The sequence below is a fragment of the Morus notabilis genome, unplaced genomic scaffold (genome assembly GCF_000414095.1).
Source record: "Morus notabilis unplaced genomic scaffold, ASM41409v2 Scaffold57, whole genome shotgun sequence".
In the NCBI taxonomy this organism is placed as follows: Eukaryota; Viridiplantae; Streptophyta; class Magnoliopsida; order Rosales; family Moraceae; genus Morus; species Morus notabilis.
This window is the reverse complement of record NW_010357689.1, coordinates 257,174-329,262: the sequence shown is the minus strand read 5'-3', so window position 1 is coordinate 329,262 and position 72,089 is coordinate 257,174. Positions and strand designations below refer to the sequence as shown.

The window sequence follows — 72,089 nt, the reverse complement described above, 5'->3', positions numbered from 1 at the left end:
TGTGGTGTGCATGAAGAAACTATGGATCACCTGTTTCGGAGTTGTAGGGCGCGTTTGGAACTCGTTTTAAAATGATTTTATTTTTTGTATGAAAATGAAAATGAAAACGTTTTCAATCTCAGATAGAAATTATTTTTAAAAATACCTCTGGTAGTTTTATCAAGAGATTATTTTCAGTATAAAAAAACTCATTAATGTCTCTCTCTCTCTCTGCTCGAGAGGGGAGAAAACGAAAATAAAAAATGAAAAATGACTAAAAGTCATTTTTCATTTCTCTCTCATTTTACACTAAACCAAAAAATCATTTTTATTTTCATTTTTTATCTTTATTGCGCCAAACGCCGTTTTGAAAATGTCTTCAATTTTTCTTTCTTGAAAAACATGAAAAATAAAAACGGGATTAATTTCAAACGGTTGTAGTTTCTCTACTCATCTTTGGGATAGAGTAAGGCAATCTTTCAGAATCACTTTGGATCTGTCTGGTAATTTCAGCTCTCTTATCAGAAGTGCTTTACAGGTTACGTTTGCAAGTCCATTCCGTAGATAATTTGGCATTTAAGCAATGAGGTTAATAATGGGCTTAATCATGTTTGTCCTATGAGGTGAGTTTCCTTGATTTGGTGACTTATTCGAGAAGCTAATTTTTGTAATTCAGGTTCTATGAACAAGTCTCAGGATGATTTGATTATCGTTGACAGTTTTCAGTTAACTGGCAGACCAAATAAGGCTCCGACTATCCTAACAGTTCAACGGTATTCTCCCTTGCCAGGATGGATTAAAGTCAATACAGATGGTGCTGCAAATGGTAGTCCTGGTCTCTCAGGCTGTCGTGGAGTTATTCAGACTTATCATGGATTCTGCATAGGTTGTTTTGCGGTTCCATTGGGTGTAGCTTTTGCTTATGAAGCAGAATTATTGGGTGTGATTACGGCAATTCACTATGCATTTAAACACGGATGGACTGATCTGTGGTTTGAATGTGATTCTTCTCAAATCTCGAAGCATGATGGTTCCTTGGATTACAACTTTATCCCAAATTCATAATCTTAATATTCTAGATTCTCATATCTACAAGGAAGGTAATCAGGTTGTAGACAAGCTAGCATCGAAAGCGATTCATCTGCAGGCGGCAGAATGGTGGTGGACGCCTCTATATTTTTGTAGTCAAATGATTGTTAGAGATATAGCTGGTCTTCCTACCGCTACAGATTTCATTAATTCATTGAGTTGGAGTACTCTTTTTCCTTTCTTGATTTTTCCCTTTAGGTTTTACTTGAGGCTCCACTTTGAGGCCTTGGCATAGCAAAAGTACGGCGTACATGCACAAATAAAAATAAATGTAAAGAAGGACGACAAAAGCTGATTTTCTCTATTATCTGTCTGCACAATATACGCATTAATAACATTCTCAAGTTCAATAACAACACAAGCTAATATAATATTGTCTAAAGAAAAAAAAAGCAAAAAAGAAAAACAAAGATTAGAATAATAATAACAATAACACCAATATATATATATATATATATATAGTACCTACCCCCTAGTATTGTTAGTGTTATTTCTCAGCTTGGAAAGAGGCAAGAATTTTCTCAGGGCAGTGATTGTAAACAAAGGGCTGCTTCTTTATACAATGAAGAGTTGCTTTTTCACCTAAATGCCTGCGTCAAAAAATTGAAAATTCTTTCTAACAAAAACTCTTTGAATCAATCATACAGAGGTAATGAAGTACCTTTTTGTTTCGTTGATGATTTCAATGTCGAAAATCTTATCTTCCTCGCACGCCAAATAATATATTTTCTAAACCAATTGGCATAATCATAAATATTAGTTAAATAATGTTGAATAATATCTTGAATGCAGCGATATCATATGATTATAATAATTGGCATATAAATATTTCTTTTCTTCCTTGTATAACGTGAGTTTTCCATCTTTGCAAAATGAGCAGGATAGTTTTTTAACAAAAAGATTTTAGTACTCTCGATAAATTTGGATACTTTATTTCATTAGTGATGATGTTCGTAACATTAAGGGGCAAAAGAGGCAAATTGGCGTAAATGTTTTGATTTGGTTTTGCTCAACAATCACATCTATATAATAACTGTTTTTTAGTACGTACTTAAACTGCAACGTCCTATCTAAAATATTCTTTCAGATATGATAGCATAAGATACTATATTTTGTTATTTATGTATAAGCAAAAACTTTATAATCAAAAAGGAAAAAAAAAATCTTACAAAGCTAAAATATAAAAAGCCTAAGAATAATAAAGTAAAAGAAAACTAAACAAGACAAAACAAAATTATAAATAAAACCGCAAAGAAAGCCACAAAACCTAAGATTTTTGTCTGGGGCTGCAGTTATTATAATATGGTTATACATTTAATGGGGACGATTAATACTTTTGTATCAGATTAAATAGCCAAAGTAAAAATTACAGCTGTAGAAAACAAAAATATTCCACTTATAATTAATTAGAAAGAGATCATAAGCACCTGTGAAAAGTTTGGGATATAGAACTCATTGTCCTTGACAATAGCAGCATTAATAAGTTCAGATCTCTCGGGCCTATTATCGAACATGACCTGTCGTTATCCATATAATTAGTCTTCAATAATACTACACCAACTAATAATAGAAAGAAAAAAAAAAAAGAAAACAAAGAAAAGAAATTTATCTCCGTGACCCAAAGACGTGGCCTAACATGAATCAGAAACCTTTTTTTTTTTAATAAACGAGCAATTAATTCAGCCTATTCAAGTACGTGCTAAGTTTGGCCCGCAAAAAAAAAAAAAAAAAAAAAAAAGCGACAACAAATATATAGTTGTCCAAGCAAACGTGCATTCATGGCATATCTAACCAATAACAAAAATAATCTCGTCAGTCGTCCTCACATTGTGATTTTTAAGTTATTTAAGGAAAAGCTTGTGAATAACTTCAACGTTCCAAAATACTATAATTTATAGCAAAAGTGCATTGATCCTTTTCAAGAAAAGCACTTAGTTGTAATTGGCACTTAAGCAAACTTTTAGGCACACCTCCAAATAATGTCTATAAGCCCAATCAGGAAACCATGGCTTCTTACGAACAACAGCGCACCCAAAAGCACTTTCAAACCCTGTTTCTGACATCAAAAGCTCGGTCCATGACCCGACCCGAACCCTCTCAAACGCTGCCTTGCTATGTCATTCCGTGGCTCCAACGTTGGAGTTGGATAGTACTATAAACACTTGACTAGGGGTGGCAATTCGTGTTACGCATCATGTTCTTGTTGTGTTTTGGTCGTTTCTTTTTAAATTTATAGTCAACATCAGCACGACCCGTGACACGAAATTTTTTACAAACCACAACACGAACACGGCACGACCATTTTACGTGTTGACACGACACGACACGAAAATAACCAGTGATACGAAATTAACCCATGAACCTGAAATTGACATGAAAATTATATACTTTTCATTGGTTTTTTACATATTAGTAATAACTTAAAATTCATAACATACTAAAATAAAAATAACATCCATCAAAATTAAGCAAATAATAGTATAAGATTTTTAGTATAACTATCATGATATTATAAGTTCATACAAAAATCTAAAATATATAATGAAAAATATATATTTTTTAGTTTTTTACGAGTTTTGTGTCGTGTTCGGGTTAGACAGATCCAACTTGAAATTAACCCATATTTTCATGTTAATTTCAGGTCGGCTCAATTCTGATCTGAACCTCTTTTTTCTCAACCTTAACCGGCGAAATTCGTGTCGTTTTCGTGTGATGTTGTCGTGCCGTGACCCATATTGTCAGTCAAACCCTGTTTCTGACATCAAAAGCTCGGTCCATGACCCGACCCGAACCCTCTCAAACGCTGCCTTGCTATGTCATTCCGTGGCTCTAACGTTGGAGTTGGATAGTACTATAAACACTTGACTAAGGGTGGTAATTCGTGTTACACATCATGTTCTTGTTGTGTTTTGGTCGTTTCTTTTTAAATTTATAGTCAACATGAGCACGACCCGTGATACGAAATTTTTTACAAACCACAACACGAACACGGCACGACCATTTTACGTGTTGACACGACACGACACGAAAATAACCAGTGATACGAAATTAACCCATGAATCTGAAATTGACATGAAAATTATATACTTTTCATTAGTTTTTTATATATTAGTAATAACTTAAAATTCATAACACACTAAAATAAAAATAACATCCATCAAAATTAAGCAAATAATAGTATAAGATTTTTAGTATAACTATCATGATATTACAAGTTCATACAAAAATTTAAAATATATAATGAAAAATATATATATTTTTTAGTTTTTTACGAGTTTTGTATCGTGTTCGGGTTAGACAGATCCAACTTGAAATTAACCCATATTTTCATGTTAATTTTAGGTCGGCTCAATTCTGATCTGAACCTCTTTTTTCTCAATCTTAACCGGCGAAATTCATGTGTTTTCGTGTGATGTTGTTGTGCCGTGACCCGTATTGTCAGCCCTACACTTTACCAACTTGAGATCCGATTCTGCCATCTTCGACCCGACAATCCCGCCGTAACTGCGTCCCACCACCGTGCAGCTCTTCACGCCGAGCAATTTTAGGCCCTTTGCCAAGCAGTCGGCGTGGAATTTCGGCGACCAGTCAGTACGGGAGCCACCGAAGTGGAGGGGGTCCGGCACGAAAACTTGGGGAGCCACGCCAGCACCCCAGTTCCGGCAAAGGATAGTAGAAGTACGTTTGGTTGCAGGTTTAACCTGACGGTATTTGTAGCTTTCGACGACCTGGGACGGTGCCCAGAAATGGATCACCGTCCCCGGATTGATCTCCACAGTTTGAGGTTTCAATCCGTAAAGCCTCAAAAAGGCTGAAATTAGTGGATTCAGTATTGTGAGGAGGTTCGTTTTCTTTTTTCTACGAGAAAGATGAGTGAGTGATCAATATTGATGATCTTCTTGCTTTGGTTTTAAGTTACCAGTACGCGGTTAAATTAAAAGTCTATATTAATAGAGAAGAATTTTCTGTAATTGAGAGTTTTCCATTAATACGCCATGAGACAATTCGTGTAAGACTACTCTATCTTCTTCTCTGCGCTAATTAATAAGCTTTTGACCTTTTATAACAGTCACTACGTACGGGACGTGCTTATCGTTAACGTCATTTATGTGACGTGAAGAAAATGCAATTTTCATCAAGTGTTCTTTCTCTTCCTCTCTCGATCATATAGCTAGATAGCTAAACTCCAGTGCATTAATTAATTTTGACTCATAATAGTAGCTTGTGCAGTCTGTGTTAGGAATACGATAATTTGTATGTTTTATATTGAAAATTGTGACTCTAAAAATTAGAGTTGTATAAATTATGGTAGTTTTGTAAATTTAAAAGAGAATAGAATAATTTTTGCATTTTAATGATATATTAATTATGCACGTTTGAACGTTAAAGATGTAAAAGTAATGATACACGGTTGACGTGAAAACACTATATATAGCAAACCATATAATTAATATGGGTTTGCTAACTATGAAAACTGCTCGAGTAGTTAGTCATCCAAACTGTGGCACTTGATGATTTATCCAGTTGCTCCTTCTCTTCATTAAACGAAACAAAAAATAAAAAATAAAAAATCCTCTATCGTTAAATCAATAATGAGATTAAACTCGTTCCTTAGAGCAGCCGAATCTACAAGTATAGACTAATCATCCCGTCCACTGGCCTTGATATTTCTTTGCTTTTTTTTTTTTTTTTTTTTGCTTGCTCAAATTCCATCTTTTTCATATACAAGTCAAACTAATCAAAATTTAGAAAATCCCCAGCCTGAGAAAATTATTCTCAAACTACCTTGTATTCTTCATAAATAAATACACCCATATAACACTATATGTTTAAAAAAAGATCAGTACAAAATTAAAAAATATAATTCCATTTCATTTTTGAGAATTAATTTTTCAAATAAATCTAACACTACAGATTAATTACCTATATATACTTTGTTTCCCATTTCTTATAATATCCTCTCATACAATTTTTCTTACGGTTCTTGCGGAACCATTATAATTGCTGATATTCAGAGTTTGTTGGTTATTGAGAGGCCAGCTCCTGTAGGCTTGGTCCCTCTCTTTAATTGTTTGTATCTTCCTTTTCACTTCCTTGGATACTTTTTCTCCAATTGACTTATTCAATTTAATCTTGACATTGACATTGATTAGTTAATCAATTACTACCCAAAAAGAAAATCCATATTTATATACAAAAGAATGAGAAGCTTCGTGGTCAGAAGTAATAATAAAATGACGTAATATTAATTTGTGACAAGCTACGTCGACCGAGAGAGCACTTGTATATATTTAAAATAGTGTATACTGCTACGTGTGTGTTAAATCGGTAAATGCAGATAATTCTGTCATTTAGCAGTCGTCAATGTTGTTTTAAATTGTAAAATGCGGAGAATAATTAGTATACCAATCCATTTGGTATTTTTTTCATTAAAAGCGCCAACTGAAGAACATAAATGCATGCATGTATAAATCTGACATCTTACAGCTTGTATCTGTGCTTACCCGTTTGACCTTTAGACCTTTTGGATAAATGTTTGTTGGTACGTTAATCACTTATTCATTTATGTTGCGATGTGTGTGTGTGTGTGTGTAATAATTAACGTTTTTTAATTATTAGGGACGATGATCGTTTGAATATTAATCAATTTAACAGTTATGATTGAGGGCAGCCGACTCAATTTTAGTTGGAAACTAAAAGCTTTTTATGGAAAAGTACTTCTTACCTCATGCTGGTAAATGTTATAAAAAGTCAGATTTTTTTTAATAAATATAAAAAGTTAGAGTTAATAAAAAAAAAGCAATAAAACACTTATTTGCTTACGTGTATTTCGTTTAAATTAAGAAGGAACATATGATTAATATCCAATACGATCAACGAATGCAATAAAGCACCATTAAATTTTTCAGCAAAAAAAAAAAAAAAGCACCGTTAATTTCCAATAAGACTTCTAGTTCATTGAATTTGCAAGAGTTTAACAATGTCCTCTCCTATCTTTAAACTTTTCTGAAAAATTTAGTACTAGATAGAACTCTCCTAATAACAGTTATTAAACTTTGCTGTGTACAACTGAACTGAAATTTACTTAACTTGTGGAAGTCAACTTCTTGTCAACTAATAGGTCTTCTCTGACATGATGCTTACGATTCATTTCTGAAAAATAAATATTTTTACTGCAATCCCTAGATATGGCAGATTCTTGTGGCAGAAATAAGTATTATATCCATTTTTTCTTTTAGCAAAAAAAAAAACAAAAAACAAAAAACAAAAACAAAACAAAAAAATGGTTATATTTAGTCCCAGAGGAAACATTTTTATTACAACAAGTGTTATTACTGTATATAAGGATAGTCAATGCATATCTTACCATGTATTAATCATTGCATGTGGATCCATTACTTCCCAACACACTTGGGGTCCAAGGCCTAACCCATGATCAGAAAAGATAGTGAAGTCATGTGCTACTATATTCTTGGAAGAAAAGGTATTGTTTATGAATAATTTTCATGTTAAACTGAAGAACAATGATTGATCATCAAGAGGTCTTTTTGCCCAAGAGATTCCTTTCTCGTTCACATTGGGACTTTTTTTATGATGATATATATATATATATATATATATATGTGCGCGCGCGTTATTACTATTTTACATGAAAGTTTTGACGCGTACTTAATATGTCTACCCATAAAGGAAGAACGGTAGATATGTACATAAATTCCTTTAATGCGCCGTCTCTAATAGTCCCATCCCCAAGTGAAATAATTGAGAGACGAATAAAGGAAAAGACTCGATTCGACCTATATAACCCCACATGCGTGGATAAGATTGCAACTAACCGAAGGATAAGATTTCTGATGGAAAAACATACCCCGGGTAATATGCGGAAGCATTTCGATGTTGTCGTATCGAATCTCCATTCAGCACCGATTAAAAGATTGTCACGGGAAGGCTCATGATATTTCATCGTCAGAGCATGATCTTTATGTTCCAATTCACGATCTTTCTACGGTTATGATCATCAATACGTCCTTGATTGCTCACGATATGCGTGATTATTGTAAAGTCAGAACTCAAACAACGACGATAAATCTACAGTCTAAGAACACCTTTCGAGAAAATAAAGTGAAGAAGAATGAAGGACAGAGGGGAAGGAAGGAGAAAATATCACGTATCTAAGAAACTGACTCAATCTTAGTCTCAGTCTCACTCTGACATGTGGCAATATGGTCCTTAATTAAAATTTAAAGGACTCCTATTAGTTATGGATATTTCAGATAACTCACTAACCTACTATCTGAAGATTATTTATTAAATTAAAATCCAATTCTAATTAAATAAATAATACCACATGGCTCAAGCCACTATGATTATTGTGCTATTTATAGACCCAAACTCCAACAGCTTCAAACATAAGCAAAACTCCCTACAATAAGCGAACACTATAAACAAATAATTTGGAAAATATGCGGTTCCAATAAAGCATAGCTAGCTAGTTAGGAAAGCATATATTTTTTGAGACGGTTGTTTTCATGAGGTTCGTTTGCTATCTGCTAATACTTTTTTTTTTTTTTGGCAGGCAAATATACCAATACGTATACATACCATTTTCGATTCACTTCTTTGTCACTAATATTCTACCGAACTTATGCGACTAGACGACTAATTAATAATAAGAAGGAGAATTTGTACGAGTCCGGGGGAAAAGGGTGCGTAGACTTGCAACATCACTCCAAACAACGATATTCAGGCCACCATATTTATTAGTACCCAATCGCACAATCCCTCAATATCTACAGGATATGATATGTTTAACCAGAATATCGAACATGAATATATATCGTAGGCAGCTGTGTTTTGAGTTCAAAGTTGAACCGTGTTTTCCCAAATTTCGTAGGAGAAAAGTAGGTAAACCGTAATAAAAAATCCCAACACATGAGTATTCATGACAATTTTGGAGAGTATAATTACAGAGTTTTTTTTCTTTCCTTTTATGTAATAAAAAGTGAGACCGTTGGTATCCTTACACCCAACCCGGCGTCTATAAAAAAGGAATCAACTGGTTCCGTCAGTGTAATGGTCAAGGGCCTAAACCTATTATCCTGATCTCATTCACAATCCCGGTTTCACCAGTACCACTGGCCCCTTATACCCACCTATATGCGAGCATTACCACTTTTAAGGCTGAAACTCTTTTTTGTGAGTACGTGGGCATTCGAACCCTGAGCTCTGAATGAGGGAGACTTAGAGCAAGCAAATTCTGAGTGTGAATGAGGGAGACTTGAGATATGTATCTTTGTCACGTCCATGCCACGACCACCGGTGGTGTATTATTACAGAGATATGAACTCAAAACGTCCAATATTTTGATGACATATTAATTTATCAGTTCTTCTATAAACTCTTAGAAGGCAGGCCACTACAAATACTCACACTGCACATATATAAGGTATAATTCTTACTAATTTGAATTTCTTTTCCCATAAAGCTTTCTTTAATATAATATTATAGTTATAACAAGCCATCAAGGATCCAGCAGAATCCCAATTTAGTCTAACATAAGTAAGAGTCTCCTATATCATGGTGCCCGTGCTTCAAAGACAAGAGAATTTTCTTGAGGCTGTTGTTGTACACAAAGGGTCGCTCTATGTGAACAAGATGGCCAGCCTCTTTTATACCGTGTAGGGTTGCTTTATCCTCCAGTTGCCTGCAGTGATTTTAAAAAATTGTTGACATCTCATGAATAAAAGAAATTTAACGCAGAGTGAAATTAGTTTATAGATCGATATGTTACATACAATACCACGTCCTGGACCATTTTCAAGTTGAATATTTTGTCATCCTCTCCCACAAGAAAATGTATACTCTGCGCATGCAAAGATATAGTTTTTTAATAAATAAAAAAAGAATGGTCAACTCGTATAGAAGATTACAAAATAAATTTTTTTTTTTCAATATGTGGTTTTAGTGCACTGCTATCGTGTATAAAATGACAGTTACCATATATATATAGCACTTAATATATCGCCTCAGATTCCTCCTTAATTTCAATCATATCAAGTACTGGAAATTGATCAAAAAGAACTATATATGACAAAATTTTTGTGTGAACAAGAGTACCATGTCTTTAGCTTCCATACATATATATATAGATTATATGTTTGGTTACATATGTCTGGCTAATCATTCTTGAAGTAAAAGTAGAAGAATGCCAGAATGATGAATTTAACTTTAACAATTATGAATATACATACATAAATATGATATTATATTTTATATAGAAATTTTAAATAATTATATTTCCATTGATTGATATAACCTTATAAGAATCCAATTATATATATATATATATATAGACACACACACCTGCAGGGAAAAGTTAGGAATGAAGTAGTCCTCGTCATTTATGACTAAAGCCTCGAGAAGTTCAACTTTCTCCCTTCTGTTATTGAACATGACCTGCACATCATAAATTTATTGAATATATTAGCATTTCTCAGTGCTACTTGCTAATTTCGTAGATTAAACTTTAATTAGGGTACAGATATGCTAGATTAATCATATCCAAAAAAATTGTATCTGAGTTTGTTTTACGGAAGACTGAAAAGAATTCTATCAGATAATTGTTAGGTTAGATTCAAATGGAATAAAAATTGTGGCTGATAATTGGTGTATATATATTATTTGCCAGATACAGTCTAACATTTAGGTAATCGATCAAATCATAGATGGTAAAGTAAAGCTATTGAAGAAATGTACGAATAAATCTTTCTCGTGACTGGTAACCTGTAATATACTAGTCTGCTACAGTGCTCCTCGAAAAATAAATATTTCTCATGACTAACCTATAAATATAACTGCTCATATAATTCAATAAAAGACCTTATAGTTAGTGTACATATATTTTTAACTCTAATTGAATCCTTCTCCCCATAAATCGTTAAAATATGCTTAAAATTATATATACCTCCAAATAATGTCTAAAAGCCCAACTCGGAAACCACAGCTTTTTCTGAGTAACAACAAAGAAAAGCCTCTTCAAATCCTCAACAGTTTTCGGCACCAAAAGCTCGGACCAGGACTTAAACCCTATCCTCGGCAGTCTCTCGTTGCTTAACGACTGGGTCAAGCCCACGACCGAGCCAGACACCACCAAGTGCCGGACCAGCTCAGGCCACAGCTCGGCCAACTTGAACCCTACAAACCCTCCATAACTAAACGCCACCACTACACACCTCTCCACCCCCAAAAGCTTCAAGCCTTTCGCCAAGCACTCAGCTTGAAACTCAGGCGACCGTTTTCCGCTCTCCGAGAAAGAGTCTCCGAAGAAGAGAAAGTCCGGTACAAAGACCGAGAACTCCCTCGTTAAGGCCGGTATCTGGAACATCCACGTTACGACACCATTTGCTGCAAATCCATGAAGCAGAACAAGAACGGGTTTGTCTAGGGTTTTGGCTGAAACCCAAAAGTTCATGATTGTTCCTTGCTCAATTTCCAGTTTCTGCCGTTTTAGACCCAACAGGTTCATCGCTGCATGTAACAAAGGATTAACTAGGCATACAAATATGTTCACCATTTTTTTCTTTTTTGTTTTTTTTTTTTTTTTTGCTTGAATGGCTGGACAGCGTGATAGTGATGCCTTTCTGTACATATGCGTAATGTGATATTCTAATACATTCTATTTAGAGCTAGTATTTTTTTTCCCCTACTTTCAGCCAAAGATAAGGTTAGTTATGGGTGCAGTACTACTGCCTTCTTATTTTATACTTCAGTTATATATGATCGCCAGTTTTCTGAAGTAAGATATAATAAATAAATAAATATTCGCGTTGAATTCTTGCTATAATGTAAAGTTCTACCCGACAAAGCCACGAAAGAGCTCCAGCAGAGTTTATGGCTTTCTTTCCCTTGTGTCGACAATTTAATATAAGAAATTCCCACCCGCACCAGCTTGTAGCCTTATGCGAAGATATATATTAAAGCTGCAACTACTTTCATGACACCTTCAAATGGACGGCAAAAACATTTTACGTATATTTTAGAAGTTGCATTATAATAAAGTTCAAAGTTTACCAACAAAAATCATCCTGAAATTATCAATTGAGAATATTTGAAGAATCATCCATTTTACCACGTTAAGACACCATTTAGAGCTCGCTTAAGACACCGTTAAAAATTTTTCCTTTATCAAACTAACTACACAAGATTAAATTATCATTAAAAGGTTGACATCTCAATGATGACAGTACAAAAATTTCAATCTATGATCAGTTTTGGAAGAGAATTTTGTGTGATTTTTAGTTGTAAAAAGTAAAATGTGACAATTCTTATTTTTCTAGATCAAATTTAATTTTCTTTATGTGTTTGGGAGCGTTGAAAAGAGAGAGGAAAGAAAATAGAGGAAGGATTTTGGAGAGAAAAATGAAATTTTAGGTTGTTTGGTAGAGAGCAAATGAGGAATGAAAGAAAATGAAAATCTATGAGGCTCACAAGTTTTTAATCCTTCCAACTTTGGGAAGAAAAGAGGAGGGAAAAACACTGCAAGAAAACTTGGATTTAACTACAAACCATTTTTGTAGGTATATGTTAAAATTTTGTGGCTAAAGGAATTAGCTACAAATTTTTTATTTGTAGTTAGGTCATAGCTACATCGTCAATACTAAATGTGCCTAGCTACAAAAATTGTGTGTTTGTCGCTCAATGTGTTACCATTAGCTACAAATAAATTTTGTAGCTAAATGTGATAATTTTAAGTACAAATCATTTTGTAACTAAAGACTAAAAGCTTTGTAGCTAATTTGACAAATTTGTAGCTAAAAGTTAGTCTTTTAACTACAAATCAACATTTTGTCACTAACTCGGATTGAGAATTAGTGACAAAATGCTAATTTTCTTTTTAAAAAAATTTGTACCAAATTCCATATTTCAAATATTCAATTGAAAAGGATTATTCATCATAACAAATCTCAGTTCCAATACTAAGATTATTCACATCAATCTAATACTAACTAGTTAAAAGGAAAGTATTAATCAGTCTAAGATTAACAGTTATACTGTTTAGATTCTATACACGTTTCTGTTAAAAATTTCATACGCAAGAAGCTTGGCCTTGTTCTGAAGAATCTGGTTCTGGAATTACTGCCACTGCCTCTTGTCCTTTGGCTGGTTGGGTGGAATTTTTGCTCCTCTTATTGCAACATTTGGGAATTCCTCTTCCTTCTAAATTTCGCCATCCAGAGACCGCACTTGATTATTTTACACTTCAGTAATCTGTAATTATTAAACAGCAATGATCAACAAAAACTAGCATATTATATAAGAGATGAAACAAGGTCAGTAAATCCGCGGACTACTTATTATAGTCCCAAGTCTTTAATTTTCTCATTCCTGTGATAATCAGTTGAAAAGAATCAGACCCAGTGGCCAAAAAATGCACAATTTCCTCACTCGGGTTTGCCTAGATCTCAGCTTTAGTGATCACAAGCTCGCTGGAATTTGGTTCATGTGGGTTCATTGGAAAGTCGTTCAAATTCAAGGTCTAATTGTAAGTTCATTGTGAGGTCAAATTCTTACAACCTTATACTCATTATAAAGTGCAAAAGATGAAAAAAAAAATACATAAATTGAGCAATAATTTAGGGTTAAAAGTGTCAATACCTGGAGTATTTGTGAACGAATAAGCTCCCCCTAGCATATCACGTCGCATGGCAGCAAGCGAGCTTGTAGCTCAGCCTTCATGCGCTCCATGAAAGATGTCTCAAGGGAGGCTTGCTTGTTCTCTAGCACACGAATTCTTTCCAACAGCTCGTCGTTTTTCTTCTCAGCAGCTTCTGCTCGTTGCTTAGCTTCTTGTGCATCTTTACGGAGCTGCTCATTGAGTTCTTTGACTTGTATGTGTTAGGTTTTGGTCCAGCCCCTAAGCCACGCACATACCCCGATTATAGCGGCATCACACAATCGAAAATTTCATCAAGCGTCCTTGAACCTTCCTCATCCATTGTTTCATATTCAAGGTCGGTAACTATGAGTGAAGTGCATCTTATATCATTGACATAAAAACCTATAGAGACAAATTTAAAGGAATTTTGGGTCTGTCAATAAAATTTTAGAGAGATTTCGGATGAAAAATTATTCACCAAGTATAGCTCCCATTGTGAAGGGTGATAGACTCAATTTGGCCCAATGCCCAAAAAATGATTTTGAAAGGGAACAAATGAAGAACATTCCATATGCTTATGTTGTTGGCCCAGTGTCAATCATAAATGCACGATATTGTTAACAAGTAATAAAGAGTGGCGACATTATTAAATAAGTCATCGCAAAAAATAGTCGTTCTTGATAGAATTTTCTGTAACCTTTTTTTGTGATGATACGTGTCGTCGCAAAAACAGTCGTCCTGAAATTTTCTGAAACTATTTTTTGCGACGACTTTTCAATATGTCGTAGCAAAAAATAAAGAACTATTTGTAACTTATTCGCGGGAAACTGCCAAATTTTCTACCTCTTTTTGGCCACATCACCTCCAGCTATAGCTATTAATATTTGCGACGACATGTCGTCGCAAATAAAGGACAAACTAGCACCAAATTAGTTTTGGCACCAACGGATATTAGCGACGACATTTTGTCGCCAATAAATCAAATTTTAGCAACGATATGTCGTCACAAATAGTGAAATTTTGTGCAACGACATGTCGTCGTAATTAGTGAATGTGACGACAAGTCATTCAAAAATTTTATTTTCTTTTTGGCGACGACATATCGTTGCTAATGTTGTAATTTTAGCAACAATAAATGTCGTCACTAATAACCCTTTTTGTTATAGTGTTAATTCTAGTGTCTACTAAAATTAATAATGGTAATATTATCAATGTAATTACTAAAAGGACCTTTTCATAATTAAATAATCAGTGACTATATAGTAATTCATTAAAATAGATAAATAAATTTAACATTTCTTTTCTTTAACAGGGAATCAATACCAATGTGACGTATTGAGATTTTCTTTCCTCATTGTCTATAAAAATTAAGCTTTTATGGATAAATAAATTTCATAGATCAACATAAATGTATTTGTTTTAGGATACTAAGCTTAACAAATTCCTATTTGCCCTAAATTAGTAGATGTGTAACATGTTATGCGTCTCATGCTCTCAACATGACACTTGAGCTTTTAGCCGCCAATGTCTTTGTAAAATGATCGACAAGAGTGTAGAACGCGATCTTGCAAGTACAACTACATCTCTTAGCATTATGTGATCAGTTGCCTATCTTTTATTAATAGGTGTTTAAATTAAAGATTGCAACATTAATTGGAATGAAAGGATTATATCTGTCTCCAATACAAAAATGACAAATCATTGAACACATTAATCGATTTAAAAAAATAAAAAAATAAAAATTAAGACTCCTAGCCCTGCTAAAAAAACACACATACCCAAACTTCCTTTTTCGTATGGTACACTGAGTGAGAAATAGGATTAAGCTTGTAAGCTATGCTAGACCCATCTTTGGTGCCTTATTTTTGATCGGATAAAAAGGAAATGAGACAAATACCTTTTAAGAATGTATGTGTTTAGATTTTTATCATGTACTATTGATTAATACTCTTTTTAGTCAAATAACTATAATAGTAAAATAGTATTAATCAAGAATAAAGATAAAAATTCAGACTCATGCACTTTTAATGGTAAGTTCTATCAATTGTATCCTGGATAAAACATCTAAGATCACAAGCTTTTCCCATTTACATACATATGGATAAGAAATTCTACTGAGAAGTGTTGGATTATTAATACCAAGCCATAATTCAAGCCCCAATTGTGGTGGGAGGGAACCACTTTTAAGGGTTTTCTTTACTTTATTTCTGTTTTCAAAATAAATTAACATATTTTAAAATTTAAAGTTGATTAATCATTTTTTATTTATAGAAATATAAAATTAATGCAATCCAACCCAAAATAGCACAAAACATAATATGAATATATGATAACTATATTACGTAGGGTAATTATGTAAAACTTAAACTAGAAAATGTGAATATATAAATAATAACCCATTGTTGGGTAACAGTTCTATAAAATGTCGCGCATTCCAAATTCCTCAGAAGCAGCAGTAGGCGGAGCAAATTACAGCCCAAAAAACGATATATTGAAAAACAAAAGCAAAAAAATAAAAAAGAATAAAGAATAAAGAATAACAGTAAAAAATTAAGAAAAGAAAAGAATAAAAGAAAAACTAAAAAGATCTGGATCAACAAAAGCAATTAGGGGCAACGTCTACGTCTAGTCTAGCACTCTTAACGTTTCCGTTATTATTCCTGATTTTACTTTTTGTTAATCCCGAGTCTAACTAAGTAAAGAAGTAGGCACACAACCACGAGGATTTTAGTCGTCACTTATCAATTCATGGCAATATATATAAGAAAACTAAAGTTCACAAGTTAAGCAAATATTAAAAGTTAATGATAACGAAAAAGAAAATTGAAACGAAACATTTAGTTCTCTAAAAGCGATTGCTTGACGTATACCAATTGGTGAGGTTTATGTTTTCTGATTTTTGTTTGAAATAAAAAAAAAATCAACAATCATTTCATGAACACGGAAACACTTTTCATGGCAAACTTGTTAAGTTACGAGTCTTACGACCTTTTCATTTATATTATTATTTACATAGAGACTAGAAATAGAAATATGAACGTTAATTAAGTTGTTGGTCAAGCAAGCTAAGCACTAAAAAATGAACTTAATTAAATCACAAAATATTCTTGTAACATTTATAGTCATTACCATTATATGTGACTAAATGTACTTTTGAGTCACGATCTTATGACTAACATGAACTTTGTTACAAATTTTTAGTCACGGGAACTTTTTTGGCATGACAAACATTTTACCGTGACAAGAAAACTCATGTCTAAAAGTTTTAGTTACACTAAAAATTATTACGACCAAATGCATATTAGTCATAGGGTTGTGACTAAAAAGTGACATAATTTAGTCACGTAAAAATGTTGTGACAAAAAATATCACAAGAATCTGTCCCGACACAAAGTTCATTATTTTGAAGTGATAAAGGCCTAACATCATATTAAGGATACAAGGAAAACGTACACCAAGCACCATGCACCACTCAGAATATTTTTTTACCAAAATATGTGGGTGCAATTATTTCAAAGAGAGGCTTTAAGAATATCCTTGAGGAGGCGATTGTAGACAAAGGGTCTCTCGACGTGGGCAATGTGGCCCGCCTTCTTGATATAATAAAGAGTGGCTTTCTCCCCTAATTGCCTGATAATATGGAGAAAGATTAATCTCGGATTCTTTTTTTTTTTTCATTAAAGATAAAGGATAAAAACATTATATATTAGAGGGTATATATGAAGAATACATGATGGTAATGAATTTTCAGAGGGACAATATTTGCTTACTCCTTTGTTTTCTGGACGATTTCGAGATTGAAAAGCTTATCCTCCTCGCCTGCCATGATATATACTTTCTACGTACGTACAGAATGTATAATTAACCAAAAGGAAATTATGACTCAACTATATACAACAAATCCCTAATTAAATTCAAAATTCAAGTTAAAACGGGGCATGAATAAAATGTAATAATCTTATACGGTTCCATTCAAAATTACATTATGATTGATCGCTAATATGTAGCAAAATTACTCTTCTATTGCAAGGTTTATTTCCTAGTTGCTAGCTAGTTAATAATTTGATCTTGCCATTTAGTACTTACTTTCTGCGGTTTATTTCCTAGTTGCTAACTAAAATCAAAATTGGCGTACGTCTCTATTTCAAACATGCATGATCTAACCTTTTTTTTCTGTAGATTTGAAATCTCCCATACTAAGTTCAATAAAAAAAAAAAAATTATAACTGTAAAGACATTGATGACGGAAAATAACTTCATAGTTACACGTAGAAGCAATTCACTTTATGAAAATCGAAAACCAGAAACCATCGGAAATAAAGCTCGTCATTTAGAAATTCATAGTGATATGAGCTTTCCAGAGAATGAGCTCATGAAAAATGAAAGAAAAATACAAGGATGAAGAAGGAAAAAATAGTTGTAAGGAAATTTTTGGAAATAAAGAGAGTACAAGACGCCATTATGTACATTTCAAATTTAACTTATAGGCTCTTCAGAAACAGTGGGACGTATTATTTGTTAATAGGTACGTTCCCTATTACTGCATTGGAATGAAATAATTGCTAAAAGTATCGGTGCATTACTGCATCAGTACATAAAAACGTAAAAATTAAGCTATTGGGGCGTATTATTTTTGGCGCTTCTTTTCTTCTTTTTTTTTCTCGTGAACAACCCAATTCATTTTATGCAAATTTAGTTTCAATATATATGTGTGAGAACGAGTTTTCAATGGCTATATCTTCATGATGGTTTCTCATAATGTGTGTAATTTATTCTGTTCTGTAAATATTTCAAATAACAAACTTGATCATAGTTAATAACAATGGATACGGATCAATTGGGCAAATAAAATATTGAAAATAAATTAAAATGAGTGTCATATTTATGATGCTATAAAAAGTCGGTTGCAAATAACTAGGATAATTTGGGGTTATGAAAGTTAATAACTTTTTTTTTTTTTTTGGCTCAGGAAAACTAAGAGTGTTTGGTAGGAAAGAAAAGTAGAAAGAAGGAAGAAGGTGGAGGGATTTTGAGAGGGAAAATGAAAATGTAGGTTGTTTGGTTTGGTAGGAGAGAAAAAAGAAAAGAAGAGAAAATGAAGTGAAAAATAATACATGTGGGCTCCACCATTTTTTTTCTTTCCACAAGTGGGTAGAAAATGGGATGGAAAATGGGGACAACTCATTAAAGTGAGCAAAATTATTAAATTATCATTTTCTCCATTAACATCCAAGCAAAAAATTTAAGGGTATAAAAGTAATTTACAAGTAAGATTTTTTCTTTTCTCCCAATTTAACTTCCAATACCAAACAAGTGAATGTAAGCTCATTTTCTTTCCAACTTCTCATACCAAACAACATAAAAGAAAATCAATTTCCTTTCCATCATTGATATTTTTCATCACTTTCATATTTCTTTTTTATCCTATTTTCTTTCTTTCTTACCAAACATAGCATAAGAGTAAATTAATTACTGGCCATAAACCAACAATAATTAGTTCTGCAAGAATTTGTTATTAAATTGACAATGGAAAAAATAGATGATGTACCTGTAAAAAGTTGGGGATGATGAACTCGCATTCCTTGATAACAAGAGCATTCAAAAGTTCAGCTCTCTCTTTTCTACTATCGAACATCACCTGTCATTAGTGTTGGCATGTACGGTCTCAAATGTCACTATAGTACAAAAAGGTTAATAAAAGACAGTTGGACTCGTTCACTTCGCTAATTCGAGTTTAAAATTCGAGTTGAGATGTGATTTTATGTGAGAGCTTTTTACTGTAATAAAAAAGTTAGATGTGATTGTTTGTGAGAGCTTTTTACTGTAGAAAAACTCAAATTCTAAACTCGAATCAGCGAAGTGAACGGGGCCTAAAGTTAAAAAACGAAGTCCGCTTTTTGAAAAACAATTGTTAAATATACTAAAAAAAAACCACAGAATGTACGATATATGTTTTGTATTTTAACATATTAGTAATCGGTCGCTTAAAAACTGTTGTTATTTATAATAAATGACAACAGTTAACTAAGCATCTGACGTTATATTATATTTTTAAATCTGGTTAGCTATGCACAACTTTAAAAACAAATAAGCAAATTCGGATAAAGTGTAGCCTGTCTTTAAAAATGTATGATATACACAACTAGAACTATATATATATATATTATACATATATATGATCAATAATGAGTGTTCTATAAATAACTGTATTGGTACATTATCCTAAGATTGGATCAAATTATGATCAATAGATAAATTACATGGCATGATTCATGTATAATCTTGGTCCACTTGCGTGTACGGGAACTGATCATAAATAACTTCAACTAGCTATCTTTTAGGTGGGGACATATGAAGAGTACGTGTTAATGAAATTGTGAAGTGTGTGGTTTACAATGAAAAGAAAACCATTCAAACAGATGTGCACGTAGCTCTTATCCATTTCGAAAGTGGTTTGTATGACTATCAAAACGTACACGACGAAGCGGTTTGGACCATCAATCAAATAAAGAAAAAAAAAATAACCATCAATTTGTAGCTTTATATGCCTTAAAAATAAATTTTCTTGACATTTAATGTCGTCTACAATTTTTTGTTTTCCATAATCAGACATTAGATTTAGCCATCATTAAGAACTAAACGAGACGTGCTAATTGAGTTGACCTTCTCAAAATACTCTATCTACGAGCAGAGGGGGAAAAAAAGGGAAAAAAAAAGGAGAGTAACGAGCCTCTAGGGTTTCAAAGACAGGCTAAAGAGAAGAAATTAATAATTTTAAAAAAGAAAAATAAGAGACAACAGGGGATAGTAAATCACAATATCTACTCTGAGAAGGATGCCTTATTACTTAAACATGGTAAGAACAAAATAATCCAATGGAAAGCAAAAAAAAAAAAAAAAATCCAAACGAGAAAAAAGAATGCCTGCTTTTGATCCGAAGCTACAAAAATACAAACAATACGTCAAACTGAACCAGACACCCAAGAAGTGACAAACCTTCGTCAAACAACTTCAGATGATTAGTGAACATTTAAAGCATTAAATTGGATAAACTTTTGTCCAGCCTATGTATCCTTTTGATGGGATGTTGTTATCCCCTGCTGAAGCATGAGATAACTTTTAACCAGAACACATTGTGAAAAACACTAAGGATCTATTTGTAAATTTTCATAAAATTGAGCTAGTTGTAATTTTCAAAAAAAAAAATGGTCAAATTGCAATTAAACTAAAATCTAATCTTATCTTAACCCTAAATTTACAAAAAAAAAATTACAAAACACCCTTATCTTAATAACATAACACCAAATATGGGATTGAATTAAAATATCCAAAAAAAAAACATGGGATTGAATTAAACTAAAATCTAATCTTATCTTTTTCGATACATTTCAATCCACGACTCTAAAACTATGCTATGTTGTCCTATGACTCCTATCATACGCACCAAATGGGGCCTCAATGATTATGCTTGAATGTTGGGGCCTCAATGATTATGCTTGAATGTTTCTAACGTTACGAAAAAAAAAAGAAAAAAAAAGGAAAAATTATTTCATAACTCAAGATTAGTCATTCGATAATTAGGATATCATGAACAAATCCCAGAAGAACGCAATAACCGTAAGCAAACCTCCAAAAAGTGCTTGTAAGCCCAATTAGGAAACCAAGGCCGCTTGTAAACTATAACACGCAAGAGCTTTTTCAGACCCTCAACGGTATCCGGGAGCAACAGCTCCGGCCACGACGTGATCCCGACCCTCTCGAAAGCAACTTCGCTGTGAGATTCCGTGAGGGCCAAGTTAGAGTTGGACAGGACCAAACACTTGACCAACTTTGGGTCCAACAACGCCATCTTTGACCCGACAATCCCACCATAACTGCAGCCGACGACCGCGCAACTCTCCACGCCGAGCAATTTTAGGGCCTTGGCCAAGCAATCGGCCTGGAAAGCTGGCGACCGGTCGGTGCTGTCGGTGGTGGAGCCACCGAAGAAGAGAAGGTCCGGCACAAAAACTGCGTACTTTTTAGAAAAGGCGGCAATCTGGAAAAGCCATGTCAAGACTCCGGTTGCACCGAAGCCATGCAGCAAGACTAAAGCAGGCTTAGTCTGGCGGTATTTCTTTTTATTTTTTATAATCCGGGCCGGTTTCCAGAAGTGGATCACCGTTCCGGGCTCGATTTCCACAGTTTGAGCACTTAATCCGTAGAACTTCAACAAGAATCCCACTACTGGATTCACTACTTTCATGAGGTTCACCATCTTTTTTTCTGCTGCTTTCTCTGAATTTTCTGGGCTTATTTTATTCTCTCAGCTCGGTTTTCACGTCTAAATGTTTGCTGGTACCCACTCAGTGGCTCGTCAATTGAAGATGAGCGGGACAGCCGTCCCACTCAAATTTATTTTTAAAAATATATTATTTTTAAAAATTTTAAAATTTTATACTTAAATATTTTTTAAAATAATATATGTTCTTATTAAAATAAATTATATCTCAATTAAAATAAATATATTTTTTTATATATCTTTATTAAAATAATTTATTAAAAAAAATTAATATACACTCTATTAAAATAAAAGGCTGACTTTACTGTACCTACTATCCTATCGATTATTAATAAATTTGGTACTTGACATTGACTTGGAATCTTCCTTAGTTTGAAAGCGCAAATGTAAAATCAATTAATGTGATTAAAACTTTGATTTATATCTTTCAACTCTTTATGTATGTTACAATATACCTTGTTATAAAGCGCCGATAAATGCATGTAGCAATTTAACTGATCTGTAAGTTACGACAACATTTTTAAACTTTAAAACAATTGGGAAAAGGGGGTAAGTATCACTAACCTTCTTGTAAAAATAATAATAATAATGATACTAATAATAACAATAATAATAAAGAAAACTCATATTCACAGGCGTTCCTTATTTTTACTAATATTACAGTGGTACTTCCCTTTCAAAATAAATAAATAAATATGTGTGTAGATATATATTATACCGACACACTTTTATTGAATTTCATCACAGTAAGACTCCTGTCACAGTTAAAATTTTTTAGAATTCTCTTATACTACTGCTATAACGGTTAAAAAAAAGACAGTTTAGGGTGCTAAAATATAAACATAAAAGTGCAAATTTATAGCCCCTCAAACATTATACAACCGACATATTTCTAAGGACAAATTTGGTTTTCATGGAATATTTTTTTATCATTTGTTAATTTTCTCTTTTATCTCTAGAGATCGTCTTTTTAGGCCTTCCATTTGCTTTAGAAAATTTAAAAAGAAAGGGAAAAAATAAAGAAAAACAATTCCATCTCTAACATATATGTTGGCCTCCATTTTGTCCATTTTTGCACAATGCCTTCTCTCTTTTTTTCCTTTCCTTTTTTTTTTTTTTTTTTTTTTTTTGGTCCTCTTTCAATCTTTAATACCTTATACTTGATTTTGTAATAAACAGATAAATGTTTTAGACTCACTGGGTAGGAATAAAATGATGACTTGAGCGGAAGCCCAACCAGTGGAAACTTGCTATATTAAGGATATATAGTTAACAGTTACGTTTCACAAAAGAAATAAAATTTGTCATTTTTCCCCACATCGTGTAATTTTTCTTTCTCCCTATAATTTAGTGGATATGTACTTAATGGCTTGGAGTTGAATGTAATATCATACGAATTTTAATTACCAATTACAAAATCAGAAAGAATAGAAATTAAGATCTCAAGAGTTAAGCGAAAAAACTAATGCAAAATGTGAACAAAAGAGAGGCCAAAAAACTTTGGAGATACAAATTCCAAAACCAAATGCAAATGAAAGGCTTGAAAGATGATCATACTAAAAGATAATAGGGTTAATTTAAAAAAAAAAACAAAAAAATCAAAAATAAAACATTTGACAGATTTTTAAACTAAATTCGTGCATAAGAATATGTGGGTTTGTATAATTCTTGAGGGATAAAAACATCATTTTATGCATCTTTTTTCACTAAATCTTTTCTTTTATCATATAGGGGCATTTTCAGTGTTTTTAAAATTTTCCATGCTTTGAGAGCATCACCATAATCATGTTTGTTAAACTGTGAAAGGGGCTCTCAGTAAAAAAAATTCATAAATTAAATAAAAAAAAGGGACAAAAAAATTTAACGTGGTTCAATTAAGGTTGTACCTAGCGTACATCCACGGAAGAGAGAAGAGGTGGAGTATCTTGAGCTCTCACTATAACCACCCGCAAATGGCCTCATTTAAATACAAAGTACAAAGGTCATCTATAATTAGCCAGTAATACAGTCAAACAATCGACTTATCATATTTTTAAATAACACAACTTACATGCCACAAATTAGACATAACATTTGACATAATCGTAGATTGAATCTGTCTCTAAAAGAATTAGTCCCTTCAAAGCGGTCGTCTAAGAGTGGCATCTATCCAAAGAAAGTCAAACAAACATTTAGCATTAAGAAATTTGCCCCCTTTAACTCGCTTATTTAAAATAAATAAAAAAATGTATGCCAAGCAAACAATGAGCCTTTAGATTTTCCATTTGTTAGAAGCTCATTAATTTTCTTCTTCTATCTAAATCTTACTTTTAACAATTATCGCGGCTACTTTTTCTTCTCTTTGTTGGATTGAGAGAATTCCCTTCTTTTTTACATGACTTTTTCTGAGAGTGGGATAGAAAATTAGGCACGTAAGTTTTTCTTTCTCTAAATTTATGATTTTTCCACTACCACTCACTCATAACTCTCTAACATATATAAACTACTAGTTCGAGTTTAAATGCATGTCTTTTCACGTATTTTTCCAATAGTTTCATTTTTTGTCCTTTTTAAGGGTGTGCAACAAACCATTCAAACTAAACTAAAAGAAAACCAAACCAAATTAATTAATAATCATTTTGGTTTGATTTAAATTTAAAAAAAAAACAATTAAATTAATTTAGTTTGTGATTTTACCCTTGAAAAAACCACACCAAATCAAACCAATTTCTATCTATATAATTTTCCTAAAATTATATATATTTCATATATCATTCACTTATTTATATTTAAAAAAACTCTTTTATTCCAAAATTAAATTATCATAACTCTAAAGGTTTCTATCATAACCTATAACATCAACGGCAATTAACACACATGAGCTAAACTCGTAGACAAAAACTTGAATTCTGCACGTCACACGTTATTCGTTGGCCTTCTATATATACCCCAACCGCAAAATTGATGAACATGACACGATTAAATGCAATTGGGACCCTTTTCAAAGCAAAACGTGTTTAATGTTTTTTTTCATATTCTGATTTTAACTCACCAAACAAGTTAGGTAAAGTCAAAATAATTATAGACATATGGAAAGTTTGAAACAAATGGGTATAAGATTAACCATTAGACTTATTCTACACTTTTAGCTAATTGATAATCGAAAAACTTTATCATACATTTCTTTGCCGTATCTAAATTTTTTTCACAATTTAATTAAATTTAAAAATTATTATAATCCATGAGTGGAAATACTATATATTTGACGCACTATTTTTGAAGCGCCCTTATAAATCAAACTGTTAAAATTTAATCACATGACAAATAAAATTCTCTCTAGTGCTAGTAAAACAACGTGTCTTAACGTAAAATTTTCCTTAAAAATTTTACTTAAAAACATAAGTAACTAACAAGATGGTATGTCTAAAGATATGGGTTTTAACTCTGTTGGCCCCCTATACATCTTTATCCTCGTAACCTTGTCAAACATTTATCCAACATTTTTTTTACACTACTAAAATTCCTAACCTTATAATGAATTGCATTAAAAGTTAAGGCCCAAGATAAATGTGTAAAGTATGGGGCTATTTTGAGATTTAACTCAAAAATAAAATATTATAAAAGATTTGCTGGCAACCACACCAATTTACTTTTTTTTTTAAAAAGGAAAAAAGAAAGTGGGAGAGACAATCAAGCCAATTAAATTGAGTTTAGTTTTGTTTAATCGGTGTCCATGATTTTGTCGATTTTTTAAACACATCTATTTCTGATTTTATTCTTATACTTTTACCCATACTTACTAAATGCATATTAATTTATCTGTTTATCTCTCTCTTTTTCCCTGTTCATGAGAAATGGGATTTGCACAAAGAAAACGAAAAACACATTTTTTTTTCTTTTTTCTTTTTTTTTTCTTTTTTCTTTTTTCTTTTTCTTTTTGCTGTCACCCCCCAAATCTTGGGCATCAACTGTGGACAAATTAAAAGGACACTCGTCGAAATTCTTAAAATGGTAAGACGGATTTTTCTCACATTGTCGAAAGACTCGAGTCATTTAAGAGGCTACTCCTTTTGCAGAACTTGTTGGTACTTCTCTAGTAAGGCCTGATCCGTTCTTGCAGGCCCAGATTCAATTTTCGTCCGAAAAGTACAGCTTAACGTGTTGGGGTTCTTCTTTTGCATTTTTTAGGTACAGTGATATGAGTGATGATATTGAGTTGTAATTTGAGTCGTAACTTAAGTTATGATTTGAACTGAAAATTTTTTTGAGTTTATATTTGAGTGTGTCAAAACTTAAATTTGTATTTAGATAATATTTTAATAAAAACTCAATGGTAATGAAAAATTTTAATAGGGTATATAGGTGGAGTTTTATTCATCTTTTCGTTGTGAATGCATAGAAAAAAAAATCATCTCAATCAAAATTAAAACGAAAAAGTTATTACATTTTTAAGAATAGAAAAAATATTATTCATTAACTTGAATTCAAATTTATGAACTTGAATTAAAGAGAAAACTCATACTCAAATTTAGCCCTAAATTTGAGTTTACACTCAAATTTAAACTCAAATTTTATAAAAAATAATAATAATAATAAATTTAAATAAAAGTGTAACTGGAGTTTAAACTTTTTTTGAGTTTTGTTGGAAAAGAGCAAGCCCACTCCTTTTGCAGAACTTGTTGCTTCTTCTCTAGTAAGGCCTGATCCGTTCTTGCAGGCCCAGATTCAATTTTCGTCCGAAAAGTAAACTTAACTTAACCTGTTCCAACAGACCCTTCAAAAACAGTTTTTAGCACAATCGCCTCCCCTCTCCCTCAAAAAAAAAAAAAAAAAAAAGGGTTTTTTTAGCATAATTATCCCCTAAACTTGTTGTGATTTAGTAAATTACCCCATAAACTTTTAATTTTGATAATCAACCTAAACTTATAAAATTATTACAATGTATCCGATTTTACTAAATAATTTGCTCAAATATTTTATTAGATTTAAGGGATTAAAAGTTTGGGAATTGAAATATTTGTGTTACATTTGAATTGGAATGTTAGAATTTGTTATTAATGGTGTTTTTTCGACACTAATTAACACAATTATCGTCAAAATAAAGCCTATCGCAATAATTTTACAAATTACTTGCCAAACTTAAAAGTTCAAGCAGCAAATTGCTAAAGCAATACAAGTTTAAAGGCAAATCTGTAAAATACCCAAAAAAGTTTCAAAATAAGTAAAAATCCAATACTATAGAGGAACATAAAGGCGTTTCAACTAAGGATTGAAAAATCGGTATTTCCATCGATATTTTTGCAAAAGTTCCATGTTTTAAAAATATTGATATGGAGATAGGAGTGTAATACCTTTTTCGTAGAATATCTTGAACTTTCTTCAAAATTTCCAAAAATATCAGTATTCTTACAAAAATGTCAATTTCTGTGAAAAATATAGTGTTTAATGACAAAATATTGTAAAAATTTATTGAAATATTGGTAAAATTTCTAGGAAGTATTGATAAACTTTATATTTTTTACAATTTACTTTTTAGTATTGTAAAATTCATGACATTTTTTACTTTTATGATCTGAAAGTAGTCACTCTCTCTCTCTCTTTTTCTTTTTCTTTTGTATGATACCATGCCTGTAAGATATCTCCATTAGGTTGACTTTTAAGGGAACGTATGCTTATCATATATGGTATGATCACTCTTTAACATGCATATCATACAATTGGAATCAAGAGGTGAATCTAGGGCCATAGAGTTGTATCATTGAGGATCGATCAAACATTCGAATTCATCTACTGATCAAAAACTTTCTGTGAGGCATAAGAACTAACATAGGACTATAAAAGCCAAAGTTCAAGAACATAAACCGGAGACCTTACAATAGTGTAATCATTTAGGACACGAGCATATAACATTTTGACTTTCACCCAAATAACATGTGACATAAAAAGGAAAAATATTAAAAAAAAAAAAATCATGGACAAAGATACTATTTAAATCAAGATGGTTAATCTATATCACAATCTCCTTCAATCAAATTCACTCCAGCTTCACTGGATACATATCAATGCAATCTGCCCATGGACTATTGCTAGAAGGCTTCACATTCCTAAGAGCCTGCCAAACAGCACTGTTACATTTAAACCCACTTCCAAACGCAATCTGCCAAATTCTGTTCCCCTTCCTCATCCGCCCTTTCGCCTCAATGTAGGCGAGCTCGTACCAAATCGAGCTCGACGAGGTGTTCCCGAACCGATGGAGCGTCATCCTCGACGCCTCCACGTGCTCGGGAAGAAGCTGCAAATTCTTCTCCAGCTCATCAATCACGCCTCTCCCGCCCGCGTGTATGCAGAAGTGGTCGAAAGCGAGCTTGAAATCGGGTATGTGAGGCTTCAATTTCGCGGCCGAAAGCTTCTTCAAAACCAAAGTGAGGAAAAACAAAAGCTGTTCACTTATTGGAAGGACAAGAGGACCTAATGTGGTGATATTACTCTTGAGAGCTCCCCCGGCAATTGCCATAAGATCCTTAGAAAGTGAAACCCCGGTTTTCCCGGCATCGTCCTGCTCCTGAAAAACGCAATTGTAGGCCTTGTCATCAGCCCCCTTATGAGTCCTCACCACATGGACGAGCTTGTACTTGGCCCGCCGCCTGTCCGACGACTTGTTCGAGAGCAGAATCGCGGCGCCACCGACGCGGAACAAGCAGTTTGGGATCAACATAGATTTCTTGTTCCCAAAGTACCAGTTCTGAGTAATATTCTCGAAGCTAACAACAACAGCATAAGTATTCCTATGGACTTGTAACATGTCTTTGACCAAATCAATGGCTATAACCCCGGCACTACACCCCATGCCTCCCAAATTAAAACTTCTAATATTCCCCCTAAGTTTATATTTATTCACAATCATTGAAGAAAGCGACGGCGTTGGGTTAAAAAGGCTACAATTCACCACAAGAATCCCAACATCTTTTGGTTTAACATTAGTTTTAGCAAACAGATTATCCAAAGCGCCAAACATCACCTGCTCTGCCTCTTCGCGGGCTTTCGCCATCGTTGGACGCGGAGGAATCATGTGCATGGCTTCCGGGCAATATGTTTCTTCCCCGAGACCCGATCTCTCCATGATTTTGCGCTGGAACTCCAACGACGAGTCTTCGAAATCGCCGGTTAGCCTCGAGTGCTTCATGAACTTCTCGTACGTGACCTTCAAATGAGCCGGGGGATGATAGCAGGAGTAATCAATGAGGTAGACCGATCTGGGGCGGGTCATGATGTAAACGGTGGAAGCAAAAACGACGACAGTGGAGACAACAACGACACTTGCGAGGTTGTACTGGAGGTGGAGCCAGAGCTCGTCGAGGTTCATCTTGGAAGCCTCGACGACAGAGACCGCCATAAAAGGGACCAAACAGAGAGTCAAGAGGTGTGTGATAAAATAATGATACCCGAGTTTTACGTACTTCACGTTTACGCTCTGTGAGAAATAGGGCAATATTCTCCGAGCCTGGTGGACGTGAGCTCCGCCATTGGCGTTAATGTCGGAGCCCATTTTTTATTTTTATTTTTAGTTTGAAGTATCAGTGGAGTGGTCTGCAATGCTCGAGAACGAGCATTTATAAATGGAAAAGAAAGGTAAAAAGTAGTATGTGCTGGTTAGACAAAATGGGGATGCAGGTTTTTAGAAAAGTTGGTGTGGTGGGGTTAAGAAAAGGTTAATTGTTTGATACAACTACATCAACGACCAGAACGAGGCGTAACACGTAGAGTTTAATTCGATAACATCATCATGGAGAAGACAATGAGTCAGAGACGTTTTAGGGGAGGAAATCTTGGTCTTTTTTTTTTCTTTTTGGGGTACTTTTGCTTTGGGAGCATTAGAAAGAATCGCGTAGTTCAGGAAAAATGTGAAAGCTCATTAGTCTTCAATCATGTGTTTTTGAGTACCCAGAAATTTGCTGCGCAAAAGATTTAGGCCCACCATTTCAACATTACTATATATATAACTTAGAATATGGTTGAGTAACCACACTACTATTTAGCTTACCACTAAAAATAAATCGTATATGGATCTAATAAGAATTTATTAAAGATTAAACGGTTGAGATTGTACATTATTGTCAGTGAAGTATTCTTTTTTTATACAATACGAGATCGAACTAGGAAAATTAATAATAATAAAATAATAAGATCAAATTTTTAATAATTTGAGGGAATTATGTATATATTAGTTTAATAAATTACAAATTATAATTTTTTCAAAAAACAAATAATAATAATAAGTTGAACACCGATTTGAGCTCCTACTGAGCCTTACTTGGCTCCATGCATGACTCTATCATGCGTTGCTTCATTGAGTGATGATTGGCATAAGTGAAGTATTTTAGGGTCCGTTTAGATGTGACTGTTTTTTAGAGTTTTTTATTATAATAAAATTTAAATTTTAAACTCGAATCGATAAAATAAACGATCTTATTGTACCATATATATCAAAACAAAATTATATTTCTTCAATCTTACTTAATACACAAGTGTCCCATTATTGAATGGGACGTCCACCACAGTGGAGAAGGCAACGAGTCAGAAAAGTAGGACAAAACCTCAATTAATAGAGCGCCTAGTTCCATATATAATTAGGAACCCTTTTTTTGCCTTGAGATCCTCAACCTTTACTACATATAGCAAAATGGTCCCTTTAGTGTTAAAATGCCCGAGGTTTCAAAACTGCATCCGCCTAATTTATAGTTTGAGAGACATAGCGAGTTACTCCAACACCCTAACAGAAGATTCCCAACATCTAGTGTGCCTAAAGATAAATGAAATAGCGATGCTAGAGATTACAATATATCATAATTTTTTATACAATTTATGTAGCAATGAACTATTATCTTTCAATAATAAATGCAATCATTTAATATAACTGAAGTAGCAATCTTTTAAAAACTTACTAATGAGAAAAAAATAGTAACTCACATTTTGTTTAAGTTAAGTACTAAAAAGTTAGAATTAGATGCCAGGGTATTCAACATTGTTCTAAAAGCATATATATTTTTTATTGGACCATATGGATATTTAACGAGAAATTAAAATCTAACGGTGAAAAGACTACAATTGCTATGGTGTTAGAACATTGAGGATCAAATGCCAAAAATAAAAAAGATGGGGACCATTTAGCTACTCAAAGCAAAAGTTGGGAGCCCCATATGGGGAGACGGGATTTTTTTTCTTTTCTTTTTCTTTAATTGTTGGAACGGAAGTAACACGTATACCTAATTTTGTGTTTTTACGATGATCGTCATTCTTTGTACTATGAAGAGGGAAAAAAATACTATTCCTTGGAACTTGAACCAGTGACTCAACACATTACAACCATTAAGAGACGTTTGGTAAGATGATTTATATCATGATTTGAATTATAATTTATAATTTGTTACAGTATTTTCTCTTATAAAAAATACACGTAAATTGAAAATAATTCTAATCCATGAACCAAACGTCTCCTTATTAAACACCAATTTAAACTTTAATGAATAGCATTATTTGTGTTTTTACCATGCATTAAAGTCGGAACAAATTAGAATATAGCACTATTTTTATCACATTAGAATAACATTATTTGCTAAAAACACCAATGTATGTATAGTGATTAATTGTTTTAGTTGTCAAAATTTTTATCCTCCTAAGATTGAACCTCCGTGCAGTTTAAAATATTAGTGGGTAGTGTGTATTTTGAACATCAAATTACATATATTGATTAAACAAATTAGAATATAACACATTAATTATCTGAGAAAAACATGTGAAAATCTTTTGATCAATGTCGAACAAATCCGAATAATACTTTTTATATTTTTGCTGACAATTTTCTGGTACAAATGCATTCAACATTTCTGGTATAAATAGATAGAATTCTTTCTTTTTTCTAGTAGAACAAACAGTTGGGACTGTTTATCTTTTTCATGTAAAAGTGTCCTTTTTTAATTAATTAAGAATAAAGTGAAACCTAACATAAATTGATGAGGTTTTTTATTTCCTGTTTTCTAACCTAATAGTTGCTTTGCTAAAAGAAATGGAAGGATGAAACCTTCTAAAACTTGAATGTTAGAAAATTAACCAATCATTTTTATAAATTTAAATATTGAAGAATTGTAAAAGTAGCAAAACCCAAGGAATAATTTATTAAAAATTAAAGAAGAAAGTGAAGGAAATAAGAGAATACTGAGATTTAAGGCCCTGTTCATTTCACTAATTCGAATTTAGAATTGGAGTTTTACTACAGTAAAAAGCTCTAAAAAACAGTCGCTTTTAACTTTTTTACTACAGTACAAAGTTCTCAAATAAAGTCACATCTAAACTCAAATTAAAAACTCGAATCAGCGAACTAAAAAGGTCCTAAGTCTTTAACAATGATTTGACCATGTGTTTGCATCCACAGACTAAAAAAAGAGATTAGTGAAGAACAATACAACGGCTCCTATAAATACAAGTTATAATCCGATAATCGAGTAATTAGTTACCGCTACTAATTACAGAATTTATACAACTGTTGGCTAAATTAGAACTCCCAATTCCCAAACTAATTTTGGAGACCAAAGTGCCAAATTATGATAAATTCATAATTTACTCAACGGATAAAAACTGCTATTTTAGTCATGTGATTATTTTTCATAGGTGTAATATGTGAATAGAACTATTCGTGCGCAATAAATATTTTTTGAGCTTGTTTTAAGGAAAAAAGTAGAAAGAACATTTTAAATTTTAATACTACTAAAACGATGACGTACTTTGGTGATGTTGTACTACCTAAATGATTTTATGTTATAAAATAATTATAATTCTTTCACAGTCCAATTACTCAAAATTCATGAAGTATTTCTAATTCATAATCACACATTAAGGATTTAGAACCTGTCACCTATTGAAACCGCACAAACCAACTTCTCTTGATTCTGATTACTCCAATCGGTTTTGGTTTTAGATTTGTAACCATGTCGTTTTTGGGGCAAAAACCCACCACCATCAGCTCCTAACTTGCCGCCCACGACTCATAATCTATTTAAAAAAACTGGGAATGTTTTTTTTCATATTCTCAATTTGTTGTCGTTGATAATAGAAATTCCGTTGAAGAAAATTTTGCTTTAAAGGCTTCCTTTCAATACCATAAGCATTTCTCTAGAACTTTTTTTGAAAAAAAAAAATTTTAATTTCCTTTTCGCGATTCTCTTGCTTGTCTCTCTATCAGAGCTTAAATTCGTGTTGATTGTTGGCGGGTGATTCTAGATAGGCTTTCGATTTAATTTTGTTGTTAATTGTTTGCAGATTAATTTGTAGATATAGGATGTTTTCTCTACCCTAGTTCTTTCAACACTTGCATTGTATTATCCAAAAAAAAAAAAAACACTTGCATTGTTTTTTCTTTTAAGTGTTTTAAATAGAATAACATATTACGGGTGGATCTGTTTAATTCGCTTATTCGAGTTTTTAATTTAAATTGAGATGTAATTTTATGTGAATGCTTTTTACTGTAACAAAAAAGTTACATGTGACTGTTTTTAAAAATTTTTTACTGTAACAAAACTCAAATCGATAAAATGAACATATACACCCCCTTAATCAAAATTAATCACATCAACACTCTATAACTCTAACTTTATTAAATTTAAAAAAGTAGAAAGATAAGAATGTCCTGTTAAATATGAGCCTTTGATCCAATAATATCAAATCTCAATCCTCCATTCACCTTATGTTTATTTGAACATAAAATAGCCTAACTTCATTGTTGAGCACTCGGCACAAACGACCCCCAACCTCGACCACGCACCATATGCGTCCAGCTCTCCCCCTCCCCGGAGCAGCTGCGCACCACTCCCACTAACGACCCGTCCACTTAACGCCCTATCACCGACCGCCCACCGTCCGCGCCTCCTCCTCCGAGCAGCCCAGCGTCTGTCACCTCCTCCCTCGTGTCGCCCTGCCTCCGTGCCCCCTCACCTGACGCCTACGCCGTTTAGTCGCCAGCCCACTGGACCTCGCCGGATGTAGACGCCGTCCTAGCTCTATGGCCTCCTAAATAATGGTATTTTTTGGTAGATGTCAAATGATGAAAAAAATTCAACAACCCAAAGACTGTTTTCCTTACATTTTGGTGATCAGATACATTTTTCCTCTCTAATTTGCATTTTTTAATTTCATCAGGTCGGAGTGATGCAATTCTTTTAAGTTATTTTTGCTGATATTTGTTTATGTTATTTAGATATACTCAAAGTCAGTTGTTTCGGTTGAGTCCAGATTTTGAGGTAGTTTTAGTCTGGTTGTGGTCAATTATGCCCTCCATCTGTTTGTTGGTTTGTCAGTACGATCCAATTTTTTAGCTCCTAACGTTGGAGTCTATTGTATTTAAGAGGACGTTTGGTAAGAAGATTCATATCATAATTTGAATAATGATTCATGATTTGTTATAATATTTTTTCTTAAAAAAAATACACGCAAATCAAAAATAGTTTAAATATCATATTCTAATCCTTGATTTAGTTTAATGAAAGAAGTATGGATTTTACTTGAATCTTTCTTTGGTCGTGGGCTGTTATTTTTAAGCGATTTTTCTCGATTAGTCGTGATATAACGAGTGCCACCCCATTTTGAGAATGACATAGCACCGAGACTCAACAGGGTAAAAATGTCATTTTCAGCAACATAAATAATTTAAAATATTTTCTGGTGAATAGAAGGGGCTTTTGGTATTTTTTTTTTTTTAAATTAACAGTCAAATATTGGTCAACTTTCACAGACAACTAACATAACGGGTGTCTCTGTAATTTTTTTAGAAAGTCAGAGAGTATTGATATAATTAGTTTTAATTAAAGAGGTGTCTTTTTTATTTTTATAAAACACAAAGAGTGTAACTGTAATAAGCCCTTAATTTTCCATATATGATGTGGGACTCAATCAATTATGTCTTTTTATGAATCTGAAGGTGAAAAATTCAACTTTATGTTTTCTCGTAGAATTTCCATTAAGCTTTACTTGTAACACTCTTCGTAGAATTTCATTAGGCTTTACTTGTAACCACTCATCATTTATTACTTTCAATTGCATCTTTTCTATTTATTCACAAAAAACTTTCTTTTTTGTGTGATTCAACTACTTTTTTCTATTCTATTTTTTTCCTTAAGTTTCCCATTCCAAATTCACGTCTTAAGCTATCGTATTAGTAAAAATATAAGTAAAACAAGTTCTAATACAATAGAATTATTGTCAAGTAGGAATTCTTGTCAAGTACAAATACCATAAGTAATATGATAATGTAATAGTAAAGAGAAGAAAATAGAACAAGTTAAGAATAGATACTTTTAATAATTGATCTGTTAATTTTTTTTCTTCTTTCTAAACTCTTAAAAAAATATATCTTGAGAGAACGAGTATTGATTAAGGCTGAAGTTGAAACAAAAATTGTTAAGTTGTAAAGAAAAAGCGTCAAGCGCATACATTCAGTAGTTATTCTTCACTATTTATATTTTTTGAAAGGTTCTATAATATTAATTTATTGAACAGTAGTTGGAAATAGGATTAAGAAATGTTAGAAATAATGTTGGAAGAGCGTTTGAAAGCAAGGTAATGTCAATAAAAGAATAAATATATAAAAAATTGTTGGGGAAAATTTATTATTAGGGTAAGTCTATGCTAAGTGGCAGTAATTTCTCCTATCGATATATTGCCAACTGTTTGATTGTTATTTAATAGTTCAGATTAAAAAGGTGCCCCAAACAATTAGAAACTAGATTACACCTGATTATTCAAAAAAAACTTGATTAAGAAAAACTGAGAGAAAAAAGGTCAATTAAAAAAAAAGCATTTAGTATCTAATCCACAACTGCTGAGCATGACACCAGCAAATGCCGACAAGGACGCGACAACAGGTTCAACAGTAAAACCATCCCCCAATAGTGGTGGCGGAATGAGATTGTCTAAAAAGAAGTACCAGATTCTTTTTTCTCACGTATGTCGGCCTCGTTCATTTTACCGATTTGAATATTCAGTTTTAAGTTTCTACAGTAAAAAACTCTCAAAAAATGTCACATCTAACTTTTTCTACTACAATGAAAAACTCTCAGAAAATATCACATCTCAACTCGAATCCACAAAGTGAACGAGACCTATTTTCTCAACACGATATTACTCCGTCACCTATGCTATCGATATTGGCGGAGCCATATTAGGCTGCCTCACCCAATTGGCTCATTTGTATTATAACTCCAAATATATATATATATATATATACAATTTTCTTCTAAATTTTCCCCCACTGAAATTATTAATTTACAACATTTACACTTAAATTTTTTAAAAATTTTCAATTATATCACTGAAATTTAACTTTTGAATTTAATATACATATATTTCAAATTAGAAATACCAACTAAACCAAAAATCAACCATAATAATATGTGAATTCATAATATGTTGAACCTTAAACTACAAAAATTAAATTAAGGTGAATTAAAATAATCATAATATCATTTTAGCTGAAAGATTTTGTTTAATTCACGCCCTCACTAAATGAATTTTTTGGTTTCACCTCTGGCTATCGACTATGTGACTCTGCCTCATCCCTCCCTCTTATCAAAACTATTCCATTGATAGGTTTGCATTGTTGACTGAGTTATAGTTTCAATTAGAATTTGAAATCGGATTATGGGTATGAAGAATTTGATGATAAAAGAGTGTTTGTTGAACTTTGGTTAAGTTCTGTAGATGAAACTATAATAAAAAAATTTCACATTTTCTATGATCATTATGGATATATGTTGTTATTCTTTATTGAGATTTTTTCAAAGAATTTGATACTTTACCAATAGATTTTGCGTCTTCATTAATAACATTAAAATTATGTCGATGAGCAGTTAAATTCTTATGTGTAATTATACTTTGAAATATTCAAGTTTGAATAAACTAAAGCCTTAAAAGTGGAAGTACTAGTTGGATACTTCAATCACAAATATTGATGAAATTACAATTTTTTTTAGTGGCTATTATCTCAATCACAAAATTTAAATGAAATTTATTGAATGAAAGGTGGAAGTATTATGTACTACTTGGTATTATCTCATTTAGATTTTGTTTTGATGGAATAAGGAGGAGGATGAAGGTCACCGGAGGTAGCAGAGGAGGTCCCAGGCTGAGGATTACAGGACACTCAGCCTTGGGCTGTGTCAGTAGAGTGGAAGACTTCGTCGACATTTGTGTTTTAGTCGTATTTGGGTTTGGATTACTTTCAATTTGAGCTTGAATTCAATAATAGATTTTTTTTTTCAAGCAAAAAAATAATAGATTTTTTTTTTTTAATCAAATGTAATCTCTTCTATAGTTATTTGGTCCCTCTTTTTGATGTGAACCATTAAAAAACAATTGAACTGTTGATATTTCATACTCCATGGAGAAAGTACTGTTCCTACTATAGACTTGTCCAATTAATACTTGTAATATCACATTTTAATAATTTTTAAAACTCACCAAATAATCAATCATTAAAAAACTTATATTTATATAAGTTAATTATAGTTTTTTTTGATAAATTTTATAAATTTCTCCTGAATTATTTATTTGTGTTAACATGCCCCTACACATTAAATTGTATTTAGTACACTCATGATCATATTTCTTTAAATTTACTCTCTCAACTTCAAAACGTTTATTTTTAGGATGGAATTATGGAGTTGTCGTTTAGTTTAAGTTTAGGCAAAATATTTAGGGGTTAATGAATGTCATTCACTCTAAATAAATTACGGTTAATTTCACAAATGGTAGATGAAGTTTACATTCAATCTCACTTAGCCCTTAACTTTTAAAACGTCTCATAGTTGATTTTTGAGATTTTACTTTATTTCAAAATCTGTCCTTTCTTTAGCTTGTGTTAAATATTTGACAAACTAGAAATTATAGACTAAACTTAGAAACATCTAAATTTAGGGACTAAGATAATACAAAAAAATAAAGGTTAATTAAGCCATTAAATTTTAGTTGTTTCTAATTTTGGTCTTTAATTTATATAAATTTCGTGAAATATTTAACACTTAACTAATGAAAGAACCGAAACTGAAACAGAATAAAATCTCAAAGACTAATTATGAGACGTTTTAAAAGTGAGGATTAAAGTGTGATTAATAGTAAACTATTTTTTTCTTCCTTAAATTAGTTGCTCAAAAACTGAGAAAACAGAAAGGAAAAAAGTGGAGAATTCACTTGGTTAGTTAAGAGGTTAAAAATATTAATAAATTTAGCCTCCTCACCAATGTCACTTGTGTTAGTATGTCTAAACAATAACATGTTTCAAATTTCGGATGAATTTGGAGATATATTAAACATCATGGTGATTAACAAATGACATAGTTCAAGAAATTCGTTAGTTTATCCTTTTTTTCGCATCAACTTTTTTTTTTATTGGTAAATGATAATTTTGAGGAGTTGTTACTTTAAAAAAATAAAAAAATTAAGGAATTGTTCTGAAAATTGTGTTTTGGCCCCTTAATTCTTCCTCTTTTTCATCTCGCTCTCGCCTTTTTTGCCCTTTCCACTTCCTCCTCTGGTCGATCTCTCTCTCTCCGCGAAAGCACAACTGAAGTTTATCTCCTGGGCTGTACCACCGAACTTTCCACCGACAAGGAGGCAAATTTCTCCGGCGAAACTTTTTGGAGCTAGGAGAAGTCTTGTAGAGATCATTTTGAGGTACTATTTTTTTCTTTTGAATAATCTTAATCCGAAATTTCACTATTGAAAACAAACCCTAATTGATATGGCTAATTTCAATATCTTGAGACTTTCATGGATAATTAGTTAAAATTTTCCTAATAATAATGGGGCCTTAGCCAAGTGCCTTCTGATTGCCCTTTCATCGGATTTGATTGTGTAATATTCCAGCTGGGGAATTGTAGATTTGAGGGTTTTGATTTTCTTTCGTTGTTAATTGTTTCGGATTAATTTGCAGTTTTTTTTTTATCAGTTTATAGAATCTGTGTGTTGATAGGAGATTGAATTATTGATAATATGTTTACTGTTGTTTTAAAGAGAATTTTTTTGTTGAGAATTAAATGGAGGAACTTTGACAGAATTGCTTAAATTGCATATTAATCTACCTATCTATTACTATCAATCTGTACGTTATGCTTCTTTCTTTCTTTTCTTTTTTTATGCAAGAGAGGAAGATGGTATGTGTGTGTCTCTCTATATATACTTATACATATGCTGTGTATGGTTTGTTTACTTTGTCTGGATTATCAATGGTTTCATTGGTTTTAGTATAGGATGGTACATTTTTTGTTTGAGCTGAAATGGGGGTTTTGATCATTTGTTGTACTGCAAAACTAAGTGCTTGGAGACGAATCCATGACCTTTTGTGACAATGTTTCTTTCAAAAGAATTCTGCATAAAGTATTCATCCTGTTATGTATGATCACAATTCACAAGAGAGGCAGTCTAAATGGCTTCTTTTTTTTTCGTCTCGTTGTTCGGGAATAATTTTTGGTAGCATCTTTGTTGCTAAAGATTATACTTTTATGCTCATGTATGTCTTCTAAAGAGAAAGCTCCAAAGTCGTTTTTATTGTTTCTTTTGTAGCTCTAAACTTATTTTCATTTTTCTTTTGGGAATAAATATGAATTCCCCTTCCCGTGGAGGTTTTCTCCAAAACACACACACCCACAGGCATGGTGTAAAATAGGATGAATGCTGTAAATGAGGAAAGACACGATGTGGTTTTGCATTGCATTGCAGTTGAATAGTCTGTCAAAGTAACCTGTATAGTTTGCTAAGCAAGTCTTTCTTTTCCTTGACAGGTCATTTTGAGGCATTCTACGTATGTGATAAGGATTGTGGATAGGAGGTTTGGTTTGTTAACGGGTTCAATTAACTCTAGTTCTCATCTCATTTTTGCGTATGGAGTCGTAATGAATAGGAGTTATGTTTTCTGGGTTTCAATGAACTCTAGTTCTTATGCGAGTTTGGTGTTTTTTATGATAGTTAATAGGAGGTTTGTTCTTTGTGTTTCAATCAAATATATTAGTTCTTATGCCTATTCATGCATTCGTTGACAATGAATTGGAGGTTAGTTTTGTGGGTTTCAATTACGCCGCATGTAGGTTTGAATTATCTTCCTTTTTTCTTCTCAAACAATGCCCCAAAAGATTTGCTAGCCGCCATGGAATTCCCAGCCATGTGGTCCCTGCCTTGCATTGCCTTAAAAAAATTAATTTATGGGGCGGAGGCAGGGACGGGAAACAGAATGGTATTGTAAATACTGGCACTAGAAAAATTGTTTGTTTCATCATATTGAACTTCTTTCATATGCATGCTTGAAGATGAATTCTTCCCTTTTAGATTTTACTGAGGATGGAATCGCACAAAACTCAACCCGAGAAGCAGTCATCTGCTGCAACAAAGCCACCTGTCTCTTCATGTCGAAAGAAGAAGAGCGAGGAGGCCACTTTCTTGGAGGATGTCAAGGATCACATCGATGAGTTCATACATGCATCCATGGATGAGCATAAAACTTGCTTCAAGAAGACCATCCAAAAGGTTCTTCTTTATTCCCATTATAGTTTCCATGTCAGTGGCATTGCCTATCTATTTAGTTTGTTTTCGTTTATTGATTGTATAATTTGGGGTCCATTTTTCAGATGTTTGGAATGTCAAAAATTGTTGCTGAAAGGAGTTCTGAAGCTGAGGGAGTTGAAAGTTCTCTGCCCCTTAAAACAACAGTTGGAAACTAGGATCTCTTCCTATGACAGTCAAGTCTAGAAGTTTAGGGACATGTCTTGCCTTTGTTGTCATATGAATACATTTTCGTACTGGACATGAAAGTTTTAGTGCATCAATTTCAGTTGGACTAGCTTAGCTGAGTAGGGGATTTTGAACGGAGCATTCCTTTGTGTTCCGATAGGAATTTTTTCCCGTCAGACACAAAAAGTGGGCCCACTCGTGGGTCCATATGGATCCCACCATGTGGAGCCTACTCTGTGTTTGAGCCCACTCTGTGTTTGATGGGGATTAGTCCCCATCAAAAGGCAAAGGGGTTTCCTTTTAAACGAGTATTAAGCTGTTTTGCAAGTTGCTTCCACACGAAGTGGCTTCACTGTTTATAGGTGTAAATAGATAGTGAATTTCAGTTTTAACCGTTGACTTTGAGTCTCAAACTGGTTTAGCTGCGGAATCTCTTGTTGAATGCCATGACCAGTGCAATATAAATGGGTCAAGAAATTGCATTTGTTTTGGATCATTAGTCAGTTTACTCTCTTTTCCAAAGATGTTAAGACTAATGATGATCATTTTGCTTGTATTAGCTTACAACATCAAACTAGGATGTGCCTGTCAATGTTAGACGAAAACTATTAAATTGTCACTTCACATACCTTATTGCCTAAGGAAAGATTTCATGTGTCAGAAGTGCTATTGGATGGAAAATCAAGCATCTCTAGATGGGTTTTCGAGACAAAAACTTCCACTTGAAGTGATGCAGTGAAATTGGTTCTTACTGGAGCCTTGGACAGAAGAAGTTGAAGAGCTATAATAAGAGACGAATAATTTAATCAACCTTCGGTTTTGTTGATGTTTTTAGTGTCTAATATTTATCGCACGACCTCATAAGAGTAGGGGGAAAGATGAACGCATGCTTCCTCCAAAAGACACCTTATTATTATTATTATTATTTTAAGTGGCGGTTAAGAGTTCTGCTATTAGGCTCCATACGTGTAGCGACTCTGCATGGCTCCGCACTCTACTTATCTAAAGAAGCTTAAAAAGTTGTTGCAAATTTTAAGTGGTAGGACCTACATTCATTATCTTAACAAAAAAAAACAACTCCATGTCATGTGGAGCCGTCATCCGGAGTTAAAAACCCGGAGCCAAATATAGTTTTCCGATGACTAAAGGGGTCCACACCCCATGTTGAGGAATGTCCACATCGAGTCATTCTTGTTTGTGATGGAAGACGAAATGCATCACTTCAACTTCATTTGAAGATATCATAAAACGCATCACTTCAACTTAATAAGGACTAATAAACAATGAACTCGTAGTTTAAAAATAGTTTTAAACCTTTTGAGATTAAACATGGAAAATTTATCTATCAAATCACTTGAGGGTAAGTTTAATATCATTAGGCTCCCGCTATTGCATTGGTGACATCTTTAGAAGTTTTGTACGTTCTACTTGTCCCTTCTTCAACCCAACGCTTTGTAGATAAATATTTTTATTGAGAAGCAACCGAGTTGAAGGAGTTACAAAGAATTTGTGTGAGAATTTTAGTACCACATAGAGAAACTAGCCGAATAAACTAGACATGGATCGCCGGCAAGGCATTGCTACTTTGGAAAGGAGACAAACACTTTAATATACCAATTTTTCTCATATTCAAAAGCTTCTTCGATATATGAACAAGACTAATATGCAAGAGTTGGTGGTGAAGTTATTTCTCCCATAGTCACTTGTTAATACATGAAGCTCCTATACTTGTCTGTTTGTCAAGTAACTTGCGTTGCACATGAAGATCATTTTCCATTGTTCCAAGTGCACTTGAATTCATTTTAAGAAATAAGCCTTCAAGATCATGTTTTTGTCGTGTACCCCAAAATTAACAAGACCTTCGGTTCTATTAGAAATAAGCCTTCAAGATCATGTGTTTTGTCGTGTATTCCACTATATTGACAACAAAGGTTTCAAGTGGTCCCAATGTCAGTGATGAATTCGATCTAACAGATCTAGTTTCGGTAAATTGGTTCAATAACGAGTCTATAAACGAGAAACTTTTTGGGATGTTCGTTTTCTTGTCTTATTCTTTTTTTTAGTCTTTTGACTGCTGAATGAAAATCACTCTTTTCATTCACGAGTCTCTTCGGGCCAAGACAAAGAGGGTAATAGTATACAATACAATAATTACTAGGCAATATTTATAGTAGGTTAGGTTTTTTTTTTGTTCTTGAAACTGTATTTTTATTGTTAGATTAATTTTTTAATTGTTAAATTTGTGACTAAAAGTAATTTTACGCCGTACAACTCAACTTTTTTTTATTATAAACACTCGCAGATCTAACCATTAAAAAGTTAATCCAACAGTTAAAACAATATTACCTACTAATAAGGTTAAAAAAAAAAAGCCTAGCTCTCTAATTTGTAAGTTAAAAAATTTTTAACATCAAAACAATTCTAAAAGAATAAATGTTGTAACGATTAATTGAAAAAGTCAATATATTAATCGATAACAATTAGATGTTAAATTTTTGTCCGCAATTATAGTATTTGTCAAATTTAACATAAAAATAACAATACATTGGCAGTGAATTTTTCACTATAATTCCGCAACAGACATATCAATTAGAAACTGCATTTCAGACACTTTAAAGACTAATAACATTGCGCTTATGGATTCGAACCCGAAATCTCAATCACCATGGTGACAGCATTTCAAAATTACCTAGTAACTATTTGTACACCTTGGTTAACAAAAGTTCTATAGCCATTGTTATTTTTCTTCATGGGAAATAAGCCTCCGAGATCATGTTTTTGTCGTTTATTCCAGAATTAACAAGGCCTTCGGTTCTACTAGATAATGGCTCTGCACAATGCTCAATCTAATCACACATCGAGCTAACAGAGATTTCAAAGTGGTCCCAGTGTTGGTGGTGAATTCGATCGAACAGTTGTAGTTGTGGTGAGTTGGTTCAATCATGAATGATCGACAAACAGGAAACGTTTTGGGATGTTCATTTTCTTGTTTTATTATTTTTTTTAGTCATTTGACTACCAAGAAGAAAATTATTCTCCTTTCATTCTCGTGCCTTTTCGGGCCAAGACAAAGAGGGTAGTAGTATGCACTCCAACAAACAAAGCTTATCTCTCTTTGTTATTATTTTTTATATAAAAAACAAAAAAAAAAAACAAAGCTTATCTTTTAATTAATTACTTCGAGAGCTATCAACACAAACCGCGTTTTTTCTTTTTTTTTTTTAAAGGCCACTTGTTTCATAATATAAACAAAATAGGGGAATAAAGAACTACTTGCTTGGATTTGAATCATTGTTAAATTACTTCAAGTTGGTCCAATTATATCCATAGAACTCGATTATTTGCTGATCAAATTTGGTTAATTTGCAGATTATCAGCTGGACGTAAGTGCCCGAGGCACATGCATTGCTCTCGCGGACTACGAGAAAGTTGGTGAACAAACAAACCTAATCTCACATCACTATCATATGAATATATATATATATACACACACACATAAAAGCTGGCAAAATTAACATTAAATCTTTGATATGTTTGGGGCTCTTTTCACGGAAATTAAACTTGGGCGATTGTGATTAACAGTTTTTTTTTTTTTTTTTTTTTTTTTTTTTTTTTTTTTTTTTTTTTTTTTTAAGTTTATTGAATAGGTAACATAGGCTTGTATAGATATATATAAGTTGCGTTAAATTACTATATAATATTTTATGTTAGAACAATGGTTAGAATATGAAGACAAATTATGAGTAAGGAAATGTTGAGTAATTCTAAGTCTGCGAGAAGTTGGGGAACTTGATCGAGTGATTTTGGTAGAAAGGGGTACTTGTACGTGGGGATACGATTCTCTGGCAGATTATACCAAAGATGCGTCACGCAAAACAACAAAAGAACACTCCTTTTATGTATAATGTGAAATTGTATATATAGTACCACTTCTGTCGAAAAATTAAAAAAATAATAATAATAATGGCAATAATATATAAAAACTAATTACACACCTTTCAGGAAACCTATACACTTATATATAAGCAATTAAGCAAATAATCTACGTACCGTAGCATACAACGTACCCTACCGATAAAGTAAGAATTTGTAGTCAATTGATAGGGCCGTTTAGTTTGTCGATTTGAGTTCTTAATTTGAATTAAGATGTGACTTTATGTGAAAGCTTAGTAAAAAAAAAAAATTAAAAGTGAATATTTCTGAGAACCTTTTACAACAAAACTCGAATCGATGATATAAACAGAGCCTAGATTTTAACCGTCTGAATATTTATGAGTGTTTACATTAGAAATAATGTATTGTACGATACAAAAGTACTCTCATTGATAAATTTAAAATTTAGTCCAATAACTAAAAGAACTGACTTTACAGATAGGGCACAACTATATGTGTCTTTCTTACCATACAATTTTCCAGGGAAAAAAATCAAACTGGCATTAGGTATAACATGACACTTGATTTTTTTTATTTTTTTTTATTTTTAGGGTGACACTGGATTTTTTGTTACGAGAAAAAGGAAAACAGACACACTAGTCACATGCAAGTGTGCAACAAGACATCACACGTTTTATGTAAACGATGAGACAATAAATGAAGAATGGAGACAAGAAAGAGGTATAGAAAGTTTTGAGTAAAAAGTGGTTAGGCAAAATGTTTGGCAAAGGATATTAGTGAATGACAAAAATGTTTTCCATTACTAATTTCTTCCTATTTTCTATTATTCCATCGATGCAGTTTTCTTTTATACTTCCTAACAAAAGAGTTTACGTAGTAGATTTGTGTATGTTACCGAAGCTATAGTCATCCAATAAATAGGCATGCTTTTTTCCCCCTTATTGGCAATATATTGGCTGCTATAACTTATGATACATATGCTTTGGGTTGGGATCTCCCTATTATAATTTTTCGTTTTCACTTTCGGCTTGCCTTTTTTATTTTATTTTATTGCGCAGTTGGCATTGCGTTGTATGTTAAAGAAGAAAACAACACGTTTTGTTTCTTTTTTTTCAATTACACCTTTAAATTTTAGATTAATTACAAAAATTCCCCTGAATTATACCTCTTATAATACTTTGCTCTTAATCTTTAAAACATTACATTTGTGCTCCCTTAACAATAAAATGTTAACAAAAAAAAACCCCACTATGTCAGGTTTTTAATTAAAATTGACATTTAATTTGCTATTTTGAGGATATTTTAGTAATTTTATGTTTTAAAATTTAATTTGAATTCAAACTAATTTAAATATTCAAAAAAAAAAACTTCATAAATTTTTTTATTCTACTAAAAATGTGATATAAAATTTTTAACCAACATTCAATTAATAATAAATGTATCATAATTAAAAATTTAAATTTAAATTAGTTTTAAACTCACACTAAATTTTAACTGTAGAGCTGTTAAAATACCCCAAAATATTAAATGTCAATTTCTTTTAAAAAACCTAACAAAAATACCCCAAAATATTAAATGTCAATTTCTTTTAAAAAACCTAACAAAAATACCCCAAAATATTAAATGTCAATTTCTTTTAAAAAACCTAACAAAAATACCCCAAAATATTAAATGTCAATTTCTTTTAAAAAACCTAACAAAGGGGTTTTTTGTTAATATCTTATTGTCAGGGAAAATGAATATTACATTTTAAAGATTAAGAGGTAAGTGTTACAAGAAGTATAGTTAAGAGGTTTTGTAATTAATCCTTAAATTTTTTTTTTAAAGGACATGTTTCGTCGTATTATTGTTTGTTCTGTTCATCAGTTTGGATCAGACTTTATGGAGTTTGATAGAACCATATTTGTTGCTCCTTTTATTAAGGCCGGTTTGGCCAATTAATAATTAATAGTATGAAACTTTTCATTAAAAAAAAAAAAAGAAAATGAGTGCGACAGGGCTGAGGAACTAACTATTAAAAATAGGGTGTTTTTTTTTTTTTTTTAGAATTAGAAAAAATAAATTATTAGTGATTTTTTATTTTTAGTTGTTAAATTTGTATTAAAAATTATCTATTATGCATACTTTTTTTTGATATGATTTTGACATGATTCAATGGTTAGAAATTGTCACTATAGATAGGACTGACTTACAAGAGAAACTACCCTAAACATAGGAGAAAATTATATAAAAAAAAGAAGCACTTTTTTTAGTTTTTGTTTGAAGTGAAAGAATGTTTAAAAGTATTTAAAGTAAATAATTTATTTGTTAGTATATATGCTATATAAATATTTTAAGCATATAATTTACTTCAAATAAGTTTAAAAGAAAATACTATTTTCTAAAAAAACAAAAGGGTATAAATACATTGAGGAGCAAAACATGGGCTTGAACTCGAGATAAATAATAATGTGTAATTTTGATAAATACTTTTCAAAAGTACATGAGTCATGATTTTTACTTTTTATTCTTAATTCATAATTTTTTTAGTTAAATAATTATATTAATAAAAAAATATTTATTAAGAGTAAAGAGTAAAATTTCAGACTCATATACTCTCAAAAATAAATTCTCTATTTTTTCAATAATCATATATTAGTTATCCTACAAAATCTGATATTATTTTTTGGTTAAAGGACATCTTATACGGTCAAAATGTATCACCGAACATAGAATTGTGATAAATAATCACAATTTCAATCCGGTTTGGTGTGCCAAACAGGCTCTAAAGGTACGAGACTCAAGAGTATCCCCAAAGGGGTAAAACAGAAAAATCAAAAGATGCTAAAAAGGGTGAAGACTAACGAATCACTTTTGTTATGTGGTCCGTGGACTGAAACTGATAGGAGCACTCTTTACCGGGCGCTTTCAGTAGTCAGGGGAAATTGAAAATAAGAATCGAATAGGAAAAGAATAAACGATATTGATCGGCAATCAACATAAGGAAAGGAAATTCCTTCAAAAAATAAAAAAAAATAAGGAAAGGAAATTCCTTAAAAAAATAAAAAAAAATAAGGAAAGGAAATAATTATAAAAAAAAAACATATGGTGAATAAATTAAAATTAAAAAGCAGAAAAAGGTTTATTCCGAAAAAAATAACTATGAAAACTTGAACACACCCCGTGAAGGGTTGGATTAATAATAAATTTTGGGGCCAAACATACCAGAAATGTTTGGTGATATTTTTATTCCAAGAAAAGCTAAGATATATCATGAACAAATTTAATAGAAATATTATAGATGCATACCTGAAAAAATTGATCTATGAACTGGTAAAATTAAAATTATTGTTTTACCTCACTTTTTTATTGTAAATAAGTTATATTTTAGTTTTATTGTATATCATGAAACTATTTTTTTAATAAAATTTATCAATTATATTGGGATATATACTATGTAATGCAATTTTCTAACCTTCATTAATAAAATGGAACAAAAGTCCCTCGGTATTATAAGTTGTAGTTTTGGTGTCATTGAGCATCAATTTTTTAAACTAATTTAATCATCTATGGGTCACTTAACTAGTTGGCAAAGGGTAATTTTTGAACATTTAATCACGTATGATGAGCACATGATTAATAACTTAATGATAAAAGTACCATTACTGCAACTTATTATAGACCCAGAAGTAGTTTTGTCATGTTTGGAATCATCAAAAGGCAAAATGAGACACACTCTTATTTTTATAAGAGACTTTTTCAAATAATTCTTGCAAAAATAGATTACTAATAGTCCGTTACTTTTCATGTGTTAGATATGTATTAAAATCTGTTTGTTCTACACATACTTTTATCAGTACTTTTTAATTTAATATGATTTTGATAAGATTTAATAGTTAAAAATTAAAACCACTAGTAGAACGGACAATTAGAAAAATTCCATTTTCATAAGTCAAGTTTAAAACTAACACGTCTTTTGTTTCAAAAAAAAAAAAATGTCAAACTAAACCCTTACCAAAAAATTCCCATAAATAATTAGAACTCTTTTTTTTTTGTTCATATTCTATTCTTTATAGATATGAGATTTTAGGCTATGATACAAATCAAATATTCTATCTACCTTAAATATTAAACAGAAAATGTCAAGAAAAAATAGTGTTATAAGAAAATGGGGATAAATTTGTTATTTTCACGTCTAAAAAAATAAGCTTAGGTACTAAAAAAATGTTTTCTAAAATTTGAGGGTACCATTTTAATATTATAAAAAATATAAGATACTAACTCAATATTTTGCTACAATACAAGGTACCAACATGATTTTTTTTCAAGAAAATGTTATGGCTTTTAATCTTGAACTCAATTGAGAAAAAAAAAAGCTAGAAATGCTAATTCTAATCTTAATTCTTGTATTAATCTTGAGTTGTTATTTTTTTATTGGTAGCCACAATCTCTTATTACTAATTAATTTGACAATCTTCTAAAACACCTGCTACTAAAATTATGAAAATTCATAAATTAATGCAAAAATTGCAATTAGAATACTTTTAAAAAAATGTGATTAAAATTAAAAAAAATTATTCAAATAGTTGCACCACGCTGGTGGTAAAGTAATAGGAACTTGGAAGTGGACACTCTTTTATAAATTCCATTTTTCAAAAAGCAAAATTTTTCCCGCCTCTTCTTTTTTAGTTTCTATTTCTCGTTTTATAAATGCACAAAGCCACAAACTGTCTCATTCATTCTCATCAGCATCAACTTCGGATCAAAGCCCTTAGCGTCTCAGATTCAACCAAGATTCGGAATTTATTCCCATCGCCAAGGACCAAGGTCAGACTCTCAGATTTCCCCTATTTCCTTTTCGTTTCTTCACTTTTTTCCTTTTCTTTTTCCACTCTTTATTTATGATTATGTTCCTTTTTTTTTTCTTTTTTGAAAATTTTCTTTTGTCGTGTTCTAGATTTTGGATCCGATTATTGCTTGTTCATCGAGCAGAATTTAGCACATAAATATATGATTTCCATTATAGAAACCTTCATACATAGGAAATAGTAAAATACTAAATTCGTTAAGAACCACCGACGACGACGACGGCGATTCTTAAACATTGCACCAAAACTATTACATTAGGAATAATATTAGAACCGAAGAGAGATTGATTCTTTATTCTTGTCGATCAAGGGAACTGGAAGTTGCTTTGTTCTTCACTGAAGCTTGAGGTTTCTCAACCTGCAATGGAAAACAATAATTTCATTCATTGAGGATTCTACATGTAAGTTTGCGTGTTAATAATACATATATGTGTATATGTGTATATATGATATAGATTCTATAAGTTAGTAAAGTTTGTGTAATAGTTAGGATTTACGTTACCAAAATGATGGAAGAGGATAAGAAGAATCAATTCAGAGGCATCACTTTTAAAAGGAATTTGAATGTTAGGATTTTGGGCAAAATAAATGAAAGGGATGATTTAATGAGCTGTTGGGTGTTTAATATTCTGGGAATTCCGTTTTCTTGTGGTGTAAGTGGAAGCAAAATGCTGTTTTGAGGAAAGAAAGAATTTGTAAAAGGGTTGACTAGGAAAAGGCGCTTCTAGTGTTTTTTCGACGCCGAATTAATCAATGCAAAGGTGAGCTAGAATTGAGTTGTAACTTTGACAGTCTTGTTTCAAGAGATATATAGTAGCTACCCTATAAATTAGATAGGATAATGTTCAAAGAAGTCTAGGGAGAGCATTGTTGAAAGATGGGTTATTGGAAGGAAAGCTTGTGACTTTAGGAATGGGAGATTCCATTGTGTGTGAAAATAAAAAAAAAGGGTAGGATTTGAAACCAACATATTTAGACGTTTGCTTTTAAATATAGTAATATGCTTAGATAAAGCCTGTTTAGGTGGAGAATTTGAGTTGACCATACTATACCTCTTTTCGTCTTCGTTAGTGTTGCCCTGGTTACTCCCTCCAGTGGTCCTGTAGTATGGGAAGGGCACTTGGCCTGACTCAATGTGCTTGACATCCTCCAGAAGGAGTTCATAGTGCCTCTTCACTTCCTCGGCGGTTTTTCCGCCGACAGCCTTGGCGACATTGTACCAACGGTCGGGAGTGTCCTTGTCATACACAGCCAAAGCCTTCTCGAAGGCTTTGTTTTGCTTGGCAGTCCATGTTGACATTGAGCTAGATGCCATTCTTAAAGACTGATTTGTGGGGCAAAGAAAACAAATGAACGCTCTTGTAGTTAAGAGAGGATGTTTTGGGGTGAAAAGGAAGTGAAGGAAAAGCTTAAAGGGAATACTGAGAAGGGCTTAAGTGAATCAAGAGATTATGACTCAAGTCGAGGGATGATTTGTGCAAGGAGGTGGCAGTGCCTGCTCTTTATAAGCGGGAGAAGCGCTAGGGGTGGGGTGGGGTAGAGCCAGTTGGCACAGAAATTTTGCAAAACGAAGTATTATTTAAATGATCTGTCTCCTTAGGAACCACAAAAATGAAGTAGGACCAAGATGAAGAGCAACAATATAGGAGAATCGGTATATCCTATAGTTATTATCATTACTCAAAATTATGGAAGAATAACTAATTAAGCCTGTGGTTTAACACAACACAAATTGCATCGGAGGTCCTATATTTGGTAGAACCCATGAACCTATAAAGCCTCTTGCTTGTTTTACAAATCAACTTAACTTCGCAAGTTCACGTGGTTTGGCTTTTGAAAATTGCCCAGCATTTGGATAGAACGGTAAATTTCACTTGGAGCCTTAGGAGATAAGCATGCCATGCCAGTACTTTTAAAATAATGAAAAAAGTTGAAACCAAGTAGAAATCCCAACAGAACTTCTCCATCCACTAGCAGGATTCATCCAAGTACCGCGTCTGTTTTAGTCCATGTTTGTTTCAACAACTCAAATTGTTGTTTAGGATTCAAACCTTAGTTCAGGATTCACACTGATGTTTAGGAGAAGAAAAATCAAAGACAATTCAAACCATTAACAATGGTTTAAGGACAACTCAAATTGTTAATTTTAAAATTCACCTCCCCTTAAATTCTAACAATTCGAATTGTTGTCAACAGTCCAATAGTTTTAGATTCTACTTTTTCTCTCTCTTCAATTTTAATATTAAAAATTTTATTCTTCATTTTAGTTCCGATTGAGATGATAGTGTGTTCATAATGAAGAGAGGAACAAATCCCTACTCATATTACATATTTTTTAATGTCATTTATAATGAGATTTTATAAGATTTGTTAAAAACTCTAATGACAGTTTTTAACACTTTATCCAAACTTCGTTCAAATTTTATTTCTAATTCAAATTACAATTTATTGTATATCTAAACAACAGTTTAGATCACAGTTCAAATTTTATAATTCTAACTAAAAGGTTCAAATTTTCACGGCTCAAGTAGTTGAACCAACCAAGCCCTTATTCTACTCAGGAGCTAGATGGGCCCAAGATCAAACTACAATCGAATTCGGTGGCCGTACAGACCTTTCACGTGTGCATCACAAAAATTTGCATCACAAAACATTTCTTTTTTCTTTTATATGCCAAAAGAATCCTGTAGTGAGGAAAAGCTTCCGTGCTCTCTTCATAACAGGTGTATATCGATAATGTACTCTTGTCCTGAACAACATTCCAAAGCCCTCTAGCTGGCCAGCAAAGTCCGTACAGCCATTAAGCTTTGTTATCTTTTCATGAGAAAAGGTCAACATATCTTACCTACTCAGTAGCAGTTAGGAGTACCTAGTTCCGACTGTTGGGTTTTCAGGCAGAGTATTTTAGCGTGGACTCTTGGGCCTCTCTCATTGGTTTTTGGCTACTAATTATTCAATATTGACGAGGAATAATGTTGTTAAATGACAAGTATTTAATTCTTTCTTTTAAAATCTCTTTTAGAATTCGGAAAATCCAGGCTTTAAAGATTGGTTTTGCTTGACTTGTCCTTAAAGAACTCTTGGCAAATGCAAAAAGTTAAACTGACTTGTTAATTGCCTTTGAAACTCAGCATCAATGGATTCAAATTAGTATAGTATAGTATAGTATAGTATTTCACAGACGTATGGCCATGCAAGTGAGAAAAAGCCAAATGGCTGCTAGCGGATAAAAAAATAGGCATGTGCCAAACACATATATCGAGTTAGACAAACTTTTATATATTACAATAACGAAGATATCTACATGTGATCTGTTTGGTTTATCTCTAGCTTACTTTAGGATACGAGGTTGGAGACACAAATATTGTTACGTAGAGTTCATCCACTTGTTTTCTGATTTTATATCATTTTAGTCATACATTTGTTGTTCTCCACAGCTATTGTTTGGTTATTCCTCTGGTGAACTTTGAAAGGAAAACGTAATTTGAAGTTTTACCTTTCTCGAGTAAAAAATTGGTTTTTGCCTCTGCAGCCCAGCCCATGTATATGTGCTTTTAACTTGACACTTTTTTATGATTACTGGAATATCCAATCGATCAGGCTCATCATGAGCAACAATGATGTAGAATCTCTTATAATCTAATGCAAAGAGTATTTACACCTTTCACTTCAGGATGACTATTAAGGAAAAATAATTTTAGGCAGTTTTAAGGCTTAATTAGACCATGTTTCCCCTGAATCCTCTTAAAAAACCATGAATAATGAGAAATTTGTTGAAATCTCTTCTACAAGGCTTTGGATTTTTTTAGCATATTTAGATATCACAATTACTGCTTCAACTGACTAGTATAAGAGGTTCAGCTCATACGCTTAGATTGTTCGAATTTCCTTATTGCTGCTGTCGTTTTTTGATGTGAGTTTATATTTTAAGATATAAATTCCACTCTTCAAGAAATCATTCAGACTGTTTTCCATCAGATACACACTGAACTATGCAGAAGAGCCATTTATTAGAAAATGAACTACCAGTAAAAACACCATATTACGTGCTAGTTTTTAGGCCTGTTATACAATTCACTGAACTATTTGTACCGTATGATTTCCAATTAGGATTTGTAGTACGTGTATCTCATCAAGAAAATGACATTACTATCTTGGTCAAGACTAAATATCTTCATGGAATAAAAACAATAAATCAAAAAAAGCATCTGATTTCAGAGGTAGGCGGTGTGATGCTATGGCTTTCAGCTGCAACTTGGTTAGGTGTAGCCCCAACCTATAGGTCTGGTTTGCAACTATCCTGCAACTAGACCTCATTTTGGTCTATTCAGGCCTTATAGAATCCACTAAACCTAATCTTCATACTTGGAGGTAAGTAGGAGGACGGGTTTGCAGCGGAAATTTCGGTGGTTGAAAATTTAGACTGGTTGATTCTTTTATATCTTGATGACCCTGTGGTTCTAGAATTTGGATTTAATTCGGTGAATTTATCTATCAAAATTCTGTGGAGACACACACTTGCATGAAATATCGGACTCTCTAATGCCGGCTGAAAGTGCGGAAATATTAAGATAAAAACTACACGGTTCTGCAAATTAAAAAACTTTGGCTTTCGTTAAAAGAGACTAATTGTACAGGGAAAAACCTTTAAAGTTATATGCTCTCTCTCACCAAGCCAAAAGAACAACTCTGGCCTACTTAGAAGAAAAGACATCACTTAAAGTGAAACAGAAACCTTTAACTAAATTTTATCTTTATCTGTTAATACAGTTACTATACTGTTATGATCAAAGATAAGAAAACGTTTACACATTGCTCTCCACACATCGATCTTTTTGTCATTTTTGCCGACTTATTTGGAATGCTTTAACGGATTAGGCCTCTATGGACACCACCTTATGATTGTATTTCGTTTCTTTTCTCCGACAGTTATAGCTTTACTGATGATTAAAATGTAGCAGGTCTTCTATCATGGACAATAATAAGGTCCCCATTGTCAAGTTGCATGAGTCATAGTCATGGGATATTGGCCACAGGCTAATGGGCTATCAGTGATCATTAGTTGAAAATTACCTCCAGCAACTTTCTAGGAATCTATACGGAAGAAAAAGGCGATGCTTTAGGATACCCCCTCCTGCCATTCCTTAGAATCCATATCATCCAGTCAATCCTCCTAGAAAAAGTAATATCTCCGGATTCTTCTCTTTGAGGACTATTCTTCTTTCTGTGGTCCACTCTCACAAGTTGGAGAAGGTGATTACGGAGATAATCACTGATCAAGTGGTTAGTAATAGAAATATTGCATTAATCTCGGAGATCATGTAGTCATGTTAGACGAGAAAAGCAGGAATCCACAACTTTGTAGGAAGTGGAAAAGGTTGGCCGGTCTACCTAGGCCAAAAAGCAGAAAAAGATCAATCTTGGATGGAATCTAGAACAAAGAGGGGAATTCAGGTAATAGGGAAGTATAAGTGGTGGTTTTGTTGGAGGAATTAACGGAAGGGATCTTTTCAAAAACTTATGTGGAGGATATGCGTGAGGAATTGCTGCTTGTGTGACTGAGAAGCCTCCAACAAAATCGATAAGCTTTGGTTTTGGATATGTTTGCTTTGTGATTTTAGGTTGAAATAAGTTTTGGGGGCCATATTGAAGTTCATTCATAGTTGATAATACTTCTGTGGCTTGTATACGTGATGGATAAGATATAATGCAGTCCTAGAACATTCGGCATGCAAGTACCACGTATTAGAAAGTCAAAGATAAGAACCTAGACAAATCTTTTTCTTTTTTTGGTACCACGTATTAGAATTCTTTGATCCTCCTATAAGTGGCATCAATTTGTTAAAAAATCGCCTTGGATTTGCAGCACTTGAAACGTTAAAATTGGGTGCTTGAGGGAACTCTTACAGGAACTGTTATTTTACCCTATTAATAGGAATTTTTATTTCAACCATTGAATTAATTTTTCAATGGTCTAATTTGTTATTGTCCATATTAAAAATTTAAATCAGGCACTCTTTTATTCACAGAAGAAACTGTTGAAAAATTAATTTAATGATTAAAATAGCAGTTATTTCTGACAGTAAAATAACAATTTCTACCACAAAAGTAAACGTGGTCGAGGGTGAAACTTCCATCCTTTACGTACGCATATACGTGCGTACACATCCATACATATACGTGCGTACACACACATATATGTGCGTACACACACAAACATACGCACACGTCGTTTATACATATTAATATACAGCACTGCATGACAAAACAGCCGTACGCTGATTCTTATGCCAGACGTATCATGGAGCAGGATTCTGGTATCCTCATTAATATGTCATCTTGAGAAAGTGCAGTCTAAAGTCAAAGTTGTCTCATTCTCTCCCTGTTGATTGCTTTGCCAAAAATCTAGTTGTAGAGCAATAGTTTTTGCCATGTCATTCTCTAGTTTTTCAGAATTTATGTTTATATATATGTTACAGTAATAGTCACTTCCAATCATGATGATGAATATATTGTTTGTTTGCTATCCAATCATTAGAACATTATTGCTTTCATGTGTGGGCGAGTAACGAGTTTATGTTCTATTTCTTATAGCATTTAAGATGCTACTGTGTTGCTACATTTTTCAGGTTTTTCAGTATTAATATTTTTTAAGTAAGGTGGTATTCTCCCCCTAGTGACCATTTCATACAGGACCACAGATTGTCATAGTACCAAAGTTAAATTTCAATTATCTGATCAAAGTGATGAATCGTGATGAATTCTTGCAAATTTTTGCTCTGAAATATTACTGAAGTTCACCGTGAGTCAAATGTATTTATTTCGAAATCGATTGCAATGGAGGACCTAGAAATGCTTGTTTGCTACTGTGGCGGGTCGTATAGGAGTTCTGCATGTATTTATGATATCCTTCTTTTCTTATGTTCATTTCGCATAAAATTTTCCAGATAATTTGTCAAAGTCAAAAGATCGAGACCAATTTACCATAAACTTACATTATCATGGACCAATTATGCTAATTAACCCTTTCTTTAAGAGAATTCTTACGGTAAGAATGTTATTTTATCCTACTAATATTAGTTGTTTTAACCATTTTAATAGTTCTTTAGATCAGATTATTGAAAATTTAATCTAACAATTAAAATAGCAGTTCTTACCGATAGGGTAAATAGTAGTACCTAACATAAAAATTATGTTCTTTTATCGCTATATGAAACAGTACAAGTATTATCTTAATAAGGGTCAATTCAAGCGACACAGATACTAAAAAAAAAAAAAGGCAGTCGTATCATGTTCTATTGAAATACGTATAATTGTATTAGCTACTAAATTAGGAATGTTTTGTTTTCACTCACTCTACAACAAGCAACTTCTTGCTTCTCAAAACTGTTCAGTAAGTGTTAATTTTTGTACTGAGCAGAAGCTTGTGGTTGATAAGGTATTACGAGTCTTTGTCTATTGTACCCTTGTTTTTTTCATTCCTTTGATTTTCCCCCCTGAGATTTTTTTCCTTTAGAAAACTTATAATCAGGCACTTTCTGTAATGGCGTAAGTAGATCCGCTTTTTTTTTTTACTTATTTTGGATGTTTGTCTTCTAATTGTTGGTTACTCTTTGTGGACTTGCTCCATATGAATGTTTGTGCGGTGCTAATTTAATTGGACCGTCACCTCCATTTTTTGACGCTGGTATTCATCAATTTCATACACACACACACACACATACATATATTTGTATAAAATAAAATAAAAATTAGGGACTTTCATCGGTCCTTCAACATGTTACATGTTTTACTCGGTAACTTTGTAATAATGATCCTCAAAAGGTATAACAAGTTAAGAGATAAATGAATTCATTGTTTTATTATCTTTCAAACGTGATTCGTACATAGAATAGATTTTATAGCATATCATATCTTAATTTTTACATGTTATTCTTGTGTGTATATCTTATACAACCTTAAGTTATACATACTACATGTGTAGGACCAATTTTATTGGAGGACCGTAGAAAATACTTATAAATTTATTTTTCAATAATTTTAAAATTATTTCACAGGTAAGTTTTTCCCTAAAAGTTTGTGAAAGCCAAAAGCCTATCCTCTAGGATCAATTTGAAACTACCCATATAATATATGGCTACAAAATTACAGGGCAACAAAAGGCAAAAGAAAAACAAAGTTCCTCTTCCATTTTTTTTTTTTAATCACTATTGCGTATCTCTATCATTGTTTTTGTTGCTATTATTATTATTATTGTGTTCTTCGTAAATGGGCAAAAAAAATGGTCACTACCTATAATCTCCTTATTCCCCCTATAAAGCCTATACACATAGAATAAGGTATAAAAGGAAAATGGCCAATCAAATATGACAAAAGATACTTGACGAAAAAGAAAAAGTTCTTGGAACTTTTTTTCTTTTCTTGTTCTGGCGTCCTGGCTTTCGGTGGTGTGAGAACATTTTTGAGGCGTCGGTTCCAAGCAGCTCTACACATATAAACAAAGTTGTGAGGAAACAATTGCTTTTCTCTTGTTACAATGAATGTCACAACACAATCTATAGGCAATTGAGATGTCGTTTTCTGCGTCGTCACTATATTTTAAGTTGTGGTTTACGTAAGAGTGGCATTGCATGTCATGCTGAATGGCGAAAATTACGTTAAATTAGAGGTGTTTGTCTTGCGAATAAATTCTCAGGCAAGCAGCTAAAAAAATGTGGCCACATTAGGTTAGAAATTTTGAATTTGAATACGTTTAATCGCGTTTAAAATTCAATAGATTAAAAAAAAAAAAAAAAAGGTATTGCTTGAGGTTTGGGTTGGGATGCTCGAGGATATTTTTGTTGGTAGGTCCAATATTGTTTAGGAGGTCCAGTTATTTATCTGCACTACTTTTTAGTTCATAATATGTAAGGGTATCAATTTGTGTTAGTGGGTCATGTTCGTGTTAATTCGTTTATTAATCGTGTTAGAAAACATAAATCTAAACACGATCTGTTTATTAAACGTGTCAAAAATATCAAACCTAAACACGATCTGTTTATTAATTGTGTTAACCCGTATAACTCATTTAAATTAATAATTGAATAAATAACTAATATAATAATGACTTATTTAACACGGTTAAGATAAGTTTAACATGTTTATTAGTCAATTTATTTTTTCCTTTAAGAAAAATAAATGAATTTTACCTGTAAATATTAAAATTCACATTATTTGTATTTAATATGTCATATAAACTTTTATGTTATATTACATATCATTAGATTGCAGATGACACATATAATTAATGTGTCAATTCGTGTCACTTCGTGTTATGAGGTCGACCCTAACTCAATCTATTTATTAATCATGTTAATCGTATTAATACGATTATGATCCAAACTCATTCATAGTAAATCCAAAGTCGCTGATTTTATGCGGATTTTGAGTCATGTCGTCGTGTTGCTACTCGGATTGCCAACCCTAATAATATGACAAGATGATTTCGTCTCTCATTTATACCTTCAAGCAATTAGGAAGTGAATTAAAAAAATAAAAAATAAAGACATTTTTGTTATTTCATTGAAATGAGTTTTCCACATTATCCCACATAACCTTTAAAAAGAAATTCTCGCACACAAGCGTATATTCAAATTCCAACCCTTAAAATTTAATCTTACTGAAACGTTTGCTCAAAAAAACAAAATAATAATAATAATAATTAAGGAATGTCCCTCAATAAAGGATTATAAGATCTTTACACTCTTTTTTAGAATATGAGATCTTTGTCCTCATTTTCTCTTATTTTATATGTACTTTATAAGGACAATTTTAAGAGAGACACGAAACTAAAAAAGAGATTTAGGTTTTATTTCTTACATTTCTCTTTGGTATAATTAGATGAAATCTTTCAAAAGGGCTAAGAAGATTTACATCATTCCGTAAACATTTTTAGAGGACGTTTGGTTGGAGGATTCAAATCATGTGATTCAAACCATTTTCAATTTACGTGAATTTTTTGTGAGAAAAAATACTGTAGCGAACTATGAATCATGATTCGAATCAGGGAACGAATCCCTCTACTAAACATCCTCAGATTTAAAATCCTTTTTTATTCTTATAAATCAAATTAAGAGGGTTAAAGATGAAGATTGGGAGGGTCATTTTTCCTCAATGAGAAATGTTAGATTTTATGAATAATGGTTGGATTGAATCATATCCTAAAATTGTAAATTCTTAAACGACAAGTGTTAGATTCACGAGACATTTCAAGCCAAATCACGACTATTTTTACATGTCAAACCATTGTCATTACAAAGGAAAATTAAGAATGAAATTTTTTAAAATTGACCCTAAAAAATTAAAGCGAAATCAACATCACCCTTCGTATTTAGTAGTGCCCTCTTTGTTTTTTAATTTGTTTAAATTGATCTATCATGACCAATTATGATTAAGAGGTTAATAATAAAAATATGAAAACATTAAAAGGGTAGTTTTGCACTTTTCTTATTAAGAATCAGGGGAATATGAGGACACTGAGGGTGCGTTTGGTAGATAGATCCAGAATCATGATTATGGATCTTGATTCATAATCAGTATTTGCTTACAGTGATTCTAAATTGCGATTTTGAATTATGATTCAGAATCAGTGTTTGGTTTGGATGATTCTGAAATATGATTTAAAATCTGATGTGATGTTTTAAACTAGTTAAAATTATGATTCTAAAACCACCACTTTTTGATTCAAGGTGATTTAAACTCCTGATTTTGAATTATGGTTTTAGAATTATGATTTGAATATAAAATTATGAATCATAGATTTGATTTCATAATTATGATTAGAATCACCCTGATTTAAATCTACCTAACCCTGAATATAAGAACCTCTTTTAGCCTCCCATTGCCTCTGTAAGCTGTATGTCATCCCTCCTGCCACTCGTGTGAAAAGAGCAGATGAAATTCCGACCTCGTGAGCTACTGATAGAGTGAGGAACAAGGAGGATCAAGTCTACGATCCAGAAGAAGAGTTCTTAAAGCATTCCTACCTCCATGGGTGGATGCGAGTATGGTTAAAGTCACTCTTATCTCATGTTCGAATAGTTTCCGATATATCCAACTCCCTCCTATCCATGCTCAAACCACCCCTATGCAAAAGGTTTGGTTAAGATATTTCATATACAAATGGAACCTAATCATACATCCTATCCAAATCGTCCACACTTACAATCCATCCCTCTCCACCAAAGGGGGATTTCAGTAAATAACCAAATACAATACTTGGGCTAGCTAAGGATCGTAGAAGCGGACATCAAGCTACTAGTGATTTATCTGCATCTTCTCGACCAAGACTTGGAAGCAGTTCTCTTTGTTTGGGATGAACTGGCAAAGACCCGAGGACTTCCCTCGTGGAGTTGCCTCTTATATAAGACTCGAGTTTCTCAGTTGAAAAAAAAAAAGGGAAAAAAAAAAGAGTTTGAGCTCTTTTTTACGTTTAGCTGGAATAAGGAAGGCAATTTTTATGGTAGGAAAGGCTTTTTTATCCTACTGTGAGTAATGTTGTCTTTAATCGTGGTCAGGTCTATAATAAAAATTTGAAGTGCGTGACAAGAACTGTTTCTAGTCGCAAATTTGAACATTGAAAAGTTAATCAAACAGCTAAAAAGCAATTCCTATCAGTAGGGTCCTACCATAAACATTGGCTATGGAAAAAAACTGATATCCAATCCAGATTTTGTACATAAATAGATGACATTTGATGCAACATCTCAAAATCCAATATATCATTGGATAAGATATAGTTAAAAAGTATCTTATTGGATTGGATGTCCACCCGTAAGTGGGCTGGCCCTTACACCTCTCAGGCCACATTCCAGCTCCAAGCAAAGCCACTATTGCGGGCCTCAATATACAAGCCATTTAGGTTTTCTCTACAAAAATAGGAAATATGATGCCCAATTCAGCTCAAAACCACGGTTCAAATTTGCATTTGGTGAGGGCATTAATTGGAATGGATGGGCCATTTAATTCAAGCTGAATGGTTGAACTCTGAGTTCAACTCCCCCCCAATTCAATATTTCAGACCAAACCTCTACAGTAAAAACCGCCTCCACAGTTGAGATTTGGTCGTTCTTGTGTGTTTAGTTTTTTTCCCTTATATTTTCCTCAACTGTTGCCACTGAGAAACGCCTAAAATACGCAATCTATTAAAAAAAACGCCTAAAAAAGATTTCTAATTATTATATACTTATTTAATAAGTTATTAGCTTTTGTATTATTTGTTATGCACCATTTTTTCTATAAAAAAAAAAAGAAAAAATTAACGTATCAACTTGAGAAGTGCTGCACAAAATTTCTCTTTAAAAAGTATGTAAAGGTTGTATTATTTTTATTTTTAAAATCATATATAATAATGTTTTTAGTCAAATTCGAATCAAATTCCAAAAATTAATTCAAATTATATTCACGGTTCGATTTAAAACTTTAAATGCACAATTAAACTTCAGTTCAAATTATGTTTAAATCACTCTTAAAATTTTCTATTCAAATAGAAAAAATTTGAATCAACACAATTCAAATTAACAAATTAAACGGGGGCATTGTAACTTTGAAAAAAATATAAACCACCACTCTTTTAAGTTACGATGTTAAGTCAGCTTGCTGTATTGTTGGTAATTCCTCTAAATTTCTCATTATTTGGTTATGATTAAGTCATTGGGACGTTGTTTTGAAAAATTCTAAACCACCCGACTCTCTTAAGTGACGACCTGACTCTCTGAAGTCAGGTTGTTTAGAACTTCTCTGCAACTCCTAACGCCTCGCGCCCACGCAAGCAACTCGTGAAGAGTGATCTCTGCAATGAATATTTGATTCGTCTCTAATAGTGTAACGATTCTTGATTACAACATAGGAACTAAAAACCTTTGATTTATCACTCTTACCGATGCTTTGGCCCTTTCTTTTACTCTTTTGTTCACTGAAAATTTTCTTTCTATAAAAATAAAATACATTAAGTTAAAAGCCTGCCACTGCATTATTGATATGAATAGGTAATCTGAACCACACGAGTCACGCCATACGCTCACGGCCAAACAGCATTTATTTTGATTAATTTATAGCAAACGACAAACTGAGCCACAACAATATCAAAACGCCAATTAATAAACCACAAGGGCCCACGAGACCCAGTCATCATAATCTCCATTGGAGCCTTGTTTGACCCACATAACCTGCCCCATGCCATGGGCGATAATTTGTTCTCCATTAACATCTTTTTTTTTCTTTGATAAAATCCATCTTTCATTTCAGAATTTTTTCAGCCCATTTTTTCCTCTGAAAAATATTTCAACAATTGAACAACAAATATCTAAATTCGAACCTTTCAAGCGCTATTTTAACAAGAGCCAAATTAAATTTAGTTTGTAAATGAAGTCCCCATCATCAAAACATAAACATTCCCATGAAACATAAAAGAAACCATTAAGAGTATTTCTTCTTCTCTTTTCTCTTGTGCTTAAAACGAGGACCATTATATTAGTATTTCAAAGAGGACAAAGCGAAACAATAAAACATCTATTTTCATCGCAGTAACACAGTAGAGAACCATCGATCAAAAATAGAGAGCACCAAACAAGAACCATTAAAGCGCATAAAACACATAAAAAACCATCCCAAACCCTAGCTTTAACAAAGACCCCCCAGATTCCTAGTTCCTCCAGTTTCCTTCCGGAGCTCCACCACCTCTGCTCGAGTAACGAGATCCTCCGTCGCCGTAGCCACGCTCACGACCACCACCATAGCCGCCACCGCCGCCGCTTCCGTAACCACCGCCGCCGTAGCCGCCGCCGCGGCTGTACCCGCCGCCACCTCCGCCCTCGCGACGGCCACCTCCGTAACCTCCACCGCCTCCACTGCGGAATCCTCCGCCGCCGCCGCCGCCTCCTCCGCTTCCGCGAGACTGAGCCTCGTTAACGGTGATGCTACGGCCGTCGAGATTCTGGCCGTTCATCGCCTCGATAGCGTCTCTCATGGCCTTCTCGTTGCTGAAGGTCACGAATCCGAAGCCCCTGGACCTCCCGGTCTCGCGATCGTTGATGATCTGAAAGCAAACCAAAAAATCGAACAAAAACACCCTTAGATCTGAACAAAATCATAATAAAAATTGAAAAGTACAAAATAAACCGATCGGATCTTCGTCTTTAGAGAAAGATGAAGACGGACGTACCGATTTAGGGGAAAAACAAGTATCATTATAGTAACAGAGAGAAATGGAGAATGATTGATAGTAACAGAAAACACAGATTAGCACAGATCAGATGGGTCCGACAAAGCCGAAACGGGTCAGATCCGATCTCTGCAACAAACGGACCTTCGATTCAAGGATCTCGCCGTAGGGGGCGAAGGCGTTCTCCAGCGACTGGCTGTCGGTGGCCCAGGCGAGCCCGCCGACAAAGCACCTGAACTCAACTTCTGCTTAACCCATTTTTTTAGAAAGAGAAAGACTGAAACCCTAGGGCTAGAGAGAGAAAATGGAGGAGGCGAGATGGGAAAGAGGCTTAACCCTCAAGGATGGTTATATAGATGGGTGGATGTCAACTAGGGTTTGTTGTAAACCTATGCTGTGCGTACTGCACCCCTCTGCTAACTATGGTTAATATTTGGGGCGGTGAATGCGATGCCCTGTTTGGTTGCTCGTTTTGGTCTATCCTTGTCGAGTTTAAAGTGAAATTTATAGGGAATGTTTCTTAAGTAGGTTTTTTTTTTTGTTAATCTTTTTCAATCGTTTTTCTTCTGAGGGATTGTTAAAAAATTATGAACCGATATAATTTTTATTATTTCTTATATGATATGGTGTTTAACATTAAGCTTTTCTCAATTTATCATAGATATTATCTCAACATACGGTCTTAATTTTTTAACACGACAATAGTGTAGATTCTATTTTCGGAGTTGACCTTTACCAATCTTAATATCAATGTTGATTTGATCCTAAATCGACTCGGCTCGTTGATCTTTCTATTGATAAGTCTCATTATGACTTGTTGATGTCTTTAATTTGATTTTGTCTTTCTAATATTATTTTAACTAAATTTAATGTTTTAAAAACATGCACTATAATAAGGTACCTTACCGCAAAATACTCCTTATAATATACAGTTAAAATTTCAATCATAGAATTCGCTTTGTACTTTTCCAATATTATTCATAAATTAATAATATAGTAAAATACAACTTTGTAACTACACTAAAGTTTTACAAAATTAATCGATAACTAAAATTTAAAATTCCCTAGGATTGAGGTTGAATTTTGTCACTAAAATTATACGCCCCGTAATACTTTTAATAAAAAAAACATTCACACGACATGAATTATTTTATTAATGTAAAATATCATGGGAATTAATATTTAACTTTATCAGTATCTTTAAAAAGAAGACATTTGATTTTATTAATATTTAACCCAAAAACCAATTATGAATTAGAAAATTCCTCTCTCAAATAGAAAAACAAAAAAAAAAAACAAAAGAATAAATTTGAGTAAAACGTTTCTTCGAATTTAGTAGATGTTGTTCAATGATCCTTTTGCTCTTCTAATTTCAAGCCAAGATGAGGGATAGCCCTGCCCTGGTTGGTGGCTACCAAACATGTTGAAATCCAAGAGCTGGGCAAGTAGTGGAACTATAGTTGACGAATACAGTGTTAAAGGCGTGGCTGGTCCATCAGTCACGTGGCGCCGATAGATGAGATAAAGGATATTTTGTGTACTAAAATATCTTGTGTACTAAAAGACTGTATAGCCCCTGAATTGACCCCTAATTAACAAAAGGGAAATATTTTCAAAATATTGATAAAAAAGATCAAAATGGGCCGAAACGCATTAGCAACCAATAATGGGCCGGTCCAGGTCGAATGCAGCAATCGTTTGGAACTTTACAGGAATACGCAAAATTTAGGCTTGCATTGACTTCTGCTATTTTTTTTCTTACAAGAATGTCATGGTCATGTCATTATATTATATTGTTCTTTGCTAATCATGTCATTGTATTATATTTAGACTGCTAAATATATCCTTCAAATACTATTTGGTATCCATGATAGAGTACGGTATCTACCAAAATATCAGTTGGTATCTGTTGATGGTTGATTTTCATCAACAAGACTTCACCAGATTATTCTTCAGTGGCCCGTTGAATTACCGGTTAAAACTTGTAATTTTTGTCAGATATTCGAATGACGGTGTTTGCTTTTGAGGTATGTTGTTAGACGTATTGCTTGAAAGTGTAAGGAAAGAATGCTCACGAGTTTATAGTAGTTCACTCTATTAAAAAAGAGCTACATCCACCGTTGATTGTATTTCTTTTTGTTCTTTTGAAGTTTACAAAAAAGACCCCTAGTTACCAAAAAAAAACTCCCCCTCTTTCTCTGGGGCTGTTTCCCTATTTATAGCCTATCGATCACATATGGATCCTTTTTGGACGGACTGTCACAGGGGGTGCAATGATGGTTTCCCTTAGGCAGCCTATCATCCTTCCTGCTTAGACCGTAGCTTCCTAACACCTTTTGGACTGTTCACTCGTCCACTTTTTCTACTATTGCGGCTATGTGGATCCTTAGTGATTTTCATTGGTCCATTTTAGGCTGTTTATGGGCTTGTAATCATTTCCTGTACTACTGACCTTCTCCAAACTCAGACGTAACCTAGGGATCTTCAGCTTGTCACCTCAGAGGTCTTCTTTGGGATGTGGACCCATTCGCCTACACTCTACCCCGTGCGCCTACACTTCTCAGGGCGCGACCTCTGTCTTGGTTGATTGTACGTAGGTTCGACGGTATCATGAATCGCCCACTACAATCGGCATTTTCACCATATGGGGGGGATGAGTTTTTAGGCGTCGACAGCTATCTGACGTGGAAAGAACAGGGCCACATGGGACATGACTGTTGTCCGACGTGTCAGCACACATTTTCCTACACAACAGTATCCATCCGGTATCCGCTATGACACCAAGGACGCAATCCGTGGTGTGTTTCCTAATTGTATTGCTATTGTTTGTGTAGTTGAAATATTCCAAGTAAAAATCACATTACATGATGAATTTATGGGGACATGACTGTTGTCTGATGTGTCAGCGCACATTTTTCTACACAACAGTATCCATTCGGTATCCGTTATGACACCAAGTACGCAATCCGTGGTGTGTTTCCTAATTGTATTGCTATTGTTTGTGTAGTTGAAATATTCCAAGTAAAAACCACATTACATGACAAATTTATGAGAGTACCATTTGAATATAATATTTTTTCTAAAAATGTTTTAGTAATAAAAAAATACGTAGTGATTATTTTACTGGTATTCATGTTGAAATATATGATAAAAAATTAAATATATTTTATATTATCATAATTAATATGTAATTTTTGCTGTTAATTGAATATTTTTAAAACAAAAATTGTAATAAAATGTATGTTATTAGAAATTAATGGTAGTTAGTAGCATTGCGGTTGCTACTGAGGCGAGTCCTACATTGACAGAAATGAAGTGCATTTATAGTATTTAAGTGCCTTTAGATTAGGGCTGTAAGATTTCGGTCCAAAACTCAACTAACTCGCCCTACCCAACCCTACCCTACCCGAAATCATGGTTTTTATTTATTTTTTATTTTTTTCAGATTAAAATAGCCCCAGCGGGGCGGGCATCACGTGATCCGATATACCCCAACCCGGCCTTATGAAGATGGAGGGTGTTAAAAAAAACCCTAAATCCCTAATCACTTTCACTTTCAGTCTTTCACTACTCAGCTCTCTCTCACTCTCACTCCCTCGCCGCAACCTCAGTTCTCACTTCTCCATTCTCAGTTTTTCTTCTCATTTCTCATTCTTGCCTCCCTGGCTCCCTTGCCTCCCCTCGCCGTCGCCTTATTTCTCGCTTATCAGTTCTCAGTTTTTTTTTTCTCAGTTCTTAGTCTCCGACTTTCCGTTCCTCTTCTTCTTCTCACAATCGTTGTCTGCCGCCTGTCCCTCTCTGCTTCTTCTTCTTCTGAACATCGCGAAGTAAAATCGTTTGGTTGATAGATTTTGGTCGCATCCACATCCAAATAATCAATAAATATTCTCTCTTTTTTTATTATTAATTATTAATTATCAAAATCTCTGTTATTGTATGGTAATTCAAGACGAAGCAGAGAAGAAGAAAAAGCCTTCTGAAGAGGCCAAGTCTCTGCGGAGACGCCCATGGCGAGTTTTTCCGGTGGTGCTTCTCCAGCTGCACCTTTCTGGTTCCCCCTGAGAAGGTGCTTACTTTGCTTTCAATGTGTCATTGTTTGATTCTTTTTCTATCTTTGTTCTTGGGTTTTTGTTTGTTACCGTTTTTGGTTACTGAGAAATTATGGGGAAAGAAATAAGTTTATATATATATATATATATATATAAGTTTATTGGGATCTTTTGTATGTTCTCTCATCTGGGTCTGGAGAAAAATTGAGATTTATGGCTTTGGGCTCACAATGGTTAGGAATTTTTTGGGTCATAAGAGTTGTTGAGCATTGCACTTTGATTTTCTTTATTTCCTCTGTTTCCACCACACCGATCAACTCGCAAAACTGAGCCTACCCGAGGTAACCCAAAAGGTTACAGGTTTGTGGGCCAATGGGGTGTTGCGGCCTAAATTTTCCTCATTCGGACCTGTGCGGCTCGGCCTAAATTTTAAGCTCAACCCGAGCCTACCCGGTCGAATTACACCCTTACTTTCGATTTCTTTTCAATCACCAATTACCTAAATATATAGTTACTTAAATAGGTTCTAATAGGGTTCACTTATTAAGCATAGTGTTACCTCCATCTAAAACTATAATCTATTATCTATCTATCTACTGCATCTCTCTTTCTAAATGTGGATATGTTCTCATTGATTTCTTATATAATTAAAAAGAAAGAGCAATAAGGACATTTTGTGTCCCAAAAGCTAATCTCAAGATATTTTTAAACGTCAAGTTATTCGCATGAAATTATTAAAAATACAAGTACTAAATTCATATTTTGATATAACACATGATACTAAAATAAAATTTTTTAAATACGGATATGCTCTCACTTGAACATGGTTGCTACTTTGCTTAACCTGCTTTTGCTTTCAAATTTAGTCCGGCTATATTCTCCCTTCAACATGGCTACCACTTTGCTTCACCTGCCTTCGTTGTTCGACATATTAATTTATACACGTCCAAGTACTTTTTCCATAAACTGTGTACAAGAACCTTCCTTGTAATTTCCCTCCATATATATACATAATAATATATATTTACAAATTTCTTGCTAGCATTGTACAAATTATACTAAAGTTCTTAATTCCCATTTCCCACCGTTGAAATATGTTGTTGTGACTTTGGATACGGACCTCTACTAAAACGTTAAGATCCAAAAACCTTCGAGGCAAGGACATTTTTGCACTTGAAATGACAAATCGGAATCTTCCTATTATATATGGGCTGCAAAGCCAATACTCGAACCATAAAAAATGAGCCCATCTGCCGCTCTGCACTAAGTTTCAGAATTGGTAATCTTCATAAATACTCGATTAAAATATATGTATCAAAATTTTAATTAATTTATAATTTTTTAGTTAAATAATTACACTAATAAAAAGGTATTTATCAAAAAAAATGAGTAAAAGTCCAAATTCATCTACTCTTAAAGGTAAATTCTGTAATTTTCTGTTCAGGTTTTAGAAAGCTTTCCATGTTGAATATGACTTTTATTAATAGTCATTAAATATGTATATATATATGTGTATATATATATATATTCACTAATCCGAGTATGAGATTTTTTTAAAAATAATGGTTATACGAATTTGGAAAAAAAAAAAAAAGAAGGAAAGAAAAAAGGAAACCAATACAAAAAGGGGGGGAAATAAAGGAAAAAAGGGAAAGTAACTCAAGGAAACAATAGAAGAAGATGAAAAGAAATAAATAAAAAAAATGAGAGTATAAAAAAACACAAAATATGAAAAAAGAATAAAAGAAAGCAAAAAAAAAAAAATTCCTACGTTGAATTTGAGGAGAGAAAAACAAACTAAGGAAAAAAGATAATAAAGTGGATATTAAGATATATATAAGGTATTCGAGGGGAAGCAATCTAAGAAATAGAAAAGTTGGAAGAAAAATATTATTTAAATTTTACGGAAATATCGACATCGGAGAAAATTGACCTAAAAAATAGAGATTCCTATTAAAATAATTGATTTTCAAATGAGACTTTAAAAACCCTAAAATAGATAATAATACATTAATTAGATAAAACTCTTAATCAAAATACTAATTTTTGATAAAAATGCACGGTGAAGTATAATCACAAAGCCATAAATACTAAGCACGCATTCACAATTTAAATAAAAAACAAAAACAAAAAAGAAAGAAAGGAAGGCTACATTCATATAAAGAAAAGTAAAAAAATAATATAACTTCTACATTTTTGAAAAGTAAACTGTAAAAATATATATAATTACAAAAAATTGTGTGAAAATTTTATATATATTTTCACGAAATTTCCATAAAATTTCCATGATATTTTGTCATTTATTTTCATAAATGGATATTTTTTTAAGAATATCTATATTCAAGAAAATTTCCATCAAAATTTCAAGATATTCTACTAAAAAAATTATACACCCTTATTTTCATATTGGTTCTTTCAAAATACAATTTTTGTAAAATGGTCGACTTTTTCATCCTTGGATAAAAGAAAGAATCAAGGAGGAGAAGTCAAATTATTATTTTTTTTAAATGGAGAAATATAATCATTAGAGAGTAGAGTAGAGAAGAACCACGAGAAGAAAGAATAGAAAGGAAGAAGAACTCAAGAAGTGAAATTAAACTCAGTACACATATTCTTAGCCAAAAAAAAACTCAATACACATAAATGAAACATATCAAGTACTCTCTACATTACAATAACTTTCACCGAGTTATTTATAAAAATAAAAATAAAAAACAAAAAAATCTACTTTAAAATTATAGTATATACTAAAGAAGGCATCTGGGTTACAGTTCTTTAAACAGTGTCCGGTCTCTTCTCTCCTTCAGATCTTAGAAAATTATGTCCATATCCTCTTAGTATTACTTTTACTGTTTTGCCATTGGTTTCTTATTTATTCGGTTATTTTTGGTTGGACTTTTTAGTCATTTTCGCTGCCCCATAATTACCACGTTGTTTTTTTTTTTTTCCTCTGGTGGGAAAAAGATTGTGTGCGGCGAGATTGAGCGTAAAGTCCATGTGTCAAAAAACAATTGTGCACCTCCTTAAGTGCTCTCCACGTGGCACAATACAGACCGCTAGATAGACAACGCCGCCATGTTCCGCAATTTTAATGGTCAAGAAGAGTGCACTCACGTGAAATTGAAGCAGATGATCTCGTGCATCTCCTATTGTGGCCGACAACCTTATCCATGTGTCGTGCTTTCATTCGTCAGAAGAAGAAAGTGATAGGGCCCACCTCCGGTGTGCTGACGCCTTTGTCCCCTGCCCCACGTTGGATGTGCATCTCCTCGCGCGTGAGTTTCACGCACCAATCGCAGCCGCTGAATATTTAGATCCAACGGCCTGTGATAAATCACAGATTATTTTTTATTCTTATTATTATATTTAATTACTACTTTTTAATGGATTTGTAGTTTAATTTTATCAGTTTTAACACTATTTTGCGCCAAATTTTTGATACGACTTAGATAAAAATACTATAAATAATCAAATTAAATTAAAAAAATACACTAAATAAAATAAAATCACGTCAAATTAAATTAAAAAATAAATTAAACAACATAAGTCCATATGGACCTATTGACCTAATCTCTCTGCTACCACTACAAACCCCCAAACAAATTTCATTATTAAAGCTCTGCCACATATGTCGCACCACGAGCTCTTTGGGCCGGGCCAAATAAAATTTAGGCCGGACCAAATAGAATTTGGGTTATCGTACTCTAACACGTTTCTTTTATGCCTTGTTTCCCCTTTCGTTTCTTTATTTTTTAAAACAATTTACATATTAGTTAGTTTGAATAGATCACGTGCGTGACTTGAAATCATTCTTTTTTTTCTAATTATTATTATTTATTGTGTTTATTTATTTATTTATTTTTAAGTGAGTTAAAATAAAATAAAATCACACCAAATTAAATAAAAAAAACAAATTCAAACAAAACATAATAAAACTAATTAAAAACACAATAAAATAAGTTAAAATCCTTTTAGGGTGAGAGGTATCTTTTTTTTTTCTTTTACCGTTTTTAAAAAACAATTTATATAACCGTTATTTTTAAACGAATTACAAGCGCATTGCTGGTATATATATGTAAATAAATATATATGCATATGTAGTAAATTTACAACAATTTGAAAACTGAATTTTGATCGTGTATCATCATTTGTGTTAACTTTTAAATATCATCTTTATACTTTGTTTTAAAAAATATATATATTTTATTGTATACTCATTATTTGGTAACTGAATATTATAAAATAAATAAATAAATATACGTGTAATAGCACGACTCACTAGTTAAAAACACATGTAGTAGGCAAAGGGCGTAAGATAATGTTTTTTAATCAACTTGAAATAGGTGGCTTA

At 32.8% G+C, this 72,089-nt stretch overlaps 7 protein-coding genes across 9 annotated transcripts; 1 reads left to right on the top strand and 6 right to left on the bottom strand.

Moving 5' to 3' along the window:
- Positions 1-4,463: 4,463 nt before the first annotated feature.
- On the bottom strand, positions 4,464-6,798 carry LOC112094210. The gene is made up of 2 exons (XM_024174565.1): positions 6,794-6,798; positions 4,464-4,926 (listed from the first exon to the last, which is right to left on the bottom strand). The coding sequence occupies exons 1-2, from the start codon at positions 6,796-6,798 to the stop codon at positions 4,464-4,466; spliced, it is 468 nt and encodes a 155-aa protein (XP_024030333.1).
- Positions 6,799-9,548: 2,750 nt separating this feature from the next.
- Positions 9,549-11,761, bottom strand: LOC21401523. The gene is made up of 4 exons (XM_024174611.1): positions 11,033-11,761; positions 10,432-10,524; positions 9,864-9,931; positions 9,549-9,772 (listed from the first exon to the last, which is right to left on the bottom strand). Exons 1-4 carry the CDS (start codon positions 11,714-11,716, stop codon positions 9,619-9,621), a joined length of 999 nt encoding a protein of 332 aa, XP_024030379.1. The 5' UTR covers positions 11,717-11,761; the 3' UTR covers positions 9,549-9,618.
- Positions 11,762-17,040: 5,279 nt separating this feature from the next.
- LOC21401521 (putative aminoacrylate hydrolase RutD) lies at positions 17,041-22,041 on the bottom strand. The gene is made up of 4 exons (XM_010090625.2): positions 21,351-22,041; positions 19,272-19,361; positions 17,494-17,561; positions 17,041-17,353 (listed from the first exon to the last, which is right to left on the bottom strand). Exons 1-4 carry the CDS (start codon positions 21,978-21,980, stop codon positions 17,236-17,238), a joined length of 906 nt encoding a protein of 301 aa, XP_010088927.1. The 5' UTR covers positions 21,981-22,041; the 3' UTR covers positions 17,041-17,235.
- A 5,976-nt stretch (positions 22,042-28,017) lies between these two features.
- LOC21401520 (3-ketoacyl-CoA synthase 4) lies at positions 28,018-29,529 on the bottom strand. The gene has a single exon (XM_010090624.1). It carries the CDS (start codon positions 29,527-29,529, stop codon positions 28,018-28,020), a length of 1,512 nt encoding a protein of 503 aa, XP_010088926.1.
- An 8,940-nt stretch (positions 29,530-38,469) lies between these two features.
- On the top strand, positions 38,470-41,234 carry LOC21401519. Of its 3 annotated transcripts, none has more exons than XM_024174444.1 (4): positions 38,470-38,699; positions 39,806-39,825; positions 40,347-40,544; positions 40,646-41,234. In XM_024174444.1, exons 3-4 carry the CDS (start codon positions 40,359-40,361, stop codon positions 40,736-40,738), a joined length of 279 nt encoding a protein of 92 aa, XP_024030212.1. In that variant the 5' UTR covers positions 38,470-38,699; positions 39,806-39,825; positions 40,347-40,358; the 3' UTR covers positions 40,739-41,234. The 3 variants fall into 3 exon arrangements, with proteins under 3 accessions (XP_024030212.1, XP_010088925.1, XP_024030208.1); XM_024174440.1 differs by having other exon boundaries at positions 38,473-38,699; positions 39,806-39,852; XM_010090623.2 differs by lacking the exon at positions 39,806-39,825 and having other exon boundaries at positions 38,472-38,699.
- An 8,381-nt stretch (positions 41,235-49,615) lies between these two features.
- LOC21401518 (protein RADIALIS-like 1) lies at positions 49,616-51,035 on the bottom strand. Its single transcript, XM_010090622.2, has 2 exons — positions 50,542-51,035; positions 49,616-49,847 (listed from the first exon to the last, which is right to left on the bottom strand). The coding sequence occupies exons 1-2, from the start codon at positions 50,802-50,804 to the stop codon at positions 49,823-49,825; spliced, it is 288 nt and encodes a 95-aa protein (XP_010088924.1). The 5' UTR covers positions 50,805-51,035; the 3' UTR covers positions 49,616-49,822.
- Positions 51,036-62,944: 11,909 nt separating this feature from the next.
- Positions 62,945-63,947, bottom strand: LOC21401517 (glycine-rich RNA-binding protein GRP1A). Its single transcript, XM_024174390.1, is given in 2 exon segments — positions 62,945-63,563; positions 63,834-63,947. Coding segments are annotated over 2 exon segments (507 nt in total). The 3' UTR covers positions 62,945-63,170.
- Positions 63,948-72,089: the final 8,142 nt, after the last annotated feature.

Excerpts from the sequence above, each read along its gene's own strand:
- LOC21401523 (XM_024174611.1), bottom strand. The coding sequence starts at position 11,716 with ATGTACAGAAAGGCATCACTATCACGCTGTCCAGCCATTCAAGCAAAA. Across the intron at positions 10,525-11,032 it reads CTTTTAGACATTATTTGGAG|GTCATGTTCAATAACAGAAG; the intron begins GTATATATAATT and ends TATGATGTGCAG. Across the intron at positions 9,932-10,431 it reads TTCCTAACTTTTCCCTGCAG|AGTATACATTTTCTTGTGGG; the intron begins GTGTGTGTGTCT and ends TTGCATGCGCAG.
- LOC21401521 (XM_010090625.2), bottom strand. The coding sequence starts at position 21,980 with ATGGTGAACCTCATGAAAGTAGTGAATCCAGTAGTGGGATTCTTGTTG. Across the intron at positions 19,362-21,350 it reads CTTACAAGCACTTTTTGGAG|GTGATGTTCGATAGTAGAAA; the intron begins GTTTGCTTACGG and ends CACTAATGACAG. Across the intron at positions 17,562-19,271 it reads TCATCCCCAACTTTTTACAG|AAAGTATATATCATGGCAGG; the intron begins GTACATCATCTA and ends GTACGTACGTAG.
- LOC21401520 (XM_010090624.1), bottom strand. The coding sequence starts at position 29,529 with ATGGGCTCCGACATTAACGCCAATGGCGGAGCTCACGTCCACCAGGCT.
- LOC21401519 (XM_024174444.1), top strand. The coding sequence starts at position 40,359 with ATGGAATCGCACAAAACTCAACCCGAGAAGCAGTCATCTGCTGCAACA. Across the intron at positions 40,545-40,645 it reads TCAAGAAGACCATCCAAAAG|ATGTTTGGAATGTCAAAAAT; the intron begins GTTCTTCTTTAT and ends TCCATTTTTCAG.
- LOC21401518 (XM_010090622.2), bottom strand. The coding sequence starts at position 50,804 with ATGGCATCTAGCTCAATGTCAACATGGACTGCCAAGCAAAACAAAGCC. Across the intron at positions 49,848-50,541 it reads ACTAACGAAGACGAAAAGAG|GTTGAGAAACCTCAAGCTTC; the intron begins GTATAGTATGGT and ends TTTCCATTGCAG.